Here is a 52,500-nt window from a genome sequence, read left to right on the forward strand (position 1 = left end):
CCCCACTGAGCAGGAGAGAGAACTTGACTTGACTCTCACCCCTCTCCTCTCCTCTGCTTTCTACCTCTCCTGTCTCTCCTTTGACAGTTTTCTGCACCACAAGCAGAGTATAGAGCGGCATGGCCGATGAGGCGAGATGGGGAATTTGATGTTGGTCGGCTGCATGAAGTATGAAGCCTTGAGCTTTGACAGACAGGGTCGTCCCTGCTATTTACCCTTAGAGATTTCCACGGGTCACGGCCATTACAGGAGTGCATGTGTGCTCCTTCTTTTTTGATCCCCCATGGATAGGCTGTCACACCGATCGTCAGATAGGCATTCAGATGAATGAGGACAGAGAGGGAGGAGGTGCCTGGGGATGCAGAGAGTGGACCAAACCGAAAGTGACTTTGGCAGTTTTGCTGCTGCTGATCAGCTTTTGTGATAACGTGATTTATCCATAACATCTCTCTTGATGTATTATAGGTCACACATGGTACCACTTCATCTATCAGCAGACCCGTGGAGGGTGGTGAAGGAGCAGTGGGGCATCCACTTAGGGAGCAACATACTTTCAATGACCTGAGACTGAACTGCATGCGTTTACTGTGCATGGTTAGCATAGTACTGTAGGCTTTGGCCGGCCTTTTGTGGAAGAGCTCATTTGGGTTTCAAGAGCAGTGTTCAAGAACAAGACATTGAATGCATTAACAGTGTTGTTAATGTGACCCTGAGAATCCACAAAGTCACCACCGCACGAGGTGATGATATTTTATGAGGAGGGATTTTTTGACGATCGGCTCTGTTGATGACACACTGAGGATTACACACCCATTACATAGACAGTGGGACACGAACGGGATACACACACTCACACATGCACGTGTACACACACACACACACACACACACACACACACACACACACACACACTGTTTTAATGGGGCTGCAAACTAATTGCACACACTGCAGTTCGTCGAAGTAGTGTCCCTTAGTCCACCTTCAGCGTGACAAAGACTGTCAAAAAAAGAAGAACGTGAAACTCTATAACAAAATCATGAATACAATACCACTACAAGGGCCCATTTAGCGAAAGCATAAACAAATGTCACATGCATCAGTGCCTTCTTTTTGTGACAAAACGAAATATTTCAAGGAAACGTTTTCTATGGTATGTCAAGGATGCTTCAGCGAGCTCAAGAAAAAATATGTGTAACACTTTCCATGGCATTTAACATGACCATACTTGAGATTCTTGTGTGCAGTTGAGAGAGCTGAGAACATGTGAAGGGCCGCATCAATGTGAAGCATGTGCCTGCAGTCAGCTGAGAAAAAAGTCCAAGTTTGACAGCAGAGCTAAGTCTTGAGAAGGCCCTGCAGGCAGCTCGAGCTCTCGGTAAACTGAGAGGGGCTTTGGCTCCAGAGTGAGTCCAGTCACACCTCCCATATTTATCCCCAGTAAACGGTGTGCAGACAGAGTGACCAGAGGCAAACACTGTGCGCGCCCTGTTTGGAGACTTTCACAAAATTTTTGCAATGTTTGCACAGAGAGGGAAGTTGTCGAGGGTGTATTATTTTTCAAAAATGAATTAGGTACGAACACATTCCACGAGAGATTAAATGAGTTCAGTGTGAGAGAAAATGAGCTGCGCTTTAAATCTTTCTCCCTCCCTTCCAGCCTCTCTCTCTCTCTCTCTCTGTCTCCCCTGTCTCACATGACGTCAGGGGTTCGGAGTGGGGCCTCCTCTGCCCTACCCAGAGGAGATTTTTACGATTGCAACCTGACACCATATCTGTGTCCTGTAAGCGACAGAGCTGTAACTCAACATCAAAGGCAGCAGGCATCAAATCACAGCGCGGCCATAAATTTACCTGTCACGCCTGGGCCAATGAGAAGGCGGCATTAAATCACGGCTGTCAAGCTGGCGGCCAATGGTGGGACGCTGGCGGTAAATCTGTCAGGGGGGTGCGTATGTTAATGGCTGATGTGGTACGCTTGGGGAATCCACAGGGAGGGTGAACAGGGGATGAACAGGGTGGAGGGGGGAGAGAGAGAGAAAAAATGGGAGAGAGGGGTATGCTAGTATTAACCGTTTCTCCTTTCCATTTCTTGTGGTGCCCAAGAATAAAGCCACTTCAGAGGCTTTTCCAAGACACTGTAACTGTACCCAGTGTCAACAGACAGATGTGTTTCAGAGTTCAACAAGACCGGAAAAACGACCACAGCACTGTGAGGAAAACCCCCCCACACAGGGCTGCATTCAAACTGAATAACATCAAGAAACAACAGCCATAAAGCTTTACAGCCAGCACTGAAATCTGGTGTTGAGTGTCCACAGAGGACATGAATTATGAGGTCGCAATTTCACTGGAAAAGAAATAAATAAATACATAAATAAATGAAATAGTGTCACCAGTAGTCCAAATCTCTGGGTAATAGCTCTAATGGAGGGCGGTCATGAACCAGCCAGCGGTTAAATGTCCGACTGAGTTTTTTTTCCATCTGATTTTCTCTCCATTTCTGATGCATCTTCTGTAGATGTTGCATATAGTAGCAGCATGCTATCACACATCAGGGTGTGGATGTGCTAATCTGGCTCAAAGTGCTAAAGAGGAGAAAGAGAACAGTCTGGCTACATCCTTATGCCATGATGCGATCCACAGAAATCCCCCCACATTCAGGGATATTCCAGGACATTTCGGCAGCCCACTGGAGTCATAGCATTGCACAGACTCCCTGCAAAAACAGTGCGGTTGGAAGTGTGGAGACAGCTAAGGTCAGATGTAATAACAGCACAGTTCAGTGGGTTAGCAAGAAAACATTTTCTGGCATGGCAAGGAGCCAGGCTGATTAAAGTGGCATGGATTTATGGATTTTTCAGACCTAATTCATGTGATGAGCAAACACTACACTGTTTAGTGGGGAGGCCCAAACTAAAGATAAGCAAACAAAATAGATTTTTGAAAATGCAAAAGCCACCAGTGCGACCACCACAGTGTTTGAGGTATACTGACTATGACTCAGTACTGGTATGAGCAAATTATTGTTAAGAGGTCAAGAAAATACAGAGTATGTTATGTGGCCTATGTAGCCTACTATCTCTGTAATAAGGTGTATACTATCAAAAACACAAGCACAGTGCTACATTGCACAAAGGGGACATTTGTTTACTTATTTCATTTGTATACTCATTGTTTTGTGGAACAGACTTCACTGATTTGACAAATGACAGGAGGCAGAAAAAAATAAAATGCTGTTGATTTTGGCCCACTTGGCAAGCAACCGAGGCCCAAATCATTTTCTATTCACGAATCCATAAACATCACCCAGGCACACGAGCCCAGCCATAAACCACATCAGCTCACTGAGACAGAGGGAGAGAGAGATGGGGAGAGAGATGGGGGATGAGACCCCCTTATGGATGGCTTCCACAGGCCAATGGCGGCTCATTATTAGAAGTGTATTGGCCAACAGCCCCAAAATACTTGTTATCGTCCAGGCCGCTTGCACAGCTCTGTGTCATTGTGAACCACTACGATTGAAAGACTGCTAGAATTGATCACTTGCATTGTCACAACAATTTCAGACGTTCTGTCAATTGTTCCCTGGAATACTGGCTGAATTCATATGCTAATGAGATGGTGGCAGGGCTCTGTGTGATACTGCTAAATATGACCATTTATTTTTGCATGAGTAAGCCTGATCTGTATTGCCAGCACATATACATCCAAAGCGTCAGCCTTTTCCACCCAGCCTTGTCTCTCTGTGATAAGCCTTCGCTATTGGTGGAAGAGACATCAAGACTAAGATTGCAGATGATGGTAATTTATTAAGTCTGACTCTTGCATGCACTCTCCCCCCCCTCTTTCTGTCTGACACACACACACACACACACACACACACACACACGTACGCCCACACACACAGACACATAGACACACACACACACACACACACACACACACACACACACACACACACACACACACACACACACACACACACACATACACACACACACACACATACACTACTTCACTGTACGCATCTATCAATTACAGACCCCTGGCCCACACGCCTCTGACAACTTTACGGCATGTTATGTACAGCGTGTCAAGCTATGGCGTTTCAGACCATTATACTCATTCCTGTATAATTAATATAAATTACCTCTCAGGACCTTTTATGGCGGTGCCACTGTAATTAGTGGATGAAATCGAGTCATTGGCCGCCTGAAGGTGCTGCTGGGTAATCCGGATGAAAAAGTGTGCGGGTGACAGGCAAAGCATCCTGGGAAAGGGTGCTCACGTAAGAGTGAGGGGAGGGGGTGGGGAGCTAGTTGTGTGTGTATGCGTGTGTGTGTGTGTGTGTGTGTGTGTGTGTGTGTGTGTGTGTGTGTGTGTGTGTGTGTGTGTGTGTGTGTGTGTGTGTGTGTGTGTGTGTGTGTGTGTGTGTGTATGTGGCAGGGTGGGCGGTGGAGGGGTTGGTTGGTGGCGGCGATTTAAACCCCCTCCACCAAAATACATATTGTGAGATCTAATCAAATACTCCCACTGCTGGGTATACGGTAACCATCTCTCTCTCTCTCTCTCTCTCTCTCTCTCTCTCCCTCATGCACCCCCCATCCATCCTGTCTGACCTTCATGGCTGCTCTGCTGCTGCTGCCGCTGCTTGGAGGCAACACAAAGGAAGAGCGGACAAATCAATAAGCTCAGGGGTCTATGGCACAGCGCGTTAGAAGCCACGGCCCTGAGCACTGTTCCATTGCTTAGAGGTAAATGAATACTTTAATACCTTTGATAATAAAAGCCATAAAGCAAAGTCCCTCTTGCACACACATTGCATATACACATACAGGACAAATGCACACAGTGCTTGATATTGCGTGCCAAGAACGCTCTTCTGAAGAACATGTCAGTTGGGAGCGGGTCAACTGATTTATTAAATGAATGAACACACTGGTATTGAAACTGGCACAAAGAAAGAGAGAGAGAGCAAGAGTGAGACCGACACACACACACACACACACACATAGAATGAGGGGATAGGTTACATGGGCAGCCCACACAAACCTGTCCATAAATCATGTTCTTATGACAGGAGTACTTAACTCAATTGGCTAAATAAATTAAGTGCTGAGGCCCTGCTCTCTTTGCACTGCAGATAATACACTGAGTAGCTTGACTGCATGGAAGAATGCAGGGGAGGGGGGGGGGGCGGGGGGGGACCGGGGGGGCACCACCCCTCTCTCTTCCTCCTTCTCTTCCTCCCTCTCTCCCAGACCCAGAGATGTGTTGCTGCTAGGGGTGTGCACGCTCGTGAATCTCTCCTTCATTGATCTGGGACTCAATCAGCACAGCATCAACTATCCCTCTCCCTCTCCCTCTCTCTCTTTTTCACGAGCACATGGTCACTGTTAAAAGACAGGGCAAGAAGAGCAGACTGATGAGCTTCCCACCATCTCTAGCTGGGGTGGTTCCTGTCTTTGTGTGTCTGTGGATAGATACTTCAGGCCTTCCTCACCCACCCACACCTTGTCTTAGACGTATTGATTAAAAAACCTACAAAAACACTACAATGCCATTCCACATTAAATGTGGGTATGATTGTTCATTATCATAATTACATTGTGACTTTAATAACCGTTGAAGACTATTTGACACCAAAAGTGAATGCCTGCTTACACATGCAGATTTGAAGAGCCGTACCATGTGGCACCATCCAAGCCTGTATTTCAGATGCCGAGGCAGAGGCGTAAATCAACCTTTTATGAGCCGTGCCCATCAAAGCATCTGGGATGATGAAATACAGATTTCCGGATCATTCTCTCTGTCTGTAGGCGTTGTTCATTAGCATAGATATGGCCGAGAGGACGAATGCGCTGGAGAGGGAAGCATCATGGGAGGAGTAAGGTGGAGGTGGGTGGAGATACACAACAGTGCTCACCACGGGACTGTTAGCCAGAACGATAACCTTCAGAAATGCTTGAAAATGGCCTCACAAGTCTGGCTTTTCGGAAGGAAAGCGCATAACAAACTCGCTCCTGTGTATCAATGCTCCTAGGACTCTATTTCAGGGAGTCTAAGACCACTGTCTAAGCTCAGTTGAATCATTGAAAAGTCACTGCTGAGGCTGTTCATTTTAAAAAGTACCTGCAGTTGACTGAGTCTGATACCAAATGTGTTCCGCTGGTCAGTCTAATCACCATCATTCTGCTTTTCTCCACTCGTCTAGTCCGGCTCCTGCAATTTCCAGTTTTGTCACCAGAATCTAATCTGACAGTTTACAAAAAAATATGTTGTCCGTTTGAGGTATGGGTATGTTGAAATAACCACTGCACAGTCATGGTTGTCAGGCACAAATCATCTCTCCGATGCTACCAAATCTTACCAGCAGATGGAGCCCTAGTCACTCCTCTGAGTCTCCCACTCACCCTACTGCCTGCTTGACTACATCCTCTACCCCTGTATTAGGCCACGTTGGAAGACTGGTTAGGTTACTGGTACACACTATCTGAATTAACATCTGGAGCATTCCAATGGCAAATATTTATCTAAGATCAATGTCTATAGGAAGGAATACTGGAGTATCTGACATTGTCCATTCCATTAAACAAAAAGAAAATTGCATTTCATTAAATAGCTACTAGAGGGCAGACACGAGTCTTGTGCTCAGACATGAGTCTGGCAGAGTAGCAATAAATGCAATTAAAGTTCAATAAAAAGGCAATTAAGTAAATCAATAACAAAAACAATCTAATGACAAAATCATTGACACATTTGTTTTTAAAAAACTTTTAGTGTAATTATGTAGTTACACTGCACTTACGATAAAGAAGGTGCCAGACAAACAAGAACTGAAAATCTCCAAAAAAACAAAAACATTTTGGAGATCTTTTTGGAGACCTTTAGCGTAAACAAGCATTCTTTGTAAAATGCAGCGTGTACTATTTATTTTTCCACCCTGTATAAGTAAAGCCGAGTGGCTCTGTTGGTGAGTTACAGCACAGCGGTGATGGGAAGTAAGTAAGTCTCTCGGGGTTGATTCAGTTAAATGACCAACGCAACGGAACTACCAAAGACAGATCTTCAGATAGAGGGTTAGCATTGTCATGCTGTTGCAAAAAAACGGCAGGAAACCGCAAACTGACAGAAACAATATTTAGTTTAATTTTTATCAAAATATAAAGGTCTTGAAAGATAGTGTACAGTCACAGCCTGTGAAATGGACAGTAGTGGACAAAACAGAACAGTCCAGGATATCATTCCACAGCTTTCACCTGTGACTGGGTGAGAAGTTGACAAACATTTACTCACAGCTATGTATGCATTAACATAATCATATAGGCACACAGGCACATTATAACGTATGTGCATGCATGTGCACACACACACACACACACACACACACACACACACACACACACACACACACACACACAAACACAAACACAAACAAGGAATGACTGATTCAGGTCCAAGAAATTACAACACTGTGGTGTTTTGTGTGCTGCCTTTCTTTCATATAAACCCTGTTGCTGTTGTCAGAGGTGCTGCAAACAGCCTTTAAACGACGCACAGAGAGCGGCATCTTGTCTGTGGGAAAACATCTGGAGTGGAATGAAGATACTCCGCACTCTCCTTTAGTCACCTGGCATCCACCTGTGCAGCCTATCGCAGCAGGGACCACTTGATCTGCTCTTTGGCCGACTGGAGAACCTGAACACCGCAAACGACAACAGAAACCGCCATCACTTCAAAATACACTCAACATGCTCGGTTCATAAGACATTTATGTGCAGCTTTTTATATGAGACTGAAGCATCTCCACTATCAACTAAATCTAGAGAGAATGGCATTTACATGCAAAAAATGTAGAAATGAAAAAGTTCATATGAAAGCATTTCAGGGAACTGAGTAAAAAAACTGATTATCAAAAGCAAAAAAACATTTCAGAGCTGTCCGTCAAAGTGAGCTCTGAGCGAGCGCTCGACGTGTGACCATCACCCAGCCGTGAGAAGCGAGGACATGTGAGAGGGGATTAATTAATCATCTTAATTCGCTGAAGCAAATGCAACCATAACCATAAAGCAGGAGAATGGGGGGCAGGTGTGTGTGTGTGGGGTGGTGGGGGGGATGGTGGGGCGAGAGCAGGCATTAATCAGTCGACACGGGGAAGGAGGGAGGGGTCCAGCCACTCTGTCAGCGGCCCCTCTCAAACGAGGAAATTAATCAGCTGCCAGTGCACTGGCCTCGTCAGCCACGGGGAAACACTGCTGCCAGACACCCGCTCATAATTAGCCAATCACCGCGCGCGCGCCAGTGGCTAGGCTAGGCTAGGCCCCCTGAGCCGGACCCCTAATGGCCGCGCACAGGTCACACGCTAGGGCTAGGCCGTTGCACGCGCAGCACGCGGAGCGAGCGGCAACCCTGTCACAGCAAACACGAGTCGAGCGTGTTTATTTGGGCACTCGGGGACCAAACCTCCACCATGAAAATCACATCCCATCCAACTGAGCATTTCTCAGAAGTCGGATATAATTGGAGATTGACGAACGTCCTTTTGGGAGTTGCCGCTGTAATTAGTTTCCAGCCCTTGTAAACTGTCACCATGCTGCACTGTACATTAAATACTGTATGGTGCAGATTGATGCCTGGAAGTGCCACCATCAGAGTGCATGAGGGTAAAGTGGTCTTCTAAATGGAGATATACTGGATGTCACCAGACGCGTTTACGATTCCTTTAACATTTTCTCATGCTCTGTTCTTTAACTGAATTTCATGCGTAAGAGTCTCTTCAGGTCCTACACTGGTATCATAAGAGTACGAGTTTGAAATGCTCAGCATCAACAATGTGCAAACAAAGCCAGGGCAGGAGATTTCATCTAAAAGTCTCAAAAACATTTAATTTGTCTAAAAAATAAATTGGTCAAAAGACAATCAAAATATCTAACTGTTGAGACACATTACACACTAGGCACTATTAATTATTTACAATTGGGTAATTCCACCATGTGCATGTCAACAACATATCATTTTCAAATGATAATGATAACGATGATGATTAAATAAACTGATCTTTGCTGAGAGTCAATTTGACATAGTTTGTAATTCAAGCTAACACAAGAGTAGCTTGTCTACACAACAGTACATAGAGTACACATTGTATAATGAGAGGACTAGAGGCACGCCTCAGTCATCACACAGGACCCACACTGCCACATAACACCAGCCTCAAATGGCTTCTCAGGAGACTCATTGAATTTCACACTAACACATTTAAAACTACTAATTTCTGGTGGACAGCTCGTCTCCATTTGTGCAGTTGTGGCTTGACAAAAAATGCAAACTACATGATTGCCGTTGGCAGAGTGAGAAGATGACACTGGGAGAAGATTTATTGCAAAAGGCGGTCATCCCTGAAGCTTGGCAATCTTCACCTTTCTTGGAAAGTCGTGGCAGGACAACAAAGAGCTATTCTTACCATCCCCAACGTATGTAGCATAGTTATGAAATGATGTTCCTGCTTGTGTGCATTAAAACTAGGGGCATTAACGTGTGAGGATAACCCATATACAGTAGCAAGCATTGGGTCACAGAAGTCGATAGCTAATACAGTATAGCATAATGTAAAAACCAGTAGAGAAAATGTATGAAGAGTTCTTTTCCAAAACGCTATATCCACCATTTCACTGAATCTTCATAAATCTTTTTTTTTATTTTGTTTTCAAAATAATTTCAGTGGAACTGTAACTGGGTTATGTTTAGTTGATTTATCTTTACTCAATCAAAACAGAACAACTGGATTTTTTCATTGATATTACACAATTAAAAAACATGACTTTTTAATGTTTTCAAAAATGGATTTATAGTGTTTTGGAAAAGAGCTCTTCATATATTGCTATGAGTAAAACGTATGTTTGTGTGACTCTGTGTGTGTGTGTGTGTGTGTGTGTGTGTGTGTGTGTGTGTAATAAGTTAATGATAACAGTTGGCAACAGTGACAAAAAGGTAGTGTTTCTCACCTGAGTAACTGTCTGTTCAGTAAGTGGCACATCATCACCCTGAAAGACAGAACAGATATACAGTATGGGAAGCAGAGCCAGAGGTGAAGCAACTGGACTGACATCAGCTGGTGAAGATGAGCTGGCCTACAGAGACAGGAGAAGGGACTTACCCGCAGAGCCACGCGATGCACCACTTGCTGAGGGTCACTCTCCAGGATCACCCTGTGAAGCAACAGTGAGAGGAGTGAGGATGAGGATGAGGATGAGAATGAGGATGCGGAGTACCGTAGGAGTTCCACATTTAGATTACGTTTTTTGTGGGCTTATCACATCGGATATCTTCAGACCGGATTGGCTACATTTTCCCACAAATCAGTCACTTGTGTGAAGCATCAGTGAATCAGACGGTACAAGGCAATTACAACAGGCCTTAGCAAAACCACCACATGATCATCTAACCAGTCACTGGAAAAAATCAAACCACATTTCTGAATGCTCTGTCTGTGTCAGGAAATATAAAGACCCTGTGAACTGTCATAACTCTGTGAACCTAATGCTGTGATGGTGTGGGTAGTGGACCATTTGTTTAAAGCATGGCTGAACCACAGAGTTGGATGATGGGGAAACCAGGAAGATGGCAATCTTCAATCTACTTGTCTTTCAAATTCATGTACTGCGTTACCGTAATTTCCCTACTATTAGCCGCGGCTTATACATTGATTTTGCAAAATTTCTTCAGCTATGAGGTTAATACAGGGGGGCAGTTAATATGGTGTTAATATGGTTTTCTTTCTTTTAACTTGCATAAAACACTGTCCTGCGGCTTATACACAACGCGGCTTACATGCGGGAAATTACTGTAGTAAAGAAGGATTCCAAAGGCACTGCTCAGAGGTGGAGAACTGAGCAGTTTAAAACTAAATTCAATTTAAAGGACTCGACCACATTTCCAGCCTAACGGCACCTTCCAGTGAACAGTTACTCTCAAGGAAGTTCTACCTTAACAATAGTAGTATAGAGCATACAGTACCCTCCAGAATTATTGGCACCCTTGGTAAAAGTTGACTAAAAATAGGTATAAAAAATAATCTTTAGGTGATTTATTGTACTCCCACAATGAAAACAATGAGGAAAAATATACCCTGCAAGGCAAGCAAATTTATTCTGAGAAAAAGGAAAATCTCATAAAGAAATAAATATTTTTAACAAAAACAGCTTGCTCACAATTATTGGCACCCCTGAAACATATTATGTACAACATTTAACAGGAGCATTTTCCTATGTAAATGCAACGTTTTAAAGTAAATCAGAGTGTCTGTGAACTTTCAGAAGTAGTTCATGACGTTCTTTTTCACTATGGTATGAAAATGAAGTCACTCAGAGGCTAAACCCTCTAGTCATTTTTCGACATTGGAGAGACAAGAGAATACACTAAATTGAAATAAAAAGAAATTGTGTTGACATTTGTAAGTAAGAGAATGTCTATGGAAACTAGGTATTTTGTTGAAAATGCCTATATTTCCAGTTAAAGACTAAAAGGTTCTAATCATCTGGAAATGTGGCAAACATGCTTGGACAAAGACCCATGGCTATTTTGCTCCCACGCACAGTATGGAGGATGGTATGATAGGCAAAAATATCCATAAGAACCACTGTTGAGAGTTGCAGACAAAGCTATCATCTTGGGGTCACCAAGTCCCCCCCAAAAATCTTCAAAAGTGACCTCACTGCTAATAGATTATTTAGACAGCATGTCAGGTTAAAGCCAGTAGAGTCATTTAATGAACAATGTAAATGGCAGGAGTTACTGAATGGTACCATGGCATGTCTGGGAGTGTGGTCTATTGTCAGATGAAAATAAAATTATGCTCTTTTGCTAAAAACACTTAAGGTGTCTTTGGCGTACATAGAAGAATGACTATACTAAAAAGAACCCCATGCATAATCAGAATTATGGTGGAGGGGCTGTGCTATTGTGGGGCTGTTTTAATTCCCAAAGGCCTTGGGAACCTAATTAAGGTGCATGGCATCATGAACACCAAGAAAAACCTGAACATTTTCAAAGGAAATCAAACAATCTCTGCCAAGGCCCTAAAAGTTGGTCATGATTGGATCATTCATCAGGTCAATGAACCAAAACAAATGCACAGATCAAAACAAATATGGTTTACTGAACACAAAATCAAGCTTCAGACATTGCCATAGCAGTCCCCTGATCTAAACTCCATAGAAAAACAGTGGGATGAGTCAACGAGAAGAATGCACAAGTGTGGACCTAGCAATCTGGACGATCTGGGGAGGTTTTGTAAAGATGAATGGTCTTAAATCCCTTACTTTGTATTCTCAATCTTTATGGGGTGTCAGAGAAGAATATTACATGCTGTTTTATTGACAAAGGGAGGTTTAAGAAGGTATTACAAGTAGGGGTGCCAATAATTGTGAGTGACGTGTTTTTATTAAAAACATTTATTTCTTTATGAGATTTTCCTTTTTCTCAGAATAAATTTGCTTCCCTTGCAGGGTGTATTTTTCCTCATTGTTTCATTGTGGGAGTACAATAAATCACCTAAAGATTATTTTTAGAGCTATTTTTAGTCAACTTTTACCAAGGGTGCCAATAATTCTGGAGGGTACTGTATACCGTAATACACCATCAAGGATTAACTATGGTTTCTAATGTTGCCTGCACAGCCTAACTCCTGGAGAGAAATGTTGGACCACTGCCACAAGGCCTGCACTAATGCTCTTGCTCCTACTAGCTGTAATCAACAACAAAACTAATACTAATCTAAATACACTTCCATGTGATGCAAAATAAAAACCCTTTAAGGACACATACACTAAGCACAAAAGTCAGGGCTATTCAGCTTTCGGGTGCAGTTTCAGAATGAACCTAATATCCACTATAACCTTCACAGGTGAACCTGATGTGACCTTCTCTAAACTTTTGAATGTACACGTCCAACAGTTCAATGATTCAGCACTTTATGTACTAAAACATTCAGTTTCAACCGAAAGCCAGCTATACCTAACTTTTTAGGAGTAGTGTACTGAGTAAGTGTGATACTTCATTCTTGAGACTGAAAATGAACTCCCCCATTTCCCCAAACTGACTATCTGGAACAGTTTTGCTATATTTGAGAGACTATATTTGAGCTCCACTTTGTTTGCTTCCAGTATGTACAAAGACATTTTCTTTTTTTATCCACAGCAAAATGACAGAATGGAGGATTGTGAGGAGATATTAGCTGAATGTGCTTGTTTAGAAATCGCATAGAATCGCTATGGTACATCTAATTACCATCGAAACTGACAAAGACAAAGGTTATGATCTGGTTCAATTATAAGTTCCCTTCACAAAAGTCTTACATGGTACGCGGTACGTGGTAACGTAAACAGGAGAGGGGTGGCAATCAGAGGGATGGTTTGCATCACAGTTTATATTTGAGTCACAGTCTGCCTGTTCAGATTAGCCCATTTTTTAATGGTCAAGTCCGAGAAGAACTTCTGTATTTCCGGTTCACATTAGTTTTGTGGCATTCACCGAATTCCCTTATTCAACAAAGCCAAGGTAAATATGGCTTCCGTCTATGTCATCTTTAAAGTTGTTTTTACCTTATACAACATTATCACTCCCAATCTCCTCATTACCTGCATGTGATAACTTTAGACTTTAGTGTTTTAGTTATTTTACAGTGTGACAACTCTAGATTAACAGTTCTAGCCTAGGCCGTGTCCAAAAGTGAAGCGTGCACGCTGGATAGTACCTTCTTCCCAGTAGCGTCTCAGTTAGCTTGCTCCTCAGTATGCGTCCCTACATTTGTACAGCACAAACTAGTTGACTCGGGGAGGGGGGTGTGTTAACGATTTGCATGACGTGTGGAGCTTGACCTGCGCTGCGCAATGGATTATGGGATATCCGAGGCCAAAAAAGATGCATCGATGCACGCTTGGAAATCACGCCAAAACGAAGTACCCATCTAGTGAGAGCGCTTGACTTTCGGACAGTCTATTCTGACGTAACTTCCGGAAAATGCACACTGCCCAGCGTGTGCACTTATGTTTCAGACACAGCCCTAGTTCCACTCACCCGCCATCAACAATCTCGTCCACAGCCAGAAACAGCCCCTCCATGTTCTCCAGCAGAGCTCTCTTCTCTACGTTTTTCCTGCATTTAAAGAAAGGAGCCGTGGATCAGTGAACACATTTGGGGAACATGGGGGAATGCCATCACAAAGGTCCTCTTTTACTTACCGCAACATCTGACTGAGGGAGTCGAACAGGCAATTCAGGACCGCCATAAGCATTAGCTGTGGATTGACCAATACTGGTTACAGAGAGAAAACTGAGCACACCAAACAAAAACAGAACACATAGGAGCATTACGTTTATGCGTTTGCTGCACTTACCTCATTTTCATGTGAGCTTCCAATCACATAGAAATATAAATCAATACTACTCTTGTACACCACAGTGAGACCTTCGAGAAGCGCAATCTCACCTGTTTAGCACAAAATACATTTAAAATAAATTTAAAAAAAGGCACAACAAAACAAGGCATATTCAGAAACACTGTGGTTATTTTGAAGGCTTACAATCTTTATGCTATTGTGCTTAACCAGTACCTTTCTACCAAAATAAATGCACTTTTAAAAGCATTTTCACCACATGCAAGTATCTGTGACATTTAGTGTAACAAAAGAATAGGTTCTCACTGTCTGTTCGATGTGTTTTGTTGTAGATGTTCTTCTCAAAGGCTTTCTGTTCCTTTACACTGGGGTATGTCTCATCGTAATACTGAAAAAGGTAATGTTACAGTTCAACTTAAATGCATAATTTTCTTTAAAAAAATTAAAATAAAAAAAAGATTTCCATGTGGCTGGTTAATAGGGGCTTTACACACCGAGCTTATGTTTGTATCAGAGACCACACTGTGTGTTTTCTAATTTAACACGCAAATCTGGAAGTACATTGCGGTGTCAAACGGAAAGGTGACATCTGATTCACCTACATGCAAGCAACAGACAAAACATCCCCTATCTTGGTCAGGCAGGTAGTGTCTATAGAGAAGCACCTTTGAATTGCTTCGTCTTACTTTATTGGTGACCGAAAACTGTTCATTAGGCCTGTGATTCTCATACTTTTTCTGTCATTCCCCACTTTGGAGGCGGGGAATTTTCAGGCCCAACCTGACCCTTATCAACCTGGCAAAATGGTAACATGAAAATATCTTTTTCACATTTTGGTTCCCCGTTACATTTCCTGTCTCGGTCCGCTGGATCAGATGTTATTCTCGTTCACATGTCAGTCTGTTTATGAGTCCTATATGTTTGAGTGTGGCTACTTTATTTTGAATCTTGTCAAAAAAGAGAGGCAGAGAAGTCCTCCTGTTCATCCCGCCCCACCTGTCATGTCCCTATTCCCCACTAGTGGGGGCCGGCCAACACCAACAGAACATCTGTCTGAGTAGCTTTAAGTAGTACGAGGTACAAACTAGCACTTACCTTGGCATACAGTCTCTCTCCATCATTGTCCATGATGAGGACTGCCTTAACTGTAAGCAAAGAAGGTTCCTGGTAACACAAATCAGAATGATCAATTTAGGTAACAGATATCTTCGACAAAACACAATGAAAGAGATGTATGCTTTTATGTCAGGCCACGTCAGCTCAGTCAGCATCTAGGCTACGGAAACCTCCGTTTCAGTCGTTATTATTTAAGGATAATGATAACTGATAATGCTTTCCCGTAAAGAATTCTAGAGGTAACATTGAGCTAATTTACTCTTTAATCTGCTGAACAGCATGGATTGTAGCCTATAGCCTACAAAAAAAGACATATGATAAAATGTAACATCGATGGCATTACAGAGAGGAAAAGATTACATTATGATTTTCAGATGACCTTCAGTTAAAGATAGTCATAAGAAATGCATTTGCTACATACGACCTTATAATTCTGTTTACGTTACACATTAGTAGGCTAGCATGCTAAATGTCGGTGAATATGGGCACCTATCCTAGCCTAGCATTTTTACTGGAGTGACATTTCCGATCCTCAGAAAATAGGTTTGCCAGTCAACCGAACAATTCCAAGAGAGAACATGGCCATTGTCAGAAGATGGTGACAAATGTAAGTCTAAAAATGTCCCCATAACTTTACCAATATTGCGCTGTCCATTGCTGTCGGTACTTCAGGTGACTTGGTAAACTAAATTTCAAGAGTCCACCAGAGTCCAGTAACTTCCTTTCAAAACGGAAACGGAAACAAAAACGTTACAATGACGCGAAATGAGTTAAAAGCATAGAAAGCATATCCTATGATTAAAAGACAGCGTAGTAAGTTATACCATTTAACATTTATAATGTCTGTATATTTTTGTTTTATACGATTATTATTGTTATCATGTTTCAGCTTTTGTTGCTCTGTAGGCCTACATTAACTATCTAGCCTATTCTAAACTGTATCTCTTGAGTCCATAGAAACTGAGTGCTAGCCTATCTGTTTTGTTACAGTAACAGATTAAAAAAAAAAATCCATGATTATTAATAATTATGTCCAGTGTGAAACAAATGTTTCTCATGTTGCCTAACTTAGCTTACTCGTGTAGGGGCTGTATGATAAATCTTAACACTTTGGTAGGCTTGTTCACCAGCATAAATAGGCCTAGCCTAGACTGTTAAAAATTGAGTTAAGTTGACAGAGAGGAGAATACAGGTGTTGATTAATGAAAGGAATTGGTGAGGTGATAGTATAAGGAAAGTTATGATAACATTTGGCAAGGCAACTATATAGTCATATTGATAAAGAAATGTTTTTACGAAGACGAACAATCTGTAAACAGCAGTTGCATTCACCATTTAACGTTTACTTATGATCATTGTCTGTCCATGCAGCAGTTTATTGTTTTTGAAGCGTCTTTTTAGGATACAAGTTTGCAGGACATGCCCCTGGAACGTGAGAGATTATCACTATATTTTGTGAGATTTATGGGCCTACACTGTGAAGTTCCCAAGATACCAATGATCAGGCCTGTCAGTGTATTTTAGGGCTTACAGTAAGATGCATCCTATATTGTGCTGATGTTGTGGTCACAGCGCTCATCTATTTCTGGGTGCCTGACTGAGGTTAGAGAAAGAGGGATGTTTCTGAGTGTAGTATAGTTCAAGGGCTTGGGCTAAACTCCTAGGCAATGACATAGTAGGTATGACAATAGTGGTGAGACCATCTCACCCTTATTACTCCCACACCACCACAGAAGGACACAGACTTGATGCTGTAAGAGGATATTCGCTTAGGGCCTAGTGGATCTATTAACATAATGTTATGTTCAATATCACTGACAGATGAGGCTATCTTGTAGCCAAGCACTACATCGAATGAAGTTGATCTTTTCCATTTATATTTACAAACTGACCACGGTGGTACTCTGACTTCCATTCAGCTTTGTGTATGATCCCATAAACAGATATTTTTTAACATCCTCCTACAGTCAACCAAGATAATTATTTTGGTCACCTCTTCTGGGAAGCACCACAGTGCAACCAATCCCATTGGGGTTTTCCCCTTACACTGCTGGTCTATGCTACCATCCCCAATTCAATGACATCAGAGAGGTCATAGCACCCTGCTCAGAGTCTTGTCGAAAAACATGGACGTGAGGTTTCTGTCAGAGCTGTGGTGCTGAAATATGGGGCAGAACTTGTCTTTACCATGCCATTATGTCATTTCTTCCAGTTGCTACTCCCCTTCAATTTATCAACCACAGGTTCTATGCAGTCTATTGTTCACATTTTGAAAAAGATAACTTGACTTGTACATTACCCTATGAATAAACATAATCTCAAATTCTCACTCCTTTTTTGTTAATATGCACCATAAATAGACAACAACTTAAATTAACATGAGACTATTAATCCACTTAATTTTTAAATAATAGCCATACTTATTCCAAATCCATAATTGTCTTTTCCAAGGATTTTTCCTTTTATAATCATTCTTTTCATTTATTATGCACTCTGTAACATATTGTAGCCTAGTTTTTATTGTGATTCATGAGACAACAATTTTAATTCATCTTCTCTAAAATGCTAATAAAATCTAAAAATGCAAAACCTTTAATGTAATTCAGTGGAACAATAGGTCTCCCTCAACAGAATTAAATTCAAAGTAAGACTGTGGCTTACCCACAGGTTTTGCAATGTAACAATAGGTTTTCACAATTTTACCGCAAAACTATTTCGAAACGACCCTTGTAGCTGGAAAGGATACCATGCATGTACAGAGCTCTAAAGAAAAAAAAAGAGATGGTAACGCATCTCTCACCAAGGGTCAGCAAGTTACTACAGCATACTGGGCTTAAGTGTCTTTAGTCGTATTTATAGGCTAGCCAACATGTTTTTACAGAAAGTGCTCCAAAATGCTTATAAGATGGCAAATAATGCATGCTGAGAGAGGGTCCAATAATATTTAAAACATTTTGAAATGACTGTGATGAGGGATTGTTAATCATCCCTTTTATCTTAATAATGCCTGACAGTGAGCGTAACACCAACCCAGCCTAGATTGAGAGGCTAGACTTATTTGTGGGATTCTGTGAAATTCTGTTCCGTTAATGAAAAAAAAGCAGTTGTCTCAAGATGTTCAGTGTTGCAGTTCAGTGTTTCTTTGTACTAAGGTTCTTCTAACAGTTGACTAACATGTTTGTCATTTTCAAGACGTTATACCTGGTATTCTGTAAAATGAGGAACCACCACAACCCACAACTGTATTGCATACATGGGTAGTGACCCAATCATATCCAAGATAAGATTCTTATTTGTGATCTTTTGCAATGCAACAAAAGGCTTCGTGCAATACTTTCCACCATGATGTGGGACTGTATGACTGTAAGAAGACAAAGAGTTAATTCTCCACAAGTTTTCATTACGTACTGTATGTGTCCAGTATGCATGCATGCATGTGTGTCCTGCAAAGGTGACACTGGAATGGGTGCGGATGTCCATGAGAATGAGTACGGGTGTGAGAAAGAGTACATGACGAGTGGTGTAGCCTACTGCAGTGGAGAAAGGGAACACAGAGGCAAGGAGCAGGTTGAGTGAAGGAAGTTCTGCTCTGAGCTGATAAAGGGTGCATTAGGTGCTGGTGCAGGGAGCTTGTAACTGCTGTGGTTTTCGGCATGAGACAGGGAACGAATAGCAGTCTGTGGTCTTAAGTTGACCTCGGTTTTTATTATTGCATAATTCTGCATACTGTAAAAACGTTCAATAGGCTATGCAAGTAACTTTGACTTCCTATTAAAACATTTTCAAATATGACAGGTGTAGTTTAGGTAGATTAATGGATACATGCAATATGTATATTCTGCAACGTGACTGTGTCCATGCATAATGCCATCTTAATGTAAATGTACTCATTTTGCCATAGCCTGTTGCAGTCTCTAAACCACATCAGTAATTCTATGATAGAATTGTTCTATGCATTTGCAGCACCCAATGGTCACAATATGAGGAGAATGACATTTCCCCATCTCCTATATTCAGTTATGGTTATTAGCTTCCAACTATTCTGTTTGCAGTTTCCACTCATTATAAGATTTTATTACATGATTGTATACATGACATTGTCATTTATTTCATTTATCTGTTTAGGTGTAAACAAAAGAGCAGACAATTAGGCGTAACAATCAAACACAGAAACAGACACAGACACAGACACAGACACACACACACACACACACACACACACACACACACACACACACACACACACAAACACAAACATGCCTGCCACTTATTCACTGTATAACTCACACACACACACACACACACACACACACACACACACACACACACACACACACACACACACACACACACACACACACATACAAACATGTCTGCCACTTATTCACTGTAACTCACACACACACACACACACACACACACACACACAAACACGCCTGCCACTCACGCACACAGCACACACACACAAACATAAATACACTTTCCATCATTGCCTAAAGCCATCTCCTCTGTTTTCCCATTTCCCAGCAACTGGCTCCGACAATTTTCCCTACATGACCACAGAGGAAACAAATGCCCTCATTCTAATTAACAACAGGGTTCTTTCCATGTTTTTGCAAGTATCTATACTCCTCTGTGTCAACTGTTGGTTTAATGTAGCTTGTGCCTCATGACTACGTCGCTGCTGGGGTGGCAGAGCTAAGCTCGTTCGTTGCCTTGAAATTTCTCGAAGGTGCCGCTGATGAGTCAGTGCAACAGCAGGAGATATCCAAGGCTCTCTTAGCAACAAAGAAGGTGATATTATGGGATGGGAGGTCTGTGGGTCAGGCAGCAGTGTGACTTCCTGAGGTCACCCCTGGGAGCCGGGGAAACAGAAACACAGTGTATGGAAGGCACCAGGCCGGAGGGATGAAGAGGGGAACGAGAGAGTACAGAGGAGGTGATGAGGGTGAAAAAAGGCACAGACGGGCAGGATGAAAGAGCGCCTGAAGAAATATATGCAGCGGCGCGAAAGAAAGAAAAGATGACACAAAAAAAAAGAAAGATGCAAAAGAGCCGTTGACCTAAACTATGCACAGGGAAAGCCAGAGAGAGTAGGCGTACAGCCTGGAATCTCAGCCAGATCCCAGACCATTGTGGTCTCAGTAATAGCAGGCTGTTTTCTTGGCGTGTTTGTAGGTGGGTAAGTAGGGTGGGTGGGGGCTAAGAACCAAAAACTTTGGGAAGTCCCTTCTGCTGATTCCGGGTAGACACCCACCTTTCTGAACTCTTGTCAGCCACCTACGTCCTCCGTAATGGGACGTGAACACAAACACATATTAGAGTGTGGCTTGTGAGCACCGATTTTTTTTTCCCTTTCTCGAGATGCGGTTATTGAGTTCTCAGACATTTATAAAGTTAGTCGTGCAAAATGATTCTACTCTTCATTCCACAACGCACTCCATTAAACCGAGTGAGACCGTTTTTTGACCTTATTGTAAAAGTTCCTGGGTATAACAAGAAATGTATTTCCTTGTGGTTTGTCATTCATTAAAATGTATCTTCTGGTGTGTATACTAATGTGCAGGACTCTTCTTTCCCTGTGGCTTGCAAGTAATTACACTGGTTATCTGGGCACCTCAAATGGTCTCGCACCTGCGCTGCCTTTTAAACGAGTGTAAATCAGCTATCCCTGAGCAGTGCCGTGCTCGAGAGGGTTGTAATCCGATAAGGTGCAACCCCTTCAATGGCATCATTCAAGTGAATTAAAAGCACTTCAGATGAAAACATAGTGATCTTTGTGAACCATCGGGTTGCGCAGCCAGTGTGCAAAGGGTCCTAGTAATTGTTCCAAAAACAATCCAATTGATTGTCTTCATAAAGCCCCCGTAAGGATTCCAAAACGGGGTTAGGACTTAGATGGTCAGTTGCTATGTGAGATGTAAGACACATTCCCGGCCTCTCTTCTCCCCTGCTCCCCTCTCTCTCTCTGCCAGTGGCTTCCCTGCCAGATATAGGAACAATGTGGCCTTTCTTACCTGTTGGAGGTGTACATTCCATCCCTACTAAACTAAGTCACAAACCAGCCACCCCCCCCCAACCCCACCCCACTGTTCCCCACACGCCCTCTCTCTCTCCCTTACCTGCATGGGCTCCCTCAGCCCTGGCAGCTCCAGCTCAAGGTGCTCTGGAGCACACTACACTGTAGTGCCTCAGCAACAAAGTATTCAGTGTGGGTGTCCTCTGAAGTAATAAGGCTAAACTGATATCATGAAACGCACGGCTTACCATCTAAATTTGGGGTTTCCCTACAGAAAGAACAAAACAGTTGCATCAGTTGTATCTGAAAGTCAGAGATATTGAATGAAAATTGTGTTATTCACACTATTGCAAGTAGGCTATTAAAATGTAAAATGTGCATTTTTTTAGCATTTGCAATTAATTCACCATCAATGTATTTCGAACCACATATTTGCATCACAACCCACATGTTATGAATTGTCACAGATTTTTTGTGGGTGTTTTGCGTTTTGTGTGTGTGTGTGTGTGTGTGTGTGTGTGTGTGTGTGTGTGTGTGTGTGTGTGTGTGTGTGTGTGTGTGTGTGTGTGTTATGACAATGAAAAGATGTGTAGTGGAGGTTTAGAGGGTGGCTGGTGTTGTAGAACGGACAAAAAAAGTGTGGTGTGGGTGCTTTACAGGAAAGCTGCTTACATCGCCCACAGACACATCCCATTTATGAGAGTGACAGCCAGTGCAGAGCAGCAGAGACAGAGAGTGTGAGAGAGAACGAGAGTGAGTGAGTGAGAGAGAGAGAAAGAAAGAGGGAGGGAGGGAGAGAGAGAGAGAGAGAGAGAGAGAGAGAGAGAGAGAGCACATGCACAGTCTGGAGTTCAGAACTCTCGGTGAAAGGCAGTCGCTCATTCAAATGTGCTGCTATTCATTCCAAGTTTGAAAATATTGTGTTCTATCACCTTTGCTATTCCTGCCAGGATTATGTGACTTTCAGAGATTTTCATTTCAAGTCACCTGCTCAGAACAATCAAGACAATGATATTCGGGTATGTTTTTCTTTATTTCACTTTCTTTACTCCCAACAGTTTCTTTAGACTGTCTCTGAGAACATCACTATATTGGTCTGTTTTTGTTCATTTTGAACAGTTGATTCTAATGTGAATCTTTGAGATTTGTATTTGTAAGACCTATTAAAGACTTTGTCATCAACAAAGTTGACTTAATACTCTGCCTGACATATGCAAGCCCATACACTAATCTTATTATGGTTTTTTTTCTTTTTCAAAAAGCAACAGGTCTCTGTAAAACACAGAGGACCGGTTTTCAGTTATTGTCCATGGCTTGAATATATGCAGCTGAAAAAATTATTTAGCAAACAAAACAAAAATGTTATGTCATTTTGTTTCCTCCATATGCCAGAACATTAAATGCATATGGTTTTAAGTGTATACATCTGAGGTATATTTAATTTGGTCTGACTATTTTGTTTCTCTTTCACTTTGTGGATGCCATAAATATTCATAGACCAAAACCTTAGAAGAAGGAAATGTTGCGAGTCAAATAAACCATAACATCTGCAATGAAGCTGCATTTATATGGCTAGGACACAGAACCAAACCAGGCCAGACAGTGAAAATGCGAGACAAGGTGCTTAATAAACACAGCTTTTCATACAGCTCATTCATGACAGCCCATTCCAAATGGATAACCTGTAGAGTACAAAGCCATGGGCCGGGCAGCGCCAGTGCTGATGTTGAAACCAAGGTGGTTAAGGCAGCGCTGTGTCGCCTGTAAAGAAGGGGAAACAGAGAAAGGAAATCTTCCCCAGTATGTGGTGAGGGCAGGATATGAGAATATGTGTCTCACTATTCTGGTATAGTGCAACATGTATGATTAATTAAAAACATCATATAAAAACATCATCTAATAATGGACACACTGCATGATCTGTCATACTGTAACAACACCATGGCTTGAAATTCTTATAAGTTAAGATTACGCTTCTGAGAGGTTTTTGGCTTGCATATCATAGTGCTAAAAACATGTAGGATAATTAGTTTCGCTTTTATTTCTCCTTGGAGCAAAAACATATTTATATTATGTACAGGACAAAGAGCTGAACTCTTTGCCTGTAAACCCAAATAAATTCCATTTGACCGGCTGAAATGTTTATTTGTATTTCCAAAACACAAAGGCAGAAAAACGGCTTCTGTAAACAAATAAACTGTCACTGTGGCATGATCATAATTGTGATGTTTTGGAAGATGTCTCTACTGAGAATAAACAGGTTTATTGGATTGAAGGCAGGAAAAAAACATTTATAACCAACATCCAGACAAACTGCAAACATCAGCTTCAAAAGCAATGCATATTACTGGCCTCCACTACCGCCTCAAACAGAGCAAAAATATATTTCCATGATAGAATGGCCTTGCACAACAGTGTTTAATTCATTTAAAAGTATTATTTACATACTAATTACTGACTAATATAGCTTCATGAGGGAAGACATTTCACATCCCTGCTTCATGGAATATAGCCCTCAGCCATCACTGACACATGTGTTGCTGGTTGTGGCTCTGCTGTCAGTCCCCATCCTCTGGTCATCAGAGAAGGCACACGCTGGTGTGTTGTAGATTGTCTTATCAGGGAAGGGCACGGCTGCCCCGTGGCCCAGCTGATATGAGAAATCCAACCCAATGAAACGCAGTACGGCTCCAAACTGTGACATTACCAACAGGCGGGAAGATAAAAAGAAAAATGAGTGGAAACACGGCAAAAAAAAGTCTCTGATGTTACGTGTGTTTGTTCTCTCTGTTAGGTGTTTGTGGTTTGAGACAAATTAGCCAAACCAAGGAGTTGCAATTCCCCCCAAGTTATTTTCATGTTGTGTGAGCTGTAGGTGCAAACCTTATTAGTGCACTTGTGGCTTCCTCAGATCACTAACGTTGAGGGAGGCTATAAGGACTCCAAGTGGGCTGATTACATGTTTTTTACTTTTTGTGTTTCACAGGAGTGCTGCCTGCAACAAGAGTCTTGTCTGAATGTGTTCAGCAGCCAACTGCATGCTCCCCCTGAGAAAGAACTGCGAAGTAAGTCTTGAGAGTTAGACAGTTACTTGGTCTATTTGTAAACTTGCATTGGCTGTATTTTGTCACCATTTTAAAGAGTGAAACAAATAGATTCAAATGGATTTTATTTTATCATTTTTTTTAAACAATTTCACACTTTCTTGCCCAAGGGACTGGCAAACCTCGGACGGCTTAATGGGGGAGCATCAATGCCCATCAGTGCCACTGGATTCAGGATGCACCGACACCCTCAGGATTCAGACATGGACTTCACTTGGCAGGAGCTGATGGCCATCACAGAATTACAGGTATAATGTCTCAATGTGCAAGCAGAAATGGCAAGGGTATTACAATATGGTGATAGTGGAACACATTATTTTTAAATTAATATAATGTCATATATTATTGATAGAGCGCTATTAGAGATAATACAAAATCACACATTTGAAATGGGAAAGTGAACCCATTTCTGAGACGGAGAATACCATAATCCTCTCCAGAAGAGTTCAGTGACTTTTAATAAAATAAATCCTTACATTTAAACTGTTGGAAACGCACCTCAAAACACACACACACACACACACACACACACACACACAAACACACACACACACATTCTGGTAAAATCTTCAACAATGGGCCAATTGAGTGATAGGGGGATAAAGGGAGAAGAGAAAAAGGGGCCAAGTGCTGTACGTTGCAAGCAGCCCCCTGCACTGCACAATGACCATCTGTTTCTACATGTAACTTGAGCAGAGCTAAGTGAGCTGTGCATAAGCCACGGATGGCACTCACACACACACACACACACACACACACACACACACGCACACACACACACAGGTGGGCAGGGCTCGTGGTTTCAATCAGTTGATGATTTATGAAAAAAAAAAGGATTGACACTTTTCAATTCCTCCAGTAGGCCTATATATGTTCATTAAAAAATATTTGTTTGTTTCTAAGTCCATATTGAATTTATTTCCTTCGATATTACTTTGGTAAAATCAGAGATGTCGTGGTTGTTTGAGGTCAGTGCTTGAAATTGCATGTTAATTCATTGCAGGATCTTGAGGTCCCGAGTGAGAGTCAGTATGAGAATGGACCTTATCCTCCTATGGAGCCGCCAGCGTCTGTTGGGTGTTTTGGAATAAATCCGAGCCACTCTGCGACTCTAACTCAGGGCTGTGATGTGACCCCCGTGGGCTACGAGGGATCCTACCATGAGGTGATGCCACCTTGCCAACGGCTGGGGCCAGAGATGGACTCTCACTACGCACACTCCAGCAGTCAGCTGGCCTCCAGGCTGCTTCCCGGTACCCAGTCTCTGCAACCACCACTCATGAGCCTGCTCGAGCATATGAACTTGGTGGGCGCCGGTCACGGTCTTGAAAAAGACAGTCTCGGGCACTCCCACAGCACAGGCCTTGGGCCTAGCCACAACAAACAGCAGCATGCAGCCATCGATGACATGGAGTCTGACTCTGGTCTGTCACTGGGTTCAAGCCCCCCACTGGCCTCTCCAGAGAACGGTGTAAACAGTATAACTACCTATGCTTGCACAGAGCCAGGGGTGTCTTATGCAGAGGGTGAAATGGAGCCAGGTATGGGGGAACACTGCAGAATGAGAGACAGCCTTGTTTACCCCATGGAATACCACCACCACCACCATCACCACCACATGAACCACTTCACAGGGCCGCCCTCCACCTCTTACTTCCCCATGGCCTCCAGCTTGCCTCCCCTCCACCACCAGCACCAATCTCACTCAGTGTATCCACTCAAGCAGCAACAGATCTTACCCAGCAGCGCCCTGCACCTCAACAGTCCCGGCGTGATGTCCAGCAACCGTGCAGGGTCCTCCTGCGCAAGCTCGTACATCAAGCCAAAGGGGCCTGGAGCCCCCTTACCCCTCAGCAGAGACGAACGACGAGCCCTGGCTCTGAAGATCCCTTTCCCCTTGGAGAAGATCATCAACCTGCCCGTGGACGACTTCAACGAGCTGTTGACCCAGTACACGCTCAACGATTCCCAACTCGCCCTGGTGCGCGACATCCGTCGGCGGGGCAAGAACAAAGTGGCCGCGCAGAACTGCAGGAAGCGCAAGCTGGAGAACATCGTGCACCTGGAGGGCGAGCTCGGGCAGCTGCGCTCTCAGCGAGAGCACTTGGCCAGAGAGCGCGTGGACTACCAGCGAAGCCTGGCCGTCATCAAGTGCCGTCTTTCTGAGCTCTACACCAAAGTCTTCTCACAGCTCCGTGACGAAGAGGGCCACCCCTACTCCTTAGATGATTACTCTCTCCAGCAGACCAATGATGGCAATGTGTACTTGGTGCCTCGCAACGCAGCACTTGAGGTGGAATGATGCCAATGAAAACAGATTTGAGCTTTACCTTTGCATTAGACAATTTTCTACCTGATATTCCCACATGCTGCAATACTAGCCTACATATCTTAGCGTCTATTGCACAACGTGTGTGATGAAAGAACTTTTGAGTTACACAACTGAGCAGGTCTTCCATAAATAAGCAGAGCAATTACATTCCTTAAACTGCCACGGTGTTTGATACATTTTGGCAGTACAAAACATGATACTGAAGCTTTTAATATTTTATGTCATATTTGCAAGAAACTCTGCTAGCTGATAACTTCAGGAGCATTACAACCCCAGATGGTTAAAATGTATTTTTTGTATGTATTTTCCCTTTTCTTGCTCATAGACAAAGAAAGTTCCAAACACATTGTGTAAAAAAATTAAATATTTTATTAAAAATAAACATCTGTAAAAACTGTTTTAAAAAACCTTCCTTTAAAAAAAATCTTCACCACTATAGGCCTTCCTGCGGGGGGAGGAAAGGAGACACAATTAGCACCACACTTCACTCTGGAACACATACAATAAACAAATAAAATTAAGATATGCATACATACATTAACACACCATACACATTTTCTTCTTGCAGTCTGGCCCCTCAGCGGGTATCTGTCCAGCACGTGGGACAGCTGGTCACAAATGATCACCTAAGAAAAGGAGACTGCACTTAGAACAAGACAAGTGGATTCGTCTAGACATTTGTCGTACTACCTACAAATGCATGCATTAGAAAAATGTAGAAGAAACTACGAAGTTACGTTCTGAACATTAACCTAGATACCTCTGGTAATCTACAGGAATAATTCAAACTTCACAAGCATAATATGGTCCAATACAATGTTCTCATGTAGTCCAGTTGAAAAGGCTGTTCTTACCTATGGGAGCTTTATAAAGCCTTTGGTAGTTGCGGCCTGCTAGTCTCAGTGGCGACCTGTACTCACTTTCCCCTGCTTCTCTGGCTCCTGGCGTTGATCTACTCCTCTCCCTTAGCTTGCTTCCATGGTTAGCTTTATTCACATGTAAGCTAGCCTCTTGTAGCTCACATCTTTCCACGCACTTCCATTTGGCCTCAGACTGCCAACTGCTTACACTTCTACATTAGTCTTTAAGACTAATTGGGTTTAGCAGTTGGCCATGTCGATGTTGGCATTTGGATATTCAAGGTTTCTTCAGATTACTATTTAAATTTGACCAATATGTTGGTCAAGACTAAGCCCCACATACACCAGCATCCTCCAACAATTGCCCCTCCATAATCGTTCCTTCTGACAATTGTGCAATACAACTGAGCAATCCCAAAGGACACACCCACCCTTTACCCCAAAAGAGACTAACAACTGGATCTCGGTTTAAAAAAAAGAAACACGTTTATTTCAACTTGATTGGTTTCATTTACATAAAAATAAAGATGGGACTGACTTAAAAGTAATCTACATGTAAAAACCTCATTGGAATGCTTATCCAGAAATGACATATAAAATAATCCTGTTTGACAAACACAAAATTCATGAAACCTCACACATGATTTTTGCACTATTGTACACATCTCTTCTTTGTGGCAGCGGTAACCTGCCACAACTGTTTGGCTGAGCAGATCTAGCGGGAGTAAACCTGCAGCTGCCCTGTCACCTCTCCTGTTCTCCTCTCTCCTGTTCTCCACTCTCCTAAGTACTGAGTCCTGTTGAACAATATGGAACAACATTGTTAAACCTGCAGACTGACTTGGGTCATCTACAGATCCATACCAGGCACTTAAGATTGAAAGCTTATGCACAGGAGTGCATTTCAGTAAGATTCACAGATGAGTCAGCGCTGCTTCTCAGTTTACACTACATGTGCGCAGCAATACAAGCCTAACATTCCACTTAATGACTAGATAAGCTGCAACACTGGAATTGTGTGGCGCACCGACTGAGGCACCAACCTGTCAAAAACGTCTAGTAGCGCCGTCCTCCTGAGCCACCTCCATAGCCACCGCCGCCACCACCACTAGATCCACCTCCATAGCCACCTGAGGGACATGGAAAAATTACGACAATTAAGTTGAGCCCAAAGTTCAATGGTCAGCGAGGGAAAACACCCTTCATTTGTGCATGATGCTTACCACCATAGGGGCCACCACTCCTGCCACCACCGCCGCCGCCACCTCCGAAGTTACCACCCTTCATGGGGCCGTAGTTTGACTGCTGGTTGTTGTAGTTGCCAAAGTCATTGTAGTTGCCGCCACCGCCTCCACCACCACCACCGCCAAAGTTGCCTGAAAACACAACATATACAATCAGAGCACTGACATACACATGTGAAAGGCTCATGCTAAATTACAGTTCCTAGGAGCGCTTTTCTTAATTCATCACATCAAAGTCTTACCACCATAGTTGCCACCGTTGCCATTGTAGTTGTCATAGCCATTGCCTCCATAGCCACCACCACCACCCTGGTTGCCATAGCCTCCACCGCCTCCACCTCCTCCATATCCACGGTTTCCGCCATACCCAGGCCCACCGCCGTAGCCACCTAAAGACAGAGAGTCTTCAGTTGGGACTACTCTTGAATCCTTTTCTTGAAATCCACCTAATTTGGCAGATTAGATTAATTTGGCAGATTAGAGCTACACGACTTAAAGTTCATTTTTGATTTTCCTGACAAATATTGCATTTTGATTTACAATTCAACTTATTTTACTAAAAGTTGGGCCATTATTGATTGGCAAGTACGCCTAGTACATAAGAAGCACAGCACTTAGGTGAGCTTCACTGCCCTTCACACAATGAATGCCACAAATATCAAATCAACTGCACAATTAATTGCAACCTTTGCAATTAGCGATTGCATTGATTAAAACATTATGGCGTAAAAACAATTGGGCAGCCATAAAGAGGGTACACACCATCGCCTCCGTAACCATTGTTGTAGCCATCTCCACCACCATATCCTCCTCCACCACCACCTCCTCTTCCTCCTCCTGAAAGAATAAAACCTCCAGTCAATTCCACAATGCACTACCACTGCGCATCCAGTCCAGATATTTGAACAGCAGAAGACTTACCACGGCCTCCAAAGTAGCCCTCCCGTCCACCACCAAAGTCATTGCCATATCCACCACCTCTGCCAAAGTTGCCACCGCCTCCTCCTCCCCTTCCTGTAGATCAGAATTAAATTAGATCCTCATGTTTTAAGTGACCCAAGTGATGGATCATCGGAATTGCTGCCTGATATATTATTGCTTCCAATTATCATCCACATACCAGTGTTCTGCATCTCTTGCTTGGAGAGGGCCTTCCTCACTTCACAGTTGTGACTGTTCACTGTGTGGTACTTCTGGACTATTTAAAAGAGAGAGAAAAAAAAGGTAAGTATACACAGGGACAAACATGCAGCATTCTTGGCAACTTTAAACATGACCAATCATTAATTACACTTACTGACAATACGGTCAACTGCATCATGGTCATCAAATGTGACGAATGCAAAGCCTCTCTTGTTGCCAGTTTTGTGGTCAACCATGATGTCGATAGCATCAATTTTGCCAAATTGTTCAAAATAGTCACGTAGGTGGCCTTCGTCTGTGTCCTCTTTGATACCACCCACAAATATCTTTTTGACTGTGATGTGTGCTCCAGGTCTGTTGGAATCCTGAGGATGAGAACAAAGAACAAGTCAGTTTCTGGACCTGGATCAACTTCACAATGCCTGAAAGTGATTCGAATCTACATCATTACTAGATCAACTTCACAATGCCTGAATAAGTGATTTGAATCTACTCTGTTACCTCTCTGGACACTGCACGCTTAGGCTCGACAAGCCTTCCATCTACTTTGTGAGGCCTAGCTGACATGGCCTCATCGACTTCTTTCACAGAAGAATATGTAACAAATCCAAATCCTCGTGACCGCTTTGTCTGAGAATCCCTCATGACCTAAAAGAAAATAAATAAATGAGCCCCATGGTCCTGAACACAGTGGAACCAATCCAGTTAATTTACGTTCTGCTTGGTATATCATGTTGGGCTACTGCTACTTACCACACAGTCTGTTAACGTTCCCCATTGTTCAAAGTGAGCACGTAAACTCTCATCTGTTGTCTCGAAGCTCAAACCTCCGATGAAGAGCTTCCGAAGCTGCTCCGGCTCACGTGGGACCTGTGAATATAGAAAGGACATGCGTATTAAAGAATGTAGTTAATGCTTAACGTCTGCTAACAAGCACAATGGGATATGTCGCAATTGGAGGCGTTAGCACCATAGGTTTAGCACGCACGGACCCATAACAGTTGCAGGATAATCCAAATGGATCAACCCGATCTCTAAACGTCCCATACGAGACAAAAACACAGAAGGGCTATTGCAGGAGTTATTTTTGCACACCGGTTAGCTAACAGTAGCTAGCTACAGAATTGCTAACGCTATAAAGGTTGCCGCGGCGCCGCCATGTTGACATGTGGTTAACATGATGAAGAACAAAGCGATGAGCACTTTTCTCCAAATACGACGCCATTACATTACATTTTAAACACAACCAATTCGCTATAACAACAGTAACGTCAAATGAAACATTACTCATCATCCGATAAACACACATGCTCTTGTTTTCTCAAATCACGACCATGAGGCCTACAGATCCGGTTGACAAAATGGCGGTGCAATCTTACTGGATTCGTGCACAATGACTACGGTAAACTACATATTGCTAACTGCGTCAGGGTGCAAATTACCTTCAGCCATTTATCTAACATATTCAGCATTACATCGAAACAATACATTCTGCAATAAACGTATGCTTACCTCTTTAGACATTTTGAGCGTTGATAGTTTGTCCCGACCTACAGTATGCAGTGAGGAGAATCTAGGACAGACTCTGAAAGAGGATATGGGAGTTGGATTAAATAATTGATGATGGACCCACCCAATAAGCTGTCTAATTGGTCAAAATTTCCCGCTGCCGTCACATTGTTACTTCCTCTGATTTTATATTGGTCTACTTGTAAGTCCATACACTAACTATCCAATGATATTACGCACCAGAGACACGTTTTGACCAATTGAAGAACAGTATACAAAAAGGGCGTTACCTCTGGCGACGTGCAAAATGCTAAATGGCGTTTATTTCATTTGGCTACAATGTATAAGAAAACGTTTCCACAGTGCAATAGTGTGACTACCTAACGTTACAAAACCAACTATATCGAACATGATAAAAAACCCAAACACACCAAATAAATGTAGTGTGAGGTATACATTCAGTAGCACAACCGAGCTCACATTAATTATTGTTTAACCACCTACATCCTGGAAACAAGGATGCATGTGTTTTAAAACAAGATTTTTATATTTATATCCAATGATAACGTTCTTGAAACCAAACGGAGTGTAGTCTCGGGCATATCGTTTCGATATAATGCGCACACGCATGCGTACGCACGGCGGCCATTGTGTATTTTGGCGCGCTGAGCACATCTGCAGCTGCGTACAGAGAGGAGGAACTACGGGTGAAACCTAATTTCTTATTAGCTGACTAGCCTCGCGTTTGGTGTAGTTTGTCCCCGAATCGTAGAAAACTGTGCGGTGAGTGTATCTTCCGTTCGTTGACAAAATTCGCTCATAAATCTTAAATCAGTAGTAGAAATGAGTATATTTGCCTAGTAACCGACCATGGCTTAATCTGCGACTTGGTAAATAACATTGGCTAATGAGACAGACGTTAGGATAAAGAAGCTTGATATAACGTTAACCTCAGAGCTAATCAAATAACTTGGCTGGTTGTCCTCCCTATCGTAAAATGAAATTTGTGGACGATAACCATACTCTGGCCGATAAAAGGAAACTATAAAGGAATGTGTATAGAACAGTGGGTGGAACAGTGTGTATCATGTAACAAAAACGAATGGATAGTTAACGTGTAAAATCTTTCCGTCCGCTATCAGTAGCTAGCAAGCTACGCAATTTTAGCTACCTTGCTAGGCACGCTGTATGCACTGTCGTGGGAACAAAACAAGCTGAAAGCTAACAGTTAGCTGTTTACAAGGGTACGACTGATGAGACGGAAGACTGTCTGGTTGATGTACACTAGAAATGAACGTTAGCAACCTGACATTTACAATGAAATCTATTTGGCTCTTCTGGCGGTATATGTTGTCACATCACTGCCCATGTTGCCAAGCCATTAGCTCTAATGGCTAACAGGCTGCTCAATGGTAAACACCATAACTAACGCTACTGTGGCACTCGTGTAAAGTGGGATATCGTAAGATAAAATCTGATGTCTTTGCTAAAACATTCTTTTTTGCATCATTTTTTTTGTTTTATTAATCGACAGCTCTTGACATGTTGGAAGTTACTCAGCTGATGTGCAGATATTTCCTCAGAATTGCTTGAAATAACCTGACCATCTATCATCAGCAAGCGGGACTTTGCATAGGTGTTCAATACGTTTACGAGGAATACTAGACATTAATGATTCATGACTTATGATGATCCATTTCGAGAACTGCGTTTTCTGCAGTTAGTTGTCAAACTAACCTGACAGACAAGGTTCGGTCTTGTGTTACTTAGACAGAATGGACCTTGGTCGACCACATTCAGCATTTGTGTACATTGTTACAGCCGATTGTGGATTGCCTTTTGAGATGTCTTGTTCATATATCAAATGTTTGGGTTTTATGACAGGAGGAGGTGGAAGTGCAGCTCCTTACATCTGATCTGTCACACTGACATCTTCACTACATACCCCAGATCCCCTTTTTCATCTGCAGTTCTGAACACCAGGAGGTGCGGAATGAAAGCATATGTTTACAATGTAAACAAGCCAATAACTTTACATGTTGCAAATTTCATGTGATGTGACATCATCTTTTCTTTGACTGTTCTAGGAAGAAAATCCTCCCTCATTGGGTAAGGAGTTTTCGACTGAGGCATAGTAATGGGAAAGAAGAACCAATCTCAGGATGGAGACTCGTCTCAGTCATCTGAGGAGGAAGAGTATGTAGTTGAAAAGGTTATAGACAGACGGGTCGTGAAGGGCCGTGTTGAATATTTCCTGAAATGGAAAGGTTTCTCAGAGTAAGTCTGTTGTTGTTGCTATTAAGTTATTTATTCATATATAATGGTATTATGTAATGGGTCACCATATCTTGAGTCTGACGTTGATCATTGAAATGATAGGAAGCACAACACATGGGAGCCGGAGAAGAACCTGGACTGTCCAGACCTCATTGCTGAGTTCATGAAAACGTACAAAAAGGGAAGCAACCCTCCGAGCAGCGGTGGAAAATCCTCCAACACAAGCTCTACAGCACCTAGGGCCAAGGACAGTAGCAGCAACAAGAGAAGCTCGGCAGAGGAAGATGACGAAGGAGGCAGCAAAGCTAAACGGAAAAAAGAGGTGATGGTGAAAGATGGAATGATAATTGCATGTGTGTATGCTACATTGTGTCAGTTCTAGGTCGTTATAATGTTTTACATCTTCATTATCCGTGTGATATTCATCCATATTTAAAGTATTTTGACTTTATTTTACGTAATAGGTCTGAGGGTTCTCTCTGGCAAATGCTTGTATATTGTGCCATAGGGTTTTAGAACAAAAGCTTTAATGGGAACCTTGAACTTAGTAACTTCAGAAGAATCAGAATCAGCTTTATTGGCTAGGTTTGTGTATACAAACAAATAGTTGGGACTCCGGTTAGTCTTTGCCCTCGAACACTCAACAATAACATAAAAAGAATAAAAAAAATACAGATCAGTGAGGGCAGGGTGTGTATCCATGTTGCAACACGACCTGTCGGTGTATTTGTTCATAGTTCAATATCTTCATCTTCAGGAGACAAAATCTTAAGATGTTATTTGTGATTTTAATTGGGACTTTCAAGATGTTTTTGTGTACACTTTGTGGACAAAAGCATTGAGACACCTGGCCATTACTCCTACAGGATTGTTTGGCATCCCATTCCAAATCTTAAGGCATGGATATAACGGCCTCTCATATCCTGGCAAGGCTTTTCTCAAGATTTCGGAGTGTTTGTGGGATTTCATCTTGCTATTCATGCACAGGAGTATTTGTGAGGTCAGACACTCATGTTGTATGGGAAGGACTGGCTCACAATCTCTGTTAGTTCATCTCATACACCTCTCTCCATTAGTTCAAGGTGTATGATGGGGTTGAGCTCAGGGCTCTTTATGGGAAACTGAAGTTCGTCCACATCAAACTCGCCCAAACATGTCTATGGACCTTGCTTTGTGCACCCTGTGACAGTACTATGCTTGAATTCACTGAACTCCTTAGAGCAAATTCGTTATCTCACAAGAAACGTGAATGTGAACACAGACAGCAATGGATCTGAAAGAAACACATGAACTCAGTGATTGATACCTTTGGCCATATAGTGTGCTATGGATTAAATACCTGCTAAACATCTGATGCAAAATAGCTAAATCTCATCTAAATGGCCTTGTATTTTTGGTGTAAATGTGAGATCAGTGTACTGTGCTCATTTTGCATGTAAAACACTGACTACATTTACACGCACAGCAGTGATCTGACTATTTCCCATGTTTAGAATAAACAATACTGTGAATATGTTAATCAAATATTCCATTAATGGTTCCATTTACATGTAACAGCACAATCTGATCATAACTGATAGAGAAGGTTGATCAAGGTTTTAAACAATTTTGGTATTGTAATTGTTTCTGCGCTGACAATTTGGCCCTTATAATGCAAGACTCAATAATGTGATTGAGATTAGAATGCCCCAAATGTCGTAATTTGATTATTACTTATTCCACTTATTACTGATAATTTATTTGGGTTAAGCCAAAAGTGCTGTTTACATGGTAGCGCCTTATTCAGAAAATTGTCTTAATCAGGGTAATACGACTGATTTGGCAGAGTAACATTTTAGTGTGAAAGTGTGTTTGGTGTCCTCTCTCTCAATGTCTTGGGAAAGATGCACAGTCTGAAAGCATTCTCTTTCCTTTTTAGTTAAGTTGAGCACATTTGATTTCTTTTACACTGAAAAAATGTATTGAAAATGAAAGTATTCATTAAATAATTAAAACATTGGTTTAATTTCTTTGCCCTTCATATATAGGACGCTATCCTTGTAGCGAGGGGCTTTGAGCGAGGCCTGGAACCGGAGAAGATCATTGGTGCCACAGACTCCTGTGGAGACCTGATGTTCCTCATGAAATGGTGAGAGTCTCTCATTCAGCCCAAGATAATGCAGAGTCCTTAATCATTTACGTCTGAAAAGCAAATGCTAATCTCTCTTGGCTAGTTAGAGGCCAAAGTGTGAAAACTTACGCCCAATCAGCACCATAACGTAAACTGAAGTCCTTACTGTAGGTGTGGGAAGGAAGGCCATCACCAACAGTATCACAACATTAGAAGAGACAAGAGAAACTATGCAGGATTTGCGATTTCATCTCCGGTTTCGGTTTCGTTTTTTCGTTTTCGCTCGTTTTATGCTTGCATATTTCAGCAGAGCTTCCCCGACAGCTTTAGCGTGTATATTTATACATATAGGCTATATATAAATGTATAAATTGCAAGCGTGGTTCTTCTTGTTCCTTACGCGTCTCAGCCTTCCAGATGTAAACAAGGAACGATCGCCTCCTGAAAAACTGCAAGGTTGCAATAGCGGATAGGGACACTGGGGGCGGGAGGAAATATTACTGTTTTTGTTAAAACTGGTCAGTCAAGCAAAACAACGATTTCTAAGCGATTTTATGACTATGAAAAAGTTGTATAAGGTCTCTTTAATGTTTGGGTGTCTATGGTTTCGTAAGCTCTACTACTATTTTACATTGAGTGTACACACACAACGCATAATGGTTGGCATCAAGATGAATTACTCAATTTATTTGAGTGCATGTAGAAAGAAAATGAGGGTAAACAAATTCTTACCAACTAATATCGTAACACATTATCGGAATATGCAGTGCATCACAATCATACTGAAATTGGTTCTTCAGAGGAACACATGATATTGTATGTGATGGTACACTTTGACTGCATTTTATACCTTTAAAATGATGACGACACAATTTAGAAATTAAGTTTCTGTTGTTTGACATAGCATGCCATGTGAAAATCCATTGAAGGAGGAACTAAAACTGAAACATCGTTTAAAAGGGAAAACATAAATCTGCGTATCCTAGGCATGTAGGTATATTGCATCTGAACTTTAAAACATTTCAGCAGTCGGCTTGTTGAGTCTACTGGGGGTGGGGACAGTAATTGTCCTCACACCAATTAAAGACCATTCTCACCTGCACCACCCCACCAGACTTCTTGGCATTCAAGTGTTAATGACTTTCGTGAACGTTTACTCACCTTTGTAATATGAATACTGATTTGCCAGTTTTAGACTCTCACTTGCACCTAAAACTTCAGGTACAATGATGTCCTAAAATGATTGTAAAACAGTTTATTTTCATAAGAGTTCATATCTACTGTCGTTATGCAAATGTTTGGGCACCCGTGCTAAAGTTGAGTGGGATACTCACTGTTTGGGGAATGAAGCCAATTTTCCACCTCCCCTCGAGCAAAACAATTGGTTTTCTACCTTTCTCCCACCCATCCAGCCGTCCTGTCTGTCTGGCGATACAACTTCCAGCCTAGCATAGATTATTGAATCTGTTTAGACCATTAGCGTCTTGCCTGCTAGATTTCCTTGTATTCTAAGGAAGAACATTTATTTATTTATGATACACATGGATTAAAGTTTTCCGTCATATGACGGATTTCCGTCAACCGGAGGCGCTAGAGGTCAATCATGAGATTGATGCAGATACGGGGAGAAAATATTGGGGGGGGGGGGGGGGGGGGGGGGGGGGGGGGGGCGGGTGCGCTGCGGGTCGCTGCGCGATCTCCCTTGCAAGCTGCAGTGATGGTTACACCTCTTGTTGAACCTTGAACCCTGCTTTGTGATAGGCCTGTGTTTGAGCCTATGTTAAAATCTTCGTTGTGCGCAAAATAAATAAATAAATGCGTTCGTGCAACTGCGTTGATGAACATTAGGCTACTGCCACTATTAGGCTGCTACTACTAATAATATCATCATCATCATCATAATGATACAATAATAAACGAGAGAAAGGCCAATTGAAACAGATGAAAGAACAGTCTTGATTTATAGCCTACTTTGGAGCCGCATGCTTAACATAGCCTATTAGGCTTTTGTAGGTTAAACAAGCTTTGCAGAAGTTCAGGAAAGCTGTCGTTTTTTCGGTTTAATTAGACTATGATTTGGGCTAATTATTCTTCATAAACGTAAAATGAAAATAAACAGTAGTTTCGCCAGTTGTAATAGTAAGCTATAGAATAGCTTCAGGACATCCACGCACTAACTGCGTAAAGTTCTGCGTTGTTTGCGATGACTTCTTGTCCGCACTCGCTAGTTCCCCGATCTCATCAAATTAGACTACTTAGAGGTCGGCAGTGTTGGGGAGCTTAAAGATGAATAGTCAAAAAGAACATGGATATAGCCTACTTTCGGTCATTATTAATAGAGTCGGGTGCGCCCGAAACGCAGAGACAGACAACGGAAAAGTGTGTGTCTGCGCCACGCCACTATTAGGCTATCCTACTGTTTAGTTTAACTGCTAATTTCTCTAAAAATAATTATAATAAGCCAACAAGGTTAATTTATACAATCCAGGATCCAGTAGCTTAGGCTATGTCTATACAGTTTGCCTAATTTGTCTTCTTCAAAGAGAAAGTCGTAGGTCCGTTTCCAATAAACGAAATATAATAGGAGTCCTATGACTGACGCGTGTTCTTTTAAAAACGTCTTGTCTTTCAGTTAATATTCTTGAATGTTTATTGTAACAAACAGCACAGTTCTCATACAACTGACACTACCAACACGGTCAGAAATACCGTGGAACTCCTAACATTTCTGCCGTGCATCACGTTCTTACCCAACAACTAAAACGTCTTAAAGTGACATGCACCTTTAATTAAACAACATGTCACCTAATCACACTAAGTAAAGTTACACCAAATTATATCCTGACATCAGAAAACATCAGAATTCTTTAGCATATTACATTTCAAATCAATTATTCCAAATCCTCAATAACAGAGGCCTATCTGACGGTTAACCAATGGCTGTGAGTTTTAATTGTTTTCAATGTTTTGGAGACATACATGCATTTAAGGCATAATGCTGGCCCTAATCTCTGACTGAAAGTGCACAGAATTTATGCATTTACATAACAGTATTTAATAAATTTTCTCGGGGGTGACAGTGACACCCCCGACAGTGACACCCCCAACCCCCTATTTGGCCAATGGGCTATGGCCGGCTCTCGGAGCACTCTTAATAAGCAACAGTGTGCAGTATTGAATAGCTAGGCCTACTTTAAAATGTGTTAATTGTAAACGGAGGGTACAATTAGTCTGTATGGCCCTATTTTATGTAGGTCTACGCTAAGGCCCTTTGATTTGCCTCACTTGCGTGTGTCAAATTTTTTTTTTTTGGACAAAATTTTTTCAGTCAGATGAGTTTTTTTCACTTTAATCCATGGATACATTCCTTAACAGGGTTGGATTTTCTTTTCATTTTTTTAAGATTAAAGCAGCAGTTTCCTCTTTTTAGTAAACTCTAGAATGAGTACCCAAACTTTTGCATAACACTATGTTTGGGCTGCTTATTTCAATGTTTTGTCAGAAAACTCTTCAAGACAATACCAAAACATTTTAGATCAATGTCCTGTTTCTATCTTTTGATTTCCAGGAAGGACTCTGATGAAGCAGACCTGGTGCTTGCCAAAGAAGCGAATCACAAGTGCCCACAGATAGTCATCGCCTTCTACGAGGAGCGTCTCACCTGGCACGAGGACGGTGACAAAAAGGAAAAGAGCGTAGTGGAGGCGTGAGGAGTGGGGTACCCCCATACACACACACACCTCCGATGACACACATGCACCCTCATATTCCCCCTCCACGCATCACTGGTTCTCAACTTTGATATTTTATTTTTTTAAACAAAGAAGAGGGGAACCGCAAAAGAACAAGGCTTGCCAGGAGACACGGCCCTGTCTGTCAAACACCCTTCAATTCCAAATCCAACTGAGAAACAGTCCAGAACGGTGATGGCACATTTGGATTTAGGATGGAAGGAATGAGATATTACTATCCTTGGTTATTAGTCCCCCCCCCCCAATTTATGCTTATGTTTGTTAGTCATATTGCTCCTGTAAACTTCTTCTTACACTGTAATTGTGGTTGGGTAAGAGAACCAGTGCTCTCTGGTCGGTCGTAGATTGTACATTTCCTCTGTCAGTGGTTCTCAATCCAGCTTTGTATCCCCCTGCTCTGCGTTCTACCTTTTCCTTGGTTGATTGTAGAACTCGTCGGTGTCCCACCGATTAGCTCAAGATGGTTAATTTGGCTAATCAAAGGCATCATGACACGACTAAACAGACGTATTCGATGAGCTTTGTGCTAGATAGGGATTGATGGAAGGCATTGAGGCCAGAGAAGGATTGAGAACCCCTGGTCCATGTGAATGGAAAAGAATGGGAGGTTTGTGGCAGCATTTTCTACTTATTTTCTCTTCCGCGTTGGATAAAGTACAGTATAATAAAAAATGTGTAGGTCTTGTCTCAATTTATGATGCTTTTGACCCGCTCTGACTTTTTTTTTTTTTATAACACCAATGTGTCAAGTTGATTTTCATTTTCCCTTTTTGATTGACCTACTATTCGTAACTTGTCAAATCAAAGAAAATTGCATCCCTAAGTTGTCATGTGCAGTGAAAGGCATTGTATAATATACATTTGTATTCTTGTACTCAGTATTTTAAAAAAAAGATCCTGATAATTCTTCCTTGAGGCCTCTGTATTTTGACTTGTGTACTACTGCCCGCAGTGTTACAATTTGGCCAAGAGTCACGCTCCTCTTCATGGCACTTTCATCATCAAAGCACAGTCTGTCGCCAGAACACTGACACACACCCCATAATAACCTGCTGGACTGTCTGACAATCCCCACATCCTGACCCCCAGGATTAGCCAGACAACACTCATCATCACCCCGACGCGAGTCTGGTCCCACATCTCCACCCAGTGGTGGAAGACCAAACAGGATTGTTGTTACCAAACCAGTAACTCTTTGAGGAGTGGGAAGTCTTTTCACTCTGTTTTAAAATCATTTCTTTTTTTTTTTATCATCGTGTTGAAAGATGCAGAGTGTAGTTGCAACGTGTTTTACTAGTTACAAGGGTTAGGATTTATTTTTTATTTGAATGGCCTTTTATTCTTTTTGCTCTTAAATGGCTATCCACATCCTCCCTCTGATCCTTTACTTTCTGTTATTTCTTTCAATCAGTGTGTTCATTTAAGCCACGTGTTTTATCATGGTGAATGCTTTGTCCAGTCACATTTTGTATGTCTTGTAGCATATTCCAGTAAACCTAATTTTCGACATTACACAATGTAAGTGCATGTGGTAAGTACTTCCTGTGTTTCCCTTGAGTAAAAAGTGCTCACTTGTTTTGACAAGCTAAACAGGGTAATACCACCATCGTACCAGCAGATGGCAATGATTAAAATGAATCCGCCACAGCAATGAGAATATCTCTTTTGAGGAAATAGTTAGGGCCCTATTTTGAAGGCTGTTATTGGGAAGTGTTGTTGACTTTACACAGGCTCGTTTAGTAAAAAAAAAATTCTGTGTTGCTTGCAACACAAGATGGTATACAGAAGTGTTTTAGTGGACATGTAAACTGCAGATTAGGAATGACGCATACTTTTTTGCAGTAGCACTCCGTGTGTTACGGCTTACAAATGTGATGTGTGGAGGATTGCCTGAGCAAATTGCGGAAAGCCTGCAGTACAACTCTTCTCCCTCATATATGGTGGTCTGACTTGGCACACAGGAACACTGCATGCAGACACATGCTTTGCTCCTTGGCTACCTCCCCAGTAGAGGAATTTTCCCCAAGGAAAGGGAGAAACAAAGGAAGAGGAGAGCGGCGCTGAAAATGGAATGCAAAGGTCGCCAGTAAATTTGCAGCCCTGGGGACAGCCAGGCCCTGGCAGAGGCAGTGAGAGGACACGCGCTTTATGAGCCGCGGCGGTATAGCAGACAAGCCTGAGTAGCCGAGCCCAGCGCACGTGTGTCTGCGGGTAATCGCTTCTACGAGCTTGTCGCCTATATGCCTATCATCACAGGGCCACAAAATGCCAAGGGACTATTTATGCGTGTTGGGAAAAGAATTTGGAGCTACTTGAAATGTTTACACTTACAATACAGGCCTGCATTATCCCAAGGAAGCCAGCAGTGTAGAGATCTTAGATGCAGACTAGATCAAAGTAGAGAATGTGCTCCTAGTGGCAAACTCTCACTTGCACAAGTTTAGAACGTGAACTTCTGACAAATAAGATCCAGAGGGCCTGAGCTGTTCTTATTGACCTTATTGAACTCGAATGGACACTGAAGATTTACAAGCCATTTTGAAACTGGCATTCGTGCTCGGAGACTGTTTTTTCAACCTTGTTGCAGACCCAAACATTGCCACCTCCCCCATATATATGTTCACTTGGAGTGATGGTGCAAGTGCCAGTATAGTTGATAGACGTCTCGAATAAAATCCAATCTTCTAACTTCACCAGTATATGTAGAGGAAAAAAGTTCATGTAATCCTCATGAGGGAAAACTGTAGGTGTGGTTTCATGGGCTTAATTACTAACCTGAAGTATAGATAGCTACATGCAACAACAAATGCTTCAACATTCACTTGCATTGTCTCATTTTGCATGATTACAGTCAAGAAATGGATTGCAGTGAGTGAGTTGAAGGCAGGACCCTTTTGGCATGGGCCGTCCCTTGAGGGTAGCCTACATCACACAAGGTGCCCTCAAACTGCTCTTCATCAGCACCGATGGTGCCCGCCTCACATTCTCGCTAAAGGTGGCACGAGCAGAGACAAAGCTTACCTCACTCCTCCTCACAGCCCCCCACTCCACTCCTCCCTCCGATGAGCACCCCCCCCCACACACACACACACAAGCACCACCCACCTCCACATCCCTCTGTTCTCATCTCCACCCGTGGTCGAACGAGAGAGAGTTATGGTGGCCATAAAAGGCAGATAATGCATTGTTAACTAATTCTGTCTGCTCAGAGCTGATATATCCCTGCTCTAAATCTCCGCGCCTCCAATAAAATGCAAATGCTAATGCTTGCCCTCTATGAGCCAATATAATTTTTTTTTTACCATGGAAGTGTTAAATGCTAAAGCAGGGTGGGCCCTACCTGGGGACTTGGAGTGTCAGGTGTGTGTGTGTCAGTGTGTTGGGTGTGTGAGAAAGAGAAACAGAGGCTGTTCAGATAATGATGCTGAATGCATTTTCTCATGGTCAGACTCTGAAAACACCACTAGGGGGTCAATGGAAAGCTTGTAATTACTCCTGAAGCTTCTGAGGAATCGATGAACTCTCTGTTGAGGCTCCAGTCGGTCGTGCACAATTGTAGCCTGTAGAATTGACTGAAGCACTTGACTAAAGGAACTCAAAGCAAATTATTAATAAGCAGGTCCCTTCTTAAAGCTATAATCACAATCTAAGAAACTACTGTTATTAAAGTTATGCCAATTTCATTAAATTATTTTGTCAATCATTTTTTTTTTTATAGTTCTCTTTGCTGGGAGTCAAGGTTGTCCCTAACTCTTGGTTTATTTCGATGTTGAGTTCTCAAGAGCTATCCATAAAATGACAGCATAGGTTTAACTGATCCATTTCTAAGGCATCCTGAGATGAAAACGAATGGCATATTTTGCATAATCTGTTGGGACTTCAAGATATTGATCCCAATCTATATTTTAATTACCTGCTGCCATTCGTCTGCCATCTGTTAATGATGGCTGATTTGTGCTCTTTCGTAATTCTGCGCTCATACTGTAATTAAACCATAAATTAATTTGTGGTGCTGTGAGAGAGGGAAAAGATTAAAAGCATTATGCAGGCTATTGGCCAAATGCGTTTCAATTAATATGCGCACAGCAGTATTCTCCTGGTTGTTTACTCCACATAAAAGCAGTCTCAGTAATGACATTATGATTCTCACGAGCCTTTGGAGCAATGACCGATATGAAAATAAGAATGCGCTTTAATTGTGCTATCAGCACAGCCAAAGTACGACGGAATTTGCATTCCAAATCTCATATTTTGTATGCATTATACAAATGCATGCATATGCATTACACAAAGCACAATAATTATTTTTGTTTATTTTTGGCATGTGTTTGGATGATGTATTATATCCAGTGAGTGTACTATACAACTCTACACAGTTGCACAGTGCGCAGGTCAATACAGTCGTTTGGATAAAGTATGGAGAGTGTTAACTGGATGTGCACCTACTTAGAGCTGGAGCCCTTCACTGTTGTTTTCATGGGCTGTCCCCTCAGCTGCCGTGCCGACAGACAACTGGAAAGTGGTTTTGCTGGAGCTGCAGTGAGCCGTCAGCCCCACATGCCAGGGAGCTGAGCAGAGGCCTGCACTGTGAAATTACACAGGCTAGTGTGACTGTTGCTACGGCCCTCCACTGAACAGTTGTCCCTTTGCCATATTAATTACTTCATTACTGCTAACTCTCTCTCTATCTCTCTCTCTCTCTCTCACACACACACACACACACACACACACACACACACTCACATGCACACACAATCCACCACAACACAGTTTGGTTTCCAGTGGTGAAATGCAGTGCAACAAAATGATGGAGAATGAAATCTTTGTTGTAGTATGACCGATCTAATACAATTGTACTGAATTGTCCCTTGCCTGTGGACTGCATGTGCATAAAGAATAATAGCTGAGGAGGAGAGGGTGTTGCTAGTGTCCGCTGCTGGGCCATACTTGATACTACCACCACACAGAGGAGTGAGGAAGGCTGTTGGTCAGGTCAGCTAGAGGTGCTCACCCGCTTTATCCCTCACACCTCATCTCTCCACTCAGCCCATGCTGTGTGACAGAGGTCCCTGGACACTCCTTGTGTCCAGCTCTTCCATAGTTTATGATTGAGACTTATCGGCGCCCTTTCTGTGCTAAACGTCGACTCGGGTTTCGAGTGTTAATCCCATCACATTTAGGGCAGACACGTCTGGCGGCTCTGGTCCCCAAACTGACACCACCATCACCTCCAGCAAGTGACAAAATACTCAGCGCAGCGCCCAAAAAAACCTCTGCCTCTAATGGAATGTGCTAGAGCTGTGTTGGAGCAGCTGTTATATGCTTTGAATCAGAGAGATTGGACTTTTGATCCAGCTGGAAAATACATTTTCTGTGTGTGTGTGTGTGTGTATGTGTGTGTCTGTGTTAGAGAGAGAGAGAAAGAGAGAGAGAGAGTGGATCTGTTGGCAACAATTGGTCGAACACATCTGTCCAATGTATCAAACCAAACCTCATTGCTTGCAGCTCAATCCTTGAGTGTAAAGGAGAGATGACTGATACTGAATTTGGGTGAACATGAGCTTCTGGTGAGGGATTACCGTTGCTAAAGTGCCAGTGAAATCCCCCTGGCCTTTAGCATAGACATCTCTTTCATGCAAAAGATTGCAGCCCTGGTGATTGGTCTCCATGAAGAATTGATTAGACAAAAACGGTATTAGCACTAAAGCATCTAGAACATCTTGGAGAATATATGGTAAACAAAACCTGAAAGCGTTTATAAAGACTTTATGTATAGATAGCATCTGAACCTTTTACTCAATGTCAGAACAGGGCCAGAATCAAACAGAATCACTCCAGGCATTATTCGCAGATGTAAATCACGATGGGGGGAATATGGTTTCCATGTCTTGGTGTGCCTTTGATATCTAATTCGGGCGAGGTGAGAAAAGCCGGCCGCAGCGGGGCGCCTGGCTCTCGGCAGCGCAGCTCGGGGGCCCCGGGGCCTAAGCGTCTCCAGCCCTCGCCGGCCCGCCCGCCCGCCGCTCTCCGAGGGATGGAAATAAACAGGGATCGCTGGAATCCAGCTCGAAATCCGGGAAACGTGAGAGGATCTGAGGAGTCGGAGCCGGGGCCGAGCAGATGGTCTCTCCAGCAGGGACGCCTCGTTCCATTCCTCCTCTCATCAGTCCAGGCTGCCTCTCTCTCGCGCGCGCCTGCACTCAGGCCTCTCCGCGTGGCTCTAGCACACCAACTCTCTTTTATTGCACACCAACTCTCTTTTATTTGTAGTTTCAGAGAGTGTCTCACTTGCTCTCTCCCTCTCAGCCATATGTGCGCATATTTTTTTTCAGGTCATTCAAAGTCAGGTTGAGACAAGATGATGACTTTGAGATATTAATGGGTCTTTTTTACAAAGGAGCGTTGACTTTATCACAGGAAGCTTGAAAGGGTGGAAGAGATGGGCCTTCAAAAAAGGTTCTCCAGATCGTATGCTCCCATTGCAAACCTTCCTGAGCATGTTGCATGTTCCCACCTGGTTCATTTCAGTCTGCAAGGGGAAGCGCTGACTGTGTGCGGTGGGGGGGCAGGAGAGCGCTCGCATACTCCACCATACACGGGCTCAGACATGAAACATGAATGCTCTGATGCTATGCAGGATCCCTCCGCGCCCCGACGCCAGCCACAGCTCCTACATATATCTGTCATTTCAGCGCTCATGACAAGAACTATGGCTACATACGAACGCAGAGCAGACACGCTACAGGAACCACAGGCAGGCAGGCAGGAGACCTCGCTCACATTCCACCACGCCGACTTTAAGTGGGAAAAGCACCAAATGCTTAACAGAGACGCTCTCGCAGTTCGGAAAGTATCCCATGATATGGTCCAATGCCATGATGTTGGGTCTGAGCTAAAGCTGAACATAGCTGCAGAAGAGCGGTAACAGGAAGGCTGTAAATCCGTCTGCGTAACTGTAATATATTCTGTTTTGTGCTGGGGGGTGGAAATGCATACACAAAACATGTGTGTTCAGACTGGGAACTTTAGCGCAGGCTTTGGGAGCGCGTGTTACGGGGGTGCTCCAAATGACTGCCTTTTAAGGGGGAACTTCAAAACTATGTGAAAATGTATGTCAGATGTGTTGCCGTGGTGACAGGGAGGTCAGCGAGGCCCTGGCTCATCTGTTTCCTATAGGCACCATCCAAAAGCCTCCGCAGCACAGCCGGGAGAAAGCCAGAGGGGAAGAGAGCCAGGAAACAGCCTGAGAGGGGTGGGGGTGGAGGTGGGGGTGGGGATGCAGTGGGGGCGGAGGGTCCGGTCCTGCCCCCTCGCTGCTTGGTCGTAGCTCCGGCGTGGCTGCCAGCTCGTTGCCTGTGAAGCATCCAGCACCTGCTGCGCTGCTTTCCCTGCGCATAAATCCAGGTGGGCCCCAGCGGGCCTGCTGTCCTCCTGGCACAGCGGGGGACGGGAGGCGCACTTTTCCGAGGGGGCCTATGGCGACTGGCGAGCCCGTCTGCAGCCCACATTCACTTCACAGCACGCCGGCAAGGCCAGAAGGATTATAATCAGAGTTAAAACGAGCCCGGGCAAGCGCCGGGAAGGCTTCATGGCACCTCGGGCACTTAAACGGGCCTCGTTGCTGCTGCAAAGATATCGAAAACCGGATCTGAATGGTACTGTGAAACTAATGAGCGACACACAATTAGCACCGAATCAAAACCAGAAGACACTGAAGACTGAAGATGAATGGTTTCCTCAGTAAACCAAATGTGCCGTGGCTAATTAGTGTTTCATATTGCATTAATGACTTCAAGTCAAGAATGATGCATGAGCATCTGAAAGATATCCTGAGCATGAAGATTGTCGGCGTGAATTTTTAGGTAGAATCATCTCACTGAAACTGTTGTTAGGAGCCCACAGTGGTAGCTTCTTGTCCAGTATGCCCCACCCCTCCAGTCCACCCTCTCCTCTGTGCTGCCCCCTGGCCACGTCTACGCAAACTGCAACCTACAACACGCCCCTCTGTCACCCACAAATCATGAAAGTGTCACTTCAAATAATCTTCCCTCGCTGGTTTTCTTGTCCAGAATAAATGATCACTTTTTCCGAAGAGAGAGAGCTGCCCTTCCAGTATGATGCGCGTTGGCAGTGTTGTGTGGACTGGCTTGGCTGCAGCATTGTTGCTCCATGACAACAACAGCAACAGCAGCAGCAACAGCTGTACCACCAGCGGGAGCAAAGCCAGCGCTGGCTCTCCACGTAGTAATGAGCTCCCAGCGAAGACTAATGGGAGACTCGAAGAGTCTCTCGTCTGCAGTAAATCATTATCCCCAAATGCATGCCTTTCTTATGATGTGTAAATTCACAACTACTTTTTTTTACTGCTGTGTTTTTATGCTTACACATGTCCTTACATAACTGTGTTAGTCTACTTAACGATAATTCACCGAGCGCCTTCTTGTCCAAGACTCACACACACACACAGACACAGACACACACACACACACACACACACACACACACACACACACATACATACATACATACATACACACACATACATACATACATACATACTCTCTCTCTCTCTCTCTCTCTCTCTCACACACACACACACACACACACACACACACACATATACATACTCTCTCTCTCACACACACACACACACACACACACAGTGTGAGCTGAGGCAGAGCTTATGTGCGGGTTGTTTGCTGAAACACTTTGGCCGGTCAGTCATGTGGTTCTGCTCTTCCCATCGTGGCTCTCCCAGAGGGGCTGTCCACAGCCCACTCAGCCTTCTGTTCCACTTTTATGGCCTGCCGGAGGGAGAGGTCCCTGACCCGCTCAGCCACTGGAGTCTGGCCCTCATTTGTATTCTGCAGTGGAAACACAGACGATCAATACCAACATTTTCATGCGTAGGAGAAAAAAAGTAGCTCTGTCAACTTTCCTCTCAAGGCCCATCACAAACAAGAATGCAAAAATGCATTCATGCAAAAATGATTTACACAGGAGTGAGTTCCTCACTAATGGGTAAAAAATATAAAGTAGTTTCTTAGACTGGATCATTCCCAAATCTTCCTGCTCTTTGGTCACCTCTGTGTGTCTTTCTAGTTGCAGCTGTGGACACAAAGACAATAAGATAAAAGGAGGAAATGATAGCTCTGGTTATGAATAAATCATGTTTCTTAGACAGCCATCCATATTCATCAAATTCACCACTTTGAAATGTCAATTTAAATTTTTTTGCTTTGAGAAGAATGAGTCTAATTAAACCCTTCTGTGGTATGTATCAGCTCCAGATATTAACGCCACCAATTCTGCTGTGCTTTAGTCGACAGGCAGGAGTAAATCTGCTCCATGAAGGAGATTCATCTGTGTCCACATGAGGGCGCTGAGGAGTTATTTCTGAGACATTTCTGTATACCGGTAGTTAATTTCCTTGGCCATGTTGAGGTTCTCATGTGAGATTTCAACCTGAGTGGCTTCTTGGGCTGAATGAGGCTGTAACCACAGCATAGTTTCTGGTGGAGGGTGTGGACGAGTCTGGGATTGTTTCTTGACACTTCTGTGGTGCTTCTCCAAAATCCATTTATAACCATCAAGATATCAGCACAAGATATCATGTAGTTCCGTACTTGACTGTCACAACTCAATAAAGAGGACACAAATCCACAAACATCCTCACACACGCGCACGCAACAAGCACACGCACACGCACACGCACACGCACACGCACACGCACACACACACACACACACACACACACACACACACACTTACACAACATACACACAGGTACACGCTTGCTTTCCTTTCCTTTACCACTACTCTGGAACTCAGTAGCTGTTGGAACATGTGTGTAGCAATTCTCATATCATGTGCCAAACCCTGATGATGATCTATGAGTGGTTATTTTGCCGCCCAGGACAGATAGATGCAAATTATTTACCACTGTATCTGGAAACATAATTATATGTCTCTCTTTCTGATTGATTTGACTAAAATGAATGTTATGTTTTAGTTGAAGATCTAGGCAGCATTTGACAATGTCTGCTTCAACCACTCATCCAAGGAGTAACATTAATACTATTGATAGGTACATATGTCAAGCAGTTCCTGCAGTTTGTGAGTTAACATAATTTAAATGTGCATTGTGCATTGTTTCTTCTATTTTACTTACATGGTACACTGGCTGCAACTCCATTTCATGTCACCAGGGGGCATCACGGTGCTGCAGAATATGATGGTTCCATTTTCAGTTTCACTTCACACGCTTAAAACTTTAAAACCTTGAACCATTTAAACTGAATTATTTTCCTCAAAAGAAATATGTGTACAATACCTGCATATGAAAACAAATAAACTCCAAAATCTCAGAGAAATATTTAAAAAGCATATCATTTGGATTTGCCTTCCCAAAGCTGTGTATTTGTAAACAGCTAACTACACTATTTAATTGACATCTGAATAAAGCACAATAATAATAATAATAATAATAATACAATATAAAAACATTCCAGTATCTTGTTTATGAACATTTTTTGGTAATTAAGACATAGGCCTACCTTATGCATTGATATAGGCAGTTAAATATTGAAGATACGGAACACCACCGTGACGTATTTCTTTGCACTGTGATATGCCAGGGTCACTACTTAAGGGGGAATTTCAAACTTAGTTAAGCTATTACACACTAGAGAACACAAGAGGGTTTTCATTCAGTTGGACGGCTCTACCCTTTGTACCTTTTCAGGCCACGCTCCCTTAAAAATAGCGAGTGGTAAGAGAGTAAAGCCGCCATTGATTTCCATGCCCCACCTGACAGCTGGCACTGGTGCAACTCAAGTCAGAGGAGCGGGATGTGACCTCGCCATCTTCAGGGAACAGAGGATGCTATGGTTTAGCGCCCACCACCATCTACTGAGCTCAAGCTGAGGCGTATTCAGGAGGCTAAAACATCTGCGTCTGTGTCTAGATGTTGGACAGGCGGCTCACTGCTCTGGGTTAGTGTGTGCTTCACATCACTGTGTATTCACGGCGTGCTCTGTGTGTTCACTAATTCACAAATTGGGATAAATGCAGAGACCGAATTTCCCTCACGGGGTCAAAAAAGTGTATATGCTTAGGCTATATATATATACTATATAGAATGCATTTGAAGCAAACAATTAAGACTGTCTACCTTCTTCCCCTTTCTTCTATAACTGCATGAGGTCAGTGGAACTGAGTAGTGGATGATCGTGCTCCCTCTCTTGTGTCAGGTGCCAGAGGACGTACGTAACTGTGCCCATGAATGAAAAGGCTTAATTAGGCCTACACAAGAATTTCACTAAAGCACTCATGTTGTCAACTAGCTATTTGAGGGAACATTTAGATCATATTATGCCTGTCATAACAACTTCAAAAAAACCTAAAAGAGCTGCAAGTTTTTTTTTTTTAATTTTGTGCTAAATGGAAATTGAGTTTGTTATGTGCCCTGGCGAAAAATGATCTGTAGGCCTACTTGTCACTCTCACACCCACTCAAGTGTTTAAACTTCTAAACTCTTTACAAGTACAATACTTTCATTATGGCATCAAATCTGACCACGCTATGACATGTTTATGTAGGTGATTCACTGAAAGTGAAGAACAAGAAAGGTATTATTCCGATGACTCATCGGCAAAGTAGTCTGGAAGCCAGCCAGAATAAGGCCCACCCACAAATTTTGCGTGTGGGAAATTTGAATTTTGAATAGAATATGAGTATGGCTTCCAGGCTACAGGCAAAACATTTGATCATGATGCAATTCAAATCTGATTGAGTAAGTGCTTCCTGTTTTGGTTATTTGATTTGGATCACTATCACTGAGTTAAGTTATTGGCTGACGAGGACACTATAAAGCATAAGGTGAAGTTGCTGGCCGTGCTCCAGTAATTTGTTGTGTTGTCTTTTACTCATTATATAGTTTTCTAATTATTACCTTTTAAACATTTTAAAACTATATTGCCCGTATATGTTGTTGTGTACTATTACCTTGTGTGTTTTTATTATTATTATTTTTTATTCTTTAGGCTACTATATTTTAAACTATTCTTCAACTATTGCCCTTCTTCTATGCTATGATTTGCTATTCCAGTTTGTTTTTTGCTGTAAACCACATTGAATGACCTCTGTATGAAGTACACCACATAGATAAACTTAACTTGACCAGGACAGTGCTCTTCAGATCTACAGTAGGCCTACTCCAAATGTACTCGCAGCTGGGATGTACTGCACTTTGAGAGGACCGCATTGTGAGCATATTTTTCGAACCTGTTCAGTAGATAGTCAGGATTGAGGCAACAGCATTACCGCATGTCACGTTCAACTGGTCCCATGAATTATATTGATTTTCAAATCCATTTGGTTTTGATCTAGTTAGCATGTATTTTGTAATGTAAACTATTTGGCACAAACCCTCTTTTGTCTGCTGGCATTTTTTCCTTTTCTCTCCACAGAATGCAAATAGTTTTGAAAGTTTGGTGATTTGCGCTATCAGACATCTTGAACAACAAAGGCCTCCCAGAATCAAAAGGTTGGCTGCCATTGCATGTTTGCATGTTTGTCTGCAGGCAGATGTGTCCTAATGTGATTATCTGATGGAATGCTCCGATGCATCTGGAGGCC

The 52,500-nt window shown here is 42.7% G+C and overlaps 4 protein-coding genes across 10 annotated transcripts; 2 read left to right on the top strand and 2 right to left on the bottom strand.

Annotated features, from left to right (window-relative positions):
- Positions 1–7,126: 7,126 nt before the first annotated feature.
- Positions 7,127–16,287, bottom strand: copz1 (COPI coat complex subunit zeta 1). The gene is made up of 9 exons (XM_062541212.1): positions 16,149–16,287; positions 15,491–15,559; positions 14,702–14,783; positions 14,396–14,487; positions 14,241–14,296; positions 14,077–14,154; positions 10,157–10,208; positions 10,005–10,043; positions 7,127–7,698 (listed from the first exon to the last, which is right to left on the bottom strand). The coding sequence occupies exons 1-9, from the start codon at positions 16,164–16,166 to the stop codon at positions 7,651–7,653; spliced, it is 534 nt and encodes a 177-aa protein (XP_062397196.1). The 5' UTR covers positions 16,167–16,287; the 3' UTR covers positions 7,127–7,650.
- Positions 16,288–22,354: 6,067 nt separating this feature from the next.
- Positions 22,355–27,324, top strand: nfe2 (nuclear factor, erythroid 2). 4 transcript variants are annotated; one of them, XM_062541205.1, is made up of 4 exons: positions 22,355–22,549; positions 24,517–24,595; positions 24,745–24,882; positions 25,638–27,323. In XM_062541205.1, the coding sequence occupies exons 2-4, from the start codon at positions 24,548–24,550 to the stop codon at positions 26,934–26,936; spliced, it is 1,485 nt and encodes a 494-aa protein (XP_062397189.1). In that variant the 5' UTR covers positions 22,355–22,549; positions 24,517–24,547; the 3' UTR covers positions 26,937–27,323. The 4 variants fall into 4 exon arrangements, with proteins under 4 accessions (XP_062397189.1, XP_062397190.1, XP_062397191.1 ...); XM_062541206.1 differs by lacking the exon at positions 22,355–22,549 and adding an exon at positions 24,208–24,401 and having other exon boundaries at positions 25,638–27,324; XM_062541207.1 differs by lacking the exon at positions 22,355–22,549 and adding an exon at positions 24,220–24,288 and having other exon boundaries at positions 25,638–27,324.
- Positions 27,313–31,858, bottom strand: hnrnpa1b (heterogeneous nuclear ribonucleoprotein A1b). 3 transcript variants are annotated; one of them, XR_009939841.1, is made up of 12 exons: positions 31,726–31,858; positions 30,967–31,083; positions 30,715–30,861; positions 30,368–30,578; positions 30,191–30,268; positions 29,992–30,084; positions 29,833–29,907; positions 29,313–29,516; positions 29,050–29,202; positions 28,870–28,956; positions 27,503–27,592; positions 27,313–27,411 (listed from the first exon to the last, which is right to left on the bottom strand). XR_009939841.1 is itself a non-coding variant. In XM_062541210.1 (11 exons), exons 1-10 carry the CDS (start codon positions 31,735–31,737, stop codon positions 28,883–28,885), a joined length of 1,107 nt encoding a protein of 368 aa, XP_062397194.1. In that variant the 5' UTR covers positions 31,738–31,858; the 3' UTR covers positions 28,290–28,623; positions 28,870–28,882. The 3 variants fall into 3 exon arrangements, 2 of the variants coding, with proteins under 2 accessions (XP_062397194.1, XP_062397193.1); XM_062541210.1 differs by lacking the exons at positions 27,313–27,411; positions 27,503–27,592 and adding an exon at positions 28,290–28,623 and having other exon boundaries at positions 29,313–29,459; XM_062541209.1 differs by lacking the exons at positions 27,313–27,411; positions 27,503–27,592 and adding an exon at positions 28,290–28,623.
- A 515-nt stretch (positions 31,859–32,373) lies between these two features.
- On the top strand, positions 32,374–41,383 carry cbx5 (chromobox homolog 5 (HP1 alpha homolog, Drosophila)). Of its 2 annotated transcripts, XM_062541213.1 has the most exons (6): positions 32,374–32,505; positions 33,607–33,708; positions 33,810–33,999; positions 34,102–34,321; positions 36,027–36,127; positions 39,678–41,383. In XM_062541213.1, the coding sequence occupies exons 3-6, from the start codon at positions 33,860–33,862 to the stop codon at positions 39,817–39,819; spliced, it is 603 nt and encodes a 200-aa protein (XP_062397197.1). In that variant the 5' UTR covers positions 32,374–32,505; positions 33,607–33,708; positions 33,810–33,859; the 3' UTR covers positions 39,820–41,383. The 2 variants fall into 2 exon arrangements, with proteins under 2 accessions (XP_062397197.1, XP_062397198.1); XM_062541214.1 differs by lacking the exon at positions 33,607–33,708 and having other exon boundaries at positions 32,414–32,505.
- Positions 41,384–52,500: the final 11,117 nt, after the last annotated feature.

This window comes from Sardina pilchardus, chromosome 7 (genome assembly GCF_963854185.1).
Source record: "Sardina pilchardus chromosome 7, fSarPil1.1, whole genome shotgun sequence".
Taxonomy (NCBI): Eukaryota; Metazoa; Chordata; class Actinopteri; order Clupeiformes; family Clupeidae; genus Sardina; species Sardina pilchardus.

Coding starts and splice junctions, on each gene's coding strand:
- hnrnpa1b (XM_062541209.1), bottom strand. Junction 30,862..30,966: donor GAACGTTAACAGACTGTGTG/GTAAGTAGCAGT, acceptor ATTTTCTTTTAG/GTCATGAGGGATTCTCAGAC. Junction 29,517..29,832: donor CAATGGTTACGGAGGCGATG/GTGTGTACCCTC, acceptor CTGCCAAATTAG/GTGGATTTCAAGAAAAGGAT.
- copz1 (XM_062541212.1), bottom strand. Junction 14,784..15,490: donor GAGAGAGACTGTATGCCAAG/GTAAGTGCTAGT, acceptor TACCTTTTTCAG/TATTACGATGAGACATACCC. Junction 10,209..14,076: donor GACGAGATTGTTGATGGCGG/GTGAGTGGAACT, acceptor GTTGCTTCACAG/GGTGATCCTGGAGAGTGACC.
- cbx5 (XM_062541213.1), top strand. CDS start 33,860: ATGGGAAAGAAGAACCAATCTCAGGATGGAGACTCGTCTCAGTCATCT. Junction 34,000..34,101: donor AAATGGAAAGGTTTCTCAGA/GTAAGTCTGTTG, acceptor TTGAAATGATAG/GAAGCACAACACATGGGAGC. Junction 34,322..36,026: donor AAGCTAAACGGAAAAAAGAG/GTGATGGTGAAA, acceptor CTTCATATATAG/GACGCTATCCTTGTAGCGAG.
- nfe2 (XM_062541205.1), top strand. CDS start 24,548: ATGTGTTCAGCAGCCAACTGCATGCTCCCCCTGAGAAAGAACTGCGAA. Junction 24,596..24,744: donor CCCTGAGAAAGAACTGCGAA/GTAAGTCTTGAG, acceptor TTCTTGCCCAAG/GGACTGGCAAACCTCGGACG. Junction 24,883..25,637: donor TGGCCATCACAGAATTACAG/GTATAATGTCTC, acceptor AATTCATTGCAG/GATCTTGAGGTCCCGAGTGA.